Raw genomic sequence first — 52,104 nt, forward strand, 5'->3', positions numbered from 1 at the left:
ATCTTATCTTATCTTAGCTTAGCTAACCACGAATCCAGTCCACAAATATGTGGAAATTGTTCTTTCAATATCTCCTGTGCAGCGTCTATAATTCTGTCATTTAACCAAGCATTTGGAAGATACAGATTTCTTTTTTCTACGTCTTTCAGAGGAACGTTGGCCAGTAGATCTACTAATCAACCAGGACCATTGACGGATGCACTGCCATTCTCTATCTTCAGTAATAATTGAAAATTGTGGCATGTCGTCGCAATTATTTGTCACGGGTGGCTTTTCCATGACACCATTCGTACTGAATCAAAAATGGTCCGTTATCCTTTCCAGGTTCATGAAAAAACGAACTTTAAAAACTACTTGGAAGCCCGGCTTTCAGTAGCGACGTAAAACTTTTTCTTCTTTATTTTAGATGTTTTCCTTGGTAAGGCACCGTTTCTTGGTTGATTCATCGATGACCGTCTGCCCGCCAGTCTTAAGCTATTACTCTTTCACCTTTGAATAAAAACAGTTCTCCTCCTTTTAGGCGGAAGGGCAATGACGATACTGCTTCAGATTCATGATTTTGTTTTGTTTGTTTTGGGTTTAACGCCATTTTTCAACAATATTTCAGTAATGTAACGGCGGGCAGTTAACCTAACCCGTTTTCCTGGATTCTGTACCAGTACAAACCTGTTCTCCGCAAGTAATTGCCAACTTCCCCACATGAATCAGAGGTGGAGGACTAATGATGTCAGACACAATGTCGTTTATCAAATAGTTACGGAGAACATACGCCCCGCCCGAGGATTGAACTCACGACCCCGTGATCCGTAGACCAACGCTCTTACCTACTGAGCTAAGCGGGCGGGCTCAGATTCATGATCCCTTAAATTTTCTTTCGCGGCCAAAAATTGCAACGCATACCTAATTAAAAAATCAATCTTAAAAGATACTTGTTACTAAGATAACTCCTATTATTAGACCCGTGACATTTCTGTGTCGGTTAAAGAAATACCCGCGACGACCATTGATTACCCGTGACATTTCCGTGACGTTAAAAGAAAAACCCGTGATTAACCGTGACATTGCCGTGACGGTAAAAGAAAAATCACTGTTGACCTGTGATTACCCATGACGTGGCTATGACGGTAAAAGAAAAACCCGTGAAAGCCAGTGATAAAACCGTCACGGACTTTATGACCGTCACGGATTTTAGTAGATCCTCAAGGAGGGCACTAAATTTTGGTTGGGACCGAAGGCTGCTGTAGAGGGTGACAGCATAGTGGCTATCCCAGGAAATTATTGTTTACACATAGACGGATATCGAACTTTTTCAGTTTGGGTGCCTCAGCTATCTCCATACCTTGAGTATAAGATCTGACAAGGTGGCCCTTGTTGAGAGGGTTGTCCCCTACCAGTCATGGGAGGCCGCCTTTCCGGGAAAAGTTTTTTGTTCGGGAGGTACTCGGGATGATGTGAGAGGCGAGGATGGTGCAAGGTTGGCCTTAAATAAGCAGTAAATTGGACCCTGAGTTTGAGTTAGGACCGGATGGCCGTTGTAGAAGTGGATGGTCTTTGGGGAACCAGCATTGTGGCTTTTGTTTACGCGTGAGCAGGTCTAAAATTGTCCTGATACCGCTTTGATAATTTTTCACGTTTTTATTTATCAGTTAGGGTGCAGTCCCAGACCTTGAGTTTTGAATCGGACTGGGTGGTCTTTGTAAAAAGGCTCGTTCCCCACCAGGCACAGGTAGCCGCCATTCCGGGGAAACCCTAGTTTGGAAGGGACCAAGGTTAAGGTGTGAGGCGGGAGTTGGGTGGGGATGAGGCGTGGGAGGAGTGGCCTAATATCGTTATAGCAGTAAATAGGACAGCTCTATGGGAACTTAAGATTTGGTTAGGACCGGATGGCCGTTGTAATGGGTGACGGTCTATTGGTGATGAATTTCATTATCTTTTAGAATGTAGTTATTTCAATTCGTTAGAAAGAAGATTATTCCGAATAATTTTACTAATCGTTGTAATATTTATCAACTTGATAAGTTTATGAAGATAATTTTTACTTGTTAAATTAGCACTGCTTTTAAAAACAGTTAATGTCAAATTTTAAATAGCTCATTCTCCAGATTCAATATTTCTGATGATTCGGGAAACTACTTTGTTTGTAAACATGTACCCTGTCAGTAACTTTTACATCAATGTCATTTTGTAAAGCTTAATGCTTAAGAAGACTAGTTTGCGATGGAAAAAATTGGAATCTCTTCAAATAAGTAAGACCGTTTTATAAAGTTTCATACTCTTTAAGTTCTAACGAAAGACGGGTTTTCACTATTTCACGATTCCCGCTTCATGATTTTACGATTTCCATTTAATTATATAGAATTTACGTTTTCTCGATTTTACTGATAATGGGAACGTCTTATATTTTCAAAATATCTCCAATAGTTTGAAAAAAGAATATTTTTTTGATTGGAAAACTTCGTTCCCTTTGAGCTGCAAAAGTAAATCAGAAGCATACAAATACGACTCCAAATGTTTCCGGGTTTAAAAAACAATAAAACATTCGGGATATTTTAGTCTGCATAAAAGCAGTAAAAATATTCCTGTAAAAATATAATTAATTAATATTAATGTGCAAACTTTAAAAAAAAAACAAATATTTCTGTCGGACTTTATACCTAAAAATGTTCATACTATTAAAATCCCGTTAACATTCGAAAAGTAACTAGACTTACAAAAACAAGTTAATGATCGCTTTTAGGTTTAACATATAAAATTATTAAACGCTGTTATGGTTTAGTGGACTGAACATCAGGACATACTAGTCAGTGTTAAAAATGTCACAAATTCGCTTTAAAACTGTATGAACAAGAGTGCCGGATTGTCACAATATACGCCCGTCATAGGAAAGTTCTTTACACTAGCACCTCTATTTGCAAATGGAATTTTAATTCTGTGGTTGTGTTGTAATTCTTGTAGAGCATCATTTCAAAATGGCTGATTTGAAAATCATATTTCTATTTTTGATAATTCAAGAGCCATAACTGTAAAGATTTGTTATAAATCAATGTACGTGTAGGTCCGTACATATTGTTGTTATTTTTTTATGGGTCACTTTGCTACAAACCTCTGACACATATATTTATTTATTTTGTTGGGTTTAACGTCGTACCGACACAATTATAGGTCATATGGCGACTTTCCAGCTTTGATGGTGGGGATAGACCCCAGGTGCCCTTCCGACTACCGATGTTCCGTAAGCCAGCTGGATGGCTTCCTCACATAAAGAATTCAACGCTCCGAGTGAGGCTCGAACCCACATTGATCAGGGGCAAGTTAATTGAAATCAGCGTCCTTAACCACTCGGCCACCGAGGCCCTCTAACACATGGGTATGTTGAAACAGACATACAAGCCCACCTGACAGTCTGGTGATTAGCTCAGTCAATTGTTGCGTGGATGAATTTATTCTGTTATTATAATAGTTTCTGTTTCCCTTCACTAGCATCCGTGTTCGTGTCCGTGTCGTATTGCATAAACATGTATTATGCAAAAGTAAAAATAAAAATAAATAAAAATCAGCAAGAACTCGGGATAATTCTTAGCTTGCTTTGTTTTATTCATTGTATTTTGTCCTTTTACAGGGATTCGAACAATAAGCAATTTACGTATAAACAATCATATATATATATATATATATAATCTCATTTTATAGAGATCTCTGAGAGCATCTTCGAATCGTTTCTCATTAGTGAGAATAACTAGAACATACAATTTCCTAATAGATCTAGTTTTTCTGCGATTATTATCATTATGATGGTCTTCTGCACCTCTACACTGCTGTGTTGTATGCTCCATGCATTCTTGCTGAAGCTTTGTATTTCTATGTCTTTCATATTTTCTCATTGTTTTTCTGTATACAAGGTTAAATTTTACAACATGCCATAATTGTCATTTGAAAAAAATATAATAAAGTCACGGCCTTATTCCACATAATCATGTTAGCTCACCTGAGCAATGCTTAGGTGAGTTTTTCTGATCACTCGATGTTCGGCTTCGTCTGTCTGTCTGTCGTCTGTCTGTCCATCAACATTTAGCTTGTGTATGCGATAGAGGCTGTATTTTTCAACTGATCTTCATGAAATTTAGTCAGAATGATTACCTTGATAAAGTCTAGGCCGAGTTTGAAAATGGTTCATCTGAGTTCAAAAACTAGGTCACTAGGTCAAACCAAAGAAAAACCTTGTGTATGCGATAGAGACTGTATTTTTCAATTAATCTTTATGAATTTTGGTCAGAATGATTACTTTGATTAAATCTAGGCGGAGTTTGAAAATGGGTTATCTGCGGTCAAAAACTAGGTCACTAGGTCAAATCAAAGAAAAACCTTGTGTATGCAATATAGGCTGCATTTTTTAATTAATCTTCACAAATTTTGGTCAGAATGATTGCCTTGATAAAATCTAGGTCAAGTTCGAATATGAGTCATCTTGGGTCAAAAAGTAGGTCGTTAGGTCAAATCAAAGAAAAACCTTGTGAATGCGATAGAGGCTGTATTTTTCAATTGATCTTTATGAAATTTAGTCAGAATGGTTGCCTTGATTAAAACCTAGGTTGAGTTTGATTATTGGTCATCTGGGGTCCAAACCTAGGTCACTAGGGCAAATCAAAGAAAAACCTTGTGTATGCGTTAGAGGATGTATTTTTCAATTGATCTTCATGAAATTTGGTCAGAATGATAGCCTTGATAAAATCTAGGTCAGGTTCGAATATTGGTCATCTGGGTTCAAAAACTAGGTCACTAGGTAAAATAAAAAAAAAATACTTGTTTTTCCTCCAATTTTAATGATAATTGATCAGAATATTTTTTTTCCATGAAATCACTAGTTCAAACATGTTTACACTGTTATGGTGTATTATGGTGTGTTTCTCAGGTGAGCGACCTAGGGCTATTTTGGCCCTCTTGTTTTGTTTTTGTTATATAACTTGGTATTTAGTTTGCCTTAAGAAGTGATGAACTCCCTTAACCAACTTCCATTGCTAAAACATGGTTATGATATTGAATATCAACGGAACATGAATGTCAACGGAACATATGTAGCTTCTTCACATTAACAAATGTTCTGTACACAACCTCCAAATCTGCTTACATTGGATTAGACTGTACATATAAATATCCTAGCGCCCACCAACAAATTAATTAATTATTTTTTTGTTATAAATCAATGACTAAAAATTGCCATGTTTTTGTTTTTGTTTTGTATTTTATTGTTGTTTTCTTATGTTTTGATATGCGAGTGTATGCAACCCCTATATTACTGATAACAGACATTGTCTGTGACAAACATGGTATCAGTTATAAATAGACATCTGTCCTCACAAACAAGAATCCAATTACATTGCAATGAGAGATGGTGAATGTAGTGGTATCTTATTGGTCATGTACTAATTTTCTTCTATTTTATCGGCTTGTCAACACCTAAATAAACTGTGACCACTTCATTTTATGTCGGTAAACATTTGTTATAAAACATTGAAGCAAAAGGTATTTGAATGGCGTTACCGCAATTTGTTTTGTTGTCGTCGGGTTCTATGTCTCGTGTTTTTGATCCAATAGAAATGTGCTTGAAAGTTATATAATCATAGGTTATTAGATTTGTATCGAGATGTTTTGCAGATATTACCAGGAGCGCACATGACAATGTGAACCTCGAGATATAAAAAATTGTTTGTAAAAGCTTAGAATTACATAATCAAGACGCAAGCCGATTTTTTTTTATCAATATGTGTCTGAAAATTCTTTCAAAATAATAAAGAAAATATATCAAGGCGTAAAAACACAATGGCGATTTTAGATTTTGTTTTCATTTTTTTTTTGTTGTTGTTGATATGTTCAATTTAAATTTTAGCCGGCGGGCGCGAGTTATTCTGCCTTTGCGACCAGTGCAGATCCGTGCAGGCTAATCATGGTCTGCACTGTTCGCTATTCAGTCAGTAAAGTTTCAGTGAACACCCCTTTGAATTATAAATGGTATTGCCCAAATGAACGATGGACCAGTCCATTTTAGAAATTTAGCAGGGTAAAGATAAAAAAAATGAAGTTATAGAACTTCAGAATACTTGTGTAAAGATAGAAAATAGATTGTTTATATATCGACCATGTTATCATTATTGCAGAAATATATTTTGTAATTAGAAATTATGCTAATAAGTCATGCATTATCAGCAACAATAGGTTTAGTTTTAGATTCTATTTTGGTATTCCGTCATATAAATTCATCTTGAAATTGATTGCCTGCAAAATCTAATTATATACAGTAAGTGTGAATAATTATGTGTGTTTGTTCTATAGATTCGACTTGAACTTTATTTTCCAACAGTAATGAAGTGATGTTATGTCATGTAAAGAAATGTCTAACTACTTCAGTAATGAACTTATCTTTTTCAAATATGATATATAACAACCATGATGTGATTAAAGATACAATGAATGCTTTCAGAACTGTGGTATAAATATCGATCTGTTTTTGCTAGTTCTTATCATGAATATCATGATTGAACGGAATAACTATATCCAGGCCTAAAAAGTGTTAAAGCATTGTTCTTATGTTTCGTATACAAAAACCTAGTACGGTTGAATCAAGACAGCGTCGTTTCTTGTTATACAATATAATATGTGACTCCTAGCCTTGACCGTTCAGTCGCGGTTGTTTTTAGTTCATATATTTTCTATAAACAATCAGACTAAAATGTACAATAATCATAATATAATTAAAGCTTTTTTAGGTTTTACATAACATGTCTTCTGTTGCCATTGCGTATTTCGGGATTTCACCTGGCGGGTATAACTTTTATTTACACTGTCCTGAGACTTTGGAACATGGTGAGGGTAAGAGCGAGGTTAGGTACACCATAGACCGGTTTAAGCTCCAAGTTGTGGCTTTGTCGCTGATCGTTCCATGGCGGTGCCCACTTTGTTCCTTTATTTGTTTGTTTTGTCTTTCTGTGTTTGCTTTGTCTGAGTGTGTGTTTTGGTCATGTGCACGTCAACGTGCTGGGTTAAGGTTTGTGTTTGCTGCATTTTTGGAACGTGGCTTTACCTGTTGGATATTTATCCTTGTTTTCTATTAACACGCCTGATTATTGAACAATGGTTATATTTACAGTCTTGTCTATACGCATCGTTATTCTATAGTTTGATGGTTTAGATTCTCATTGCACTTTAATAAAAATTCACCCTTTGTCCTTGTATCAAACCTTGCCACAATGTTTAAAAACGGAAGCGAGGATAACACAGAGGTCATAATACTTGAATATATATTGTATTTTATAAAAAGCTAACAGTAGAAAATCGCACCTTATGTGAATATAGACCACGTTGATTATTAGAAAGAACAAGAGCAGTATTTGGCATAACTGAGATAAATGTCATGATTCTTTGAAGCAAGCTTATCTTATTTCATTCACATATCGCATATTTGTAACTCATTAAAGTAGAAAAGAAATATTTGAATATACAAAGACTTCACTGAGCACACAGTACCACCGGTCCCGCGGCCATCAGGTCCATCCCTATTAAGGTTTATATATTTTATGTTATATTTTCTGGTCCTTTGGGATCATGGAATCCATTCAACATATGTGTAATAGAGTTCCGCTTAAGCCGGTGCTAGGGGGCGTGAGAAATGTTGCACATTTCATTACCTCTCATGAACAGACTCAATCAAACCGAGTATGCTATCATTCTTCTTGGTTGCATTCTTTGCTTCCAAGGGTTCTTTTTACAGATGTTATTATAAGTATATCATCAAAAAGATGAATGGTAAGGGTAGATTTCACGAAAGCACAGAGCACCCAAAACACAGCCATAAAGTCATGCATCGTAAAGTAGACCCGCAACAAGAAGCTGTAACGTAAACATATTGTAGACGGGTTGCTTCAAATATCCAACACTTAAGTACATTTTAATTATATGCAAATACAAAATAAGGGGTAGGGGCGGAGGGATAAGGGTAGATAAAAGGATCGGATGTCGGAGAAAAGTGGAAAAAGCAGAAATCAATATTCAACAGGAAAAGCCAAAACCACAAAAATATTTGATAAACGAACATCTTTTGCAATAATGTACCAAACCATTACATGTTCTGCCGTACGATGGATACTTTGAATATTCTGAAAAAAAATTGTCCCCTTTAAAAATGAATTCCATTTGTAAAGAAATAAAAATAAACAATCGCTGAAAACTACGTTCTACCTAGTTATTTGAACTTTCAACACTGGGACATTATTAGTCCCCTACTGGTTGAAAACCAGTTTCGGGGACTATAGGAATGCACTTTTCCGTCATTCCGTCTGTCCGTCCGTCCGTCCGTCCGTCCGCAATTTCGTGTCCGGTCCATAACTCTGCCATCCATGAAGGGATTTTAATATTACTTGGCACAAATGTTCCCCATGATGAGACGACGTGTCATGCGCAAAACCCGGACCTCTAGCTCAAAGGTCAAGTTCACAATTGGAGGTCAAAGGTCAACAGGGCTTTTTTCCTGTCCGGTCCACAACTCTCCCATCCTTGAAGGGATTTTAGTATTACTTGGCACAAATGTTTTCCATGATGAGATGATGTGTCATGCGCAAATCCCGGACCCCTAGCTCAAAGGTCAAGGTCACAATTGGAGGTCAAAGGTCAACAGGGCTTTTTTCCTGTCCGGTCCATAACTCGCCCATCCATGAAGAGATTTTAATATTACTTGGCACAAATGTTCCCCATGAGGAGACGACGTGTCATGCGCAAAACCTGGACCCCTAGCTTAAAGGTCAAGGTCACAATTGGAGGTCAAAGGTCAACAAGGCTTTTTTCCTGTCCGGTCCATAACTTTCCCATCTATGAAGGGATTTTAATATTACTTGGCACAAATGTACCTCATAATAAGACGATGTGTCATGCACAACTTTCAGACCCCTAGCTCAAAGGTCAAGGTCACACTTAGCAGTCAAATGTTAACATAGCATGAACAGGGTCTGTTTCGTGTCCGGTCCATAACTCTGACATTCATTAAGGAATTTTAATATCACTTAGCACAAGTGTTCCCCATGATGAGACGACGTGTCATGCGCAAATCCCAGACCCCTAGCTCAAAGGTCAAGGTCACAATTGGGGGTCAAAGGTCAACAGAGTTTTTTTCCTGTCCCGTCCATAACTCTGCCATCCATGAAGGGATTTTAATATTACTTGGCACAAATGTTCCCCATGATGAGACAACATGTCATGCGCAAAGCCCAGACCCTTAGCTCAAAGGTCAAGGTCACAATTGGAGGTCAAAGGTCAATAAGGTTTTTGCCCTGTCCGATCCAGAACTCTGTCATCCATCAAGGGATTACAGTATTACTTGGCATAAATGTTTCCCATGATGAGACGACGTGTCATGCGCAACACCCAATACCCTAGCTTAAATGTCAAGGTCACACTTTGAGATCAAAGGTCAAGAGGATTTTTTTCCTGCCCGGTCTATAACTTTGTCATGCAAAGCAGGATTTAGATATCAGTTGGCACAAATATTCCCCTGGATGAGACAACATGTCATGCGCAAGAACCAGGTCCCTAGGTCTAAGGTCAAGGTCATATTTAGAGGTCAAAGGTCAAATTCAAGAATGACTTTGTACGGGACATTTCTTCTTCATGCATGGAGGGATTTTGATGTAACTTGGACCAAATGTTCACCACCATGAGGCACCCTTGTTTTTAGAATTACGTCCCTTTGTTGTTACTATAAATAGATTTTATTGTAACTTTTTTATTACTGGCGGTAGAGAAAAATCGAGACCACTTTTCTGTGGTACAGCATGCATGTTACATCCAATTTTTAGGTGTATTTTGACCTATCTCTACCTGGTAAAGAGTTTCTTGTGGACTTGTATTATATAGATTTTTTTTTTTTTTATAGTACAATATTGTTTATACATCATTGACAGATATCAGTTCATTATGTTATACTGCAGTAGAGAAAATTAGGTGCCTTCCAGTAGGGGACTTTGTATTGCATGGCAGTACTTCATTCACTTGTTTCAATTGCACCATATATAACAGATCTTTGAAAATGGTGGTTTTTAAAGGCGTTTAGCTGTCCAAAATGTGTTCCCTTTATGCAGTCCTTTTCCGGAATTCAATGTATATATCAGTATATTTCTTTGTAGTAATATACGTGCATATTTTATATGCTGTTCAATTTTCATGTGAAACAACCCTTTCTTTCTACGATTTGGTGACGTTTGATATTTTCTCTCAAAATGCGTTAATGCCAATCTTCTCTTTGGGCAATATGTTAAGTAATCAATCTCCAATATGTTCTGAGATATTTTTTATACCATTTTTATACCAATTTAGGACACAGTATCAATTTTGAAAACTAGCTGTAAAATGGAATAAACATGTATAACATGAATAAGAAAGCCTGTTACATTCCAACATATAATAGCATTTCTTATTTCTTATTATTTACTAGTTTTACATGTGGACGGTTTTGATATACTTCCTTGACTAAACATCAATCAACAAAAAAAATGAATTTATTATTATGTTCAAAAGTGTAGACTACTGAAATATGAGCCGTGCCACGAGAAAAACCAACATAGTGGGTATGCGACCAGCATGGATCTAGACCAGCTTGCGCATCCGCGCAGTCTGGTCAGGCTCCATGCTGTTCGCTTTTAAAGCCTATTGGAATTGGAGAAACTATTAGCGAACAGCATGGATCCTGACCAGACTGCGCGGATGCGCAGGCTGGTCTGGATCCATGCTGGTCGCATACCCACTATGTTGGTTTTCCCGTGGCACGGCTCATATGTGAATAAAATACAGTCATCTATGATATGAAACTGATTCAAAACCAACATGTATTATTCTCGGGAAGGTATTGTCAAAGAATGACATTGAAATCTGTTTTATATGACAAAACACTATGAGGAATTATCACAACACAACTGCTTTTAATGACAAGGAAATGGCTGGCCATATTATCTGTACTGAGATATATTAAACTAAATTAATATCAATATTTTATCATATTTAATTTTGCTAGGGACACAATAATCACTATAAACAAGTGTATATTTGCTTAACGTCATCATGTATGTTAATATATTAACTTCAAACACAGGTGTTTAAATTCATTTTCCTTTCTGTTTGAAATTGCAAATAACAAGTTTATGTCTTATTTCAAATGTTATAAAATTTTGCGACAAAACCGTACGTAATAGTATTCAGGAATCACATTTTAAGTTAAGGAATATTATAATGCACGGAGGGGCACCTGGGGTCTTCCTCCACCATTAAAGCTGGAAAATCGCCATATGACCTATCATGTGTCGGTGCGACGTTAAATCCAACCAAAAAAAAAACATTGGTTTGTCATCATTATTTGGACGTCAGATACGAGTGTGCGATTTTACTCAAGAGAAAATCATTGTTTGGTATGCGTTATTTCAATTTTAATACGATGTCAAGTATTATTATCGACGCGATGCACCAAATATTTGCCTGTTTTGCGCGGTGTTCTTTTTAACGCCACTGTGACGTTTGACTCTATGACGTGATAACTTAACTGTGGCGTTAGTTAAACATATTAAGAGAAAACCAACATAGTGCGTTTGCGACCAGCATGGATCCAGACCAGCATGCGCATCCCCGCAGTCTGGTCAGGATCCATGCTGTTCGCTAATGGTTTCTCTAATTGCAATAGGGTTTGAAAGCGAGACCAGACTGCGCGGATGCGCAGGCTGGTCTGGACCCATGCTGGTCGCAAACGCACTATGTTGGTTTTCTCTTATATGTTTTGCATGGTTCTTTGAACTTCTTTCGTTTGTCTTGTTTCTAAATGTTAAACATATCATGCATTTTGTTACCTATTTTTGCTAAAGGATTCACCTGGCATGGATGACTTTCATCTTCATGATTGTTGTGTGTTTGTTGTCTATAAACTTGTACTTGACAACAAGAACATACTAATTTTAAGTGTTCAGGTGACTGGAATTAACTTTTAGCATCCAGATAACTAAAATATGACCAGAAATGATATAAATATACTTACAAGTACTTAGATAACAGAAATTGTAGAACTGATATAATTTGGGTAACATTATAATTCTTGTAAAAGAAACTTTAACTAGAATAAAAACATTTAATCAACAGAAACCTGATATTCAACAGTATTAATATAACAGTATCTTGATAACTAAAAGTATTTAGGTAATAAAAGTTCAATTTCTGATAACGTCAGTTTGATAAATTATTTGATACTACTCATATTCACGTGTAAGTAACTGATTATTCACATTAATGACTTAAATATTACATGTAACATTATGAAGACAATGAAATGGAAGTTATCACATACATCACTTCTAATTAAATTATTCAGGCACTACTATTATCATGTTTATGGACGACTATTATCATGTTTATGAACGATAGACTTGATTCTGTCAGTAAGTTAAGTAAGAAGTTATGAAGTTCATTTACTTAGACTTAGTCATGACATAATTTTCACACATTTGCTGCGACATTCTATCACACACACAAGTCTAAATGGGTAACCTGTTTAGTTTTCCCCTTTTGTTTAACATTGTCGGTTCAGCACAAAGAAACTTACATTAATCTTACAGACACATTTTCTACGAGGCAATATCAGGCAATCAAGAAAAAAAACTCTGCATTCCTTCAGCACGCAATATCTAGCAGTCTATCCAGGCACATTTGATTGCCTGTGGATCGGCAACGTTTAAATATTCATTACAAATATTTACAGAATGTTTCTCATCCGGAAATAACGTCTTTTCAAGTTTTTCAAGAGCTTTCTGAAATGACGGGTTTAAAGACACCTGTGGTCTCTGCTTTTTCACCATATTGTACGCTTGACGAAGTAATAGACCTTCATAAGACATCAGATACTGAACTGCAAAAAGGGCTGCTCTAGATTTCCCTTCATAGCTATATATCAGAACCTTCTTTGAGCAACGCCTTGCTCCTTCAATGAACTTATTCACTTCTTCAAAATACTGATCTATCGCTTCATTTTCTTCATCTGGCACAGCTATGATCAAGCGAGATCGGAAGTGTTTAAACTCAATTTGACAGAGACAAGGACAAGCTAGTTTTTTCTGCGCGGGTACCTGCATCTCATTTAGATTACTAATGTCCACCAATGACTCTATGTCCAAACGACACAACCTTCTTTCATTATAAGCTGACTCTATACTACCTATAAACATGTACTCTGTAATCTGCGCTATTTGTTCGTCACGGTACATATTTGGAGATAGCAAACAGCCAATTCTTAAGTCGTCGGGATCCGTTTTTGTTAGTGAAAGTGTTCGTTGAAGACTATTTTTCTCGCTGTTTTTCAGTGATGTGTACTCTTGTAGACTGAGAGAAGACTTTTGTAATGTTGGTTTAGTGTCAGTGGCAGTAGAATGTGTAAAGGATGTGGTGAATATATCAGGGACTTTCAGGCTTTTGCTCCCAGAATACTGATCAGATTCCTTTTTCGCTATGCTATCCAGAGCGGAAACACTGTGGTTAACCTTCACTGGAATTTCTGTAGGATTTCTTTTGTTAATTAGTTCCGGACAAGAGACTGTCAGTTTCTTTGTCCGCAGTTTTTCATGTGCACCTTTAAAAGCAGCTGCTGCAAATATGGACACTGAATGTTTATTTATAACGTTTGCAAATTTTGTCTTTGGTTTTTGATTATAGTTATTAATCACAGAGTTTTTCTCAAAGAATGCAAATCTTCTGTCCTTTGCCGAGTCCACGGAACTTGCACTCCTTGGTGATATACAATTGCTGTCCACTGAGCTGCTTCGGAAAGCTGACAGAGGACTGTTATACAGTGTTGGATTTGGTGATATTGCACGGAATTCAGTTGGACTGCTTGGATATGGTGAAAATGAGCCTTCTGATGAATTGTCGCGAGATACTGAGAATGGGAAATCAAGAGCAGTTTCGCCAGCAGAGTAACTACGCTGATCACAAAGTTTTCTATGGCATAAAGGACTTCCAAAATCTTTAGAAGCTAATCTAAAACTTTGACTATGAGTGTCATTGTTTCGTAAGGTCAGGGGTGAAAGGGCATTATCGGCAGACAAAGGTCTATGCGGTGATGGAGGAGTAGGTGCATGGAAATTGAAGACAACTTTATGTTCTGTGTAACGGCTATAGAAGGGACCGTTAGTTGGACCAGAAAATGGTTCGCATCTCTTCGCACTGGACATTCTCGATCATCTGAAATATAGAAGTACAGAATCAAAACATATCATAAGCATATTTATTCATTAACATTCGTTAAAATATTAGATTTCATTGTACCACTCAGTTCTATATGATTTATAGATACGAATTTATGCAATCATTTTCATTTCATTACATAATGAATTGATAAATCAATATTACTTCGGCTGTTTTAAACTGAACTCTAGCACAAAACTGCTGTTTTTGGCGTTTGAAGTGGGTGTTTTTACACGAGAGCAAAGGGTGTTAACAGAGACATTCTCGAGCACAAACATTTGCTGAAAACACAACGTTTTACATATGCGCGTTCCGTTGCAAAGAGTACGCGTAATACGGCTCCATAATGGATGTCATACGGAAATGACGTCAACGTGATCAAACAACGCTGATATTTCCGCGCATTTCATGGACGTTTATTCACGTTGATGGATAATATATTCATCGTTTAGCTTTATACACGTTTAATGCTAGAATAGCGTTAGCGCATATTTATTTATAGGAAACAAACTAGTCCCTAGGGATTCTGCAGATGTTGTAACAACAAAAACATGCGTTGTCCCTACACTAAAGTAGCTAACTGCAGTGCTTATTACATATTCTAACTTCTAACATGGCTTGATTTGATTTCCAGTTAAACAAAGAAGTAAACCAAGCTATGCATATTCTGCAATAAACAACGGTTGACGCGCGGACCGGTAAGAAAGCATTATGACGTCAATTATGACGTCAGATTGCCGCTTGACGTCCGATACATTATTCCTCGGTTAAATGAAGTCCAGCATAATATTTATTAAAAAATGTCAATGAGCATGTCATAATGAAAATAATCAAGGTCTTCTTGTGATTCATCGTCTAATTTACCACGGTTCAGAGTTCAGATACGTAAGAATTGAACCACGAGTGCGTTAAAGTCTTGATTATTTGTTAAATGAAAAATCCACGCACATTTCTGTAAAAACACGGAAATCCGACGTCACGCCGACATATTATTTGGCGACCAACAGGCACAGAGAAAGAGTGCTACTATATTTGATCTGTTATTTTATATAAAATACGTTTCAGAGTCGAAATGATACAATGGAATGGTGTTACACTTAACTAACACACATTGTTAGGTTATCAGACGCGTAAAAATTACGTGCTACTTCCTGTATTTTAACAATGTTAAAAGACGCCGCGTCTACCAACTATATTTGTTGCCTATACGTCTTTACATACAAGTCATATTAGAATCAAAATAATAATTGGCAGAACCAAGTTTAAACATATCTCAACAGTACGAATCGGTTGTACGCCGCGTGTATAATTCACTCAGGCTCCGCCCTCTTGAAATAATTCCGCAAGAGAAAACCTCTTCTATTGTTTCGAAAATTATGTTAAAACGTAGTTCTGCTATATGTCATTTTATAAAATAAATATACATAAATAAGAGAAAATGAGGGCGAAATGCATCCAATCTATTTCTTGTGCTTCCAATACATTTGTACAAAAGGTTCGTTATAGTTTTGAGATGTCATTACAAATACATTTTAGCCGCCGTGTTAGGTGTCCATATTTAGAAAAAAAAACACTTTTTGCCGAAATTTTGCCATACGCAATCCAAATGAACGTGTAATACGTTAATATATAAATTAAAAAAAAAACTTGCAATACGTTAACGTATACATTTTAATATCCTGGCTGCATAGTTATTTACTTTATAAAAACTGCAAACATTTTATAAGTAAATTTTAAGTCTCTAATCTGATGGCTAAACCGTATTATTTTTGGAGCCAGGGGGAATAAAAAATGTCATTACAGAAACAATAATGCTGGAGTTACCTCCACTGTTAAAGAAGAAAACTCATATGAGCCGCGCCGTGGGAAAACCAACATAGTGGGTGTGCGACCAGCATGGATCCAGACCAGCCTGCGCATCCGCGCAGTCTGGTCAGGATCCATGCTGTTCGCTAACAGTTTCTCTAATCCCAATAGGCTTTGAAAGCGAACAGCATGGATCCTGACCAGACTGCGCGGATGCGCAGGCTGGTCTGGATCCATGCTGGTCGCACACCCACTATGTTGGTTTTCCCATGGCACGGCTTTTATATAAATTATATGACTGAACAAACACAGGGACGGGAGTCAGTTTAATAGTTTAAGAGGGCAGACGTCCGCACTTGGTGCCAGACATTTATAGGTAATTGATGTTCACTTTATTTATTGTTTTTGGTTGTACCCTATTTTATACATTGCAAGTTTAGTAAAAAGGATGTTGTTCATCGTTTCCATTTTTACCTTTTCCTGTTATATAAAATCATTATTTGTCTGTGTTATTTTCGTATACCCTTTGTCATTATTTTCTCAGGTATTTTCATACCTCATTATTATAGCTGTGCATTTTTCCTGCAATTATGTCGGCGCGCTTCATAGCCTTTAGATAAACGACATGTCGTTATGGTAACAAAATAAGGATTACCCTGTAATCTTTAGATTAAATTATTGATCGGTTTTAGGTTTGTAAACAGAATGTTATCGCAATGTGATGAAAAAAGCTCAATTCTCTGTAAGAACAGTCGGTATTTTATTTGTATCCAATATGAGAGCGCATGGTTATTATTTTATAATACCGAGATTTTAAAATAATAATAATTTGTTGTATGTGCAGAGTGCATCTCTCTAAAATCATTTGACCATTGTCAAATATAACGTACAAATGGACCTTAAATCATGTTGAGAAGTTTAAAAACCACTATGAGCCGCGCCATGAGAAAACCAACATAGCGGCTTTGTGACCAGCATGGATCCAGATCAGCCTGCGCATCCGCGCTGTCTGGTCAGGACCCATGCTGTTCGCTGACAGTTTCTCTAATTGCAATAGGCTTTGAACGCGAATAACATGGATCCTGATCCGCGCATGCTAGTCTGGATCCATGCTGGTCACAAAGCCACCATGTTTGTTTTCCCATGGCGCGGCTCACTTTATAATCCAAAGCATACTGTAATCACAATGTATTTTTTGCGAAGTACAGAGTGCCAATTTTTCGGAAAGCCACATAGATTTAGATACATTTATTTTTAGAGACACCCGGAATATATTGTCCAACTTGTTATGTATACATAATTCTAAAGGTGGCCAGAGATCACTTTACTGTTGCACAATTTGAAACAATACGTATGGTCAAAGTCCCCATAACTAAATTTACTACTACATACTAATATGAGCCGCGCCATGATAAAACCAACATAATGCGTTTGCGACCAGCATATATCCAGACCAACCTTTTTCATAGTCGGTAGATCAATTCCAGATATTGATAAAATATTAGATAACAAAAAAGTAATTTTGATGTTATTTGGGTCGGTACGGTCAAAAAGTAATTATGTAGTGAGTAACATGTGACCATACATGTACATTGTAGTGCTTTGGGATACGTTTGTCCTACTGACACATTTATACTGGTTTTGTGCAATACACGCTAGCTTCGTGCTGAACTCCCGAACATATGCGAGGATTTTTGTTTAGTAAGTGTATGTAGACGGGGTAGGATATTCGAGATAAATACTTTGAAACTATCAGCCGTGTTGAATGCCTCACAATCATAGTCTGTTTAGAAGAAAAAACACCGTGGCATGAGGAATAGGCGGAGCTTTTACAGCGACTTACTACTTGTAATTTAGTAATATATCTATAAAAGAATATACTCCTGCAAAACTTGTCCTAGAATTTGTTTGTTTTGTTTATTAGTATTTTAAGTCTTATATATAAATTTGAAATAACTACTGCTGTGAACTCATTAAGAAATACAGTTCGTAAATACTTTTACTCATAGAATAGTAGCATTGTAATTCTGAAAAACGGTCAAATACAGCATTGTCTCTAAGACTTAGTTTATTATCTAGTGCTGATGCATAGAAGCCAGTGTTGGTCGAGGCACACCTAACCCTCCACATTCCCCAAGACAAAAATATATGAGCGCCTCTTTGCAAAAATCAACCACATCCATTTTTTTTTTTATCTTTTTCAGCACTTGTAATGCAACTGATAAGCGAGCAGTATAAATCAAAATTATATTCCATGGTTGTGCAGGCGGATCTGAATCCATACTGGTCACAAAACTTCGCACATCAACGCTCATAAAGGGCATTGGTGATTCAGACATGTATACCTCTTTCTACGATGTTTTGTAATAATTTAATCTTGTAGTGCTGCACATTTCATTGCCTCTTATGAACACACACTCAGTTATCAAATAATAAACCTTATTACATACAATGTTACTAGTTTCTATTCTCCGTTGACTTACAATGGTACCGGAAACGTCAATTGTTTTCCAAAAACTGATGCCTAAATTCTATAACGGGTGCATCATGTAATTTAATGTGTCGTTGTGTCGTTGCATTAATTCTTGTATTTAGTTCAATATTGTCAATTTTATTCAGGCTATTGAACTTTATAATATTTACATTACATTTACACGTGTATATACATACTATGTAATAAAAAAGAAGTCGCACATTATTTTCGCTGCAGAACTTGTGCATATTTCTCGATACAAAGATAATAACCTATAATCATTTGACATGTGTATTTTATATGTAATTATTTTAGCTGAAAAATTGTCCTGCAATTATCGCGGCGCCTTTTATAGGCTTTCAAAATACGAAAGGTCGTTATGGTAACAAAATATAGGAGGATTTCTCTGTTATCTATAGATTAAGTTATTGATCGGCTATCCTGGAAAATGGTGTTTTCTTTCTGTGCTGCAAAGCGAAAATATTACCTGTTTCAAATAAGACTTTTTTTTCAGAAAATACTATATATTATATGTTGTAATTTCAGACAACATTATTGTTTTTAATACTGATTAGCATTGCTTTGAACTCAGTGGTTAACATGTTTACTCTTTTATTTTCAATTACAAGAGAGTTCATTTTCAAGAATATGAGACCTAGAGTTGTGTTCAGATGCCGTCTAAACGATAAACGCAATCAGTAGGTATATTACAGAGAGCTTGCTAATTATATTACGTTAGAAGCTTGTTATAATCATACGTATAGCACATAGACTACTAGTATACAGTTTCACTTTATGGTCTCCCCGTACTTGGACCCAGTGTTGTTATATTTTCTGGTCCTATGGGATTATGAAGTACACTCAATTGTACTGCAATAGAATTCAGCTTAAGACGGTACTAGGGTTGCACATTTCATAACATAACATGAACAGATTCAGTAAAACCTAGCCTGCTGTTATTTTGCTTGGTTACTTTTTATGCTTCTAAAGGATCATTTCACAGATTTTATTATAGGCCTATAGCTTACAACTGAAAAACGTTTCACCTAAATCTATATTAAAACATTTTATAAGCTATTTATGTTCCTGAACATGTCATCAAATTGTGCTTTTACCTTAGAAAACTTGTTCGATGTACTTTTGTACGACCCTGTCACACAATTGGCTGACATTAATTTGAAATCAGAGTGTACAGTGCCAAAAATAAATGGCATGAACGTGAAGAACTACCATAACAAAAAAAAAAAAAAAAAAAAAAAAAAAAATTGAGATAATAATGCAATATTTGTGAAAAATAAATAACTATTATCATTATCATTGTTACGATAACCAAAAAGCCGTGTAACGATTTCGTCTCCGAATTCGGACCTTACTTATGCATCTTAAAGAAAAACAATTTTTGTTGGGTTTAACGTCACACGGACACCTTTCCAACTTTTGATGGCGGAGGAAGACCCCAGGTGCTCCTCCGAACATTATTTCATAACGAGTGAGTACAATGTTAGAGACACCAACTTTCCGTAAGCCAGCTGGATGGCCTTCTTATATGAACAATTCTACACCAAATGCGATGCCCGAACCTACATCGGTGAGGAGCAAGTAATTAAAAGTCAGCGACCTTATACCACAGTCACACATACGGCGCGGATAGTTACGTCTGGTTACGGATAGAAACGTAGGTGGGACTTGTTTTGCAAAGCGGCGTACGCCGTTTTACGCCAATTTCAACTTCTGGAACCGGCGCAGCCACTTTATTACTCTCGTTTGCGCCTCCGGGGTACGCCGATTGCGCCGGTTCACAGAATGCGGCGAGATCCGGCGAGATGTAGACAAATATGGCAGGAAAACTCCTCGTAAGGAAATTTTGAAGTAAGTGGGCGATTATTATCATAAATTTAAAAAAAAATGTTTGTGTTAATTAACTTTGAATACTTTAAAAAGATAAGAATGTACGGAAACTAACAGAACACTTTCTTTTCTGAATTGTTTTATTAAACAGGACCCTTTTGGTAAGCTTAATTTCGTATTACTTATTAATTCTGTAACTACAGCTGTCAAAGCAATAGCCGCGATATTTGTTTAACCGGATTGCTCGATTTGCTCATCCTATAGGCGTACGCCGGTCATGTGACCAGCTTACCCCAATACGCCAGCGGCGAATGCAAATCAAGCAGGCCCGTAGTAATCCGTATCGATCCGTACCTGAGCCGCACCTTAAAGTAGTAATCCGTATCAATCCGTACGGCTCAGGTACGGATTGATACGGATAACTACGTTTCTGTCCGTGGCTAGACGTAGCTATCCGCGTGACTGGGGTATAAACCAACTGGCTACGGAGGCCTATACAAGAACTACCTTTAAAACGATAGTCGGCGCATTTTAGACAAATCAATAAACCACGTTCTATATATACTTCCATTATAAAATCTATCACTTTATCTACGGTAAACTATAAAACTAAGGTTGAATATCAATTGCGTTCATCAATGAATGTCAACAGCTGATTGTTCATCACGAGTACCGGCACTTTATATGGAGCTCAAACTAATCAACAGAAAATACTATATCAAAATGATACACTTGCCGTTGCTTATAAAAAAAAAACATTCACGTGTATTAATGAAACTGCTACAACAGATCGTTCCAAAGCAAATCGTTTTTAATTGCGGAATTATAATTCATACTTTTATTTACTTTATTTTACTTTGAATTTGAAGAAAGTAATATTAGTGTGCAGTAGGGGAAATTAAATCAGTTCTGGCGTGCAATGTTACAAAACAAAAATAGTGTAGCATCGATAGAAAAAGCGTACTTGCTCTACACACCGACGATATCAGCTTTGAATCAAAAACAATATATGTTGATGACGATGGGCTGTTTACGAAATATAAAAATTCCACTTTTCACCAAAGCCTGAAATCACAACAGTTTTTTTCATGCGATATGATCCAATCAATAGATGCCTTACAAATTAAGTTCCCAGTCAAAACATGACTTGTCTTTCAAAGAAGATTTTTATTGCCTTTTGAGAGCTTGTCGACTTCCTAAAATCGAGCTTAATATTGCTGCGCCGAAAAATCCAGATTTTGCCAGCTTCTCTGTACTTCAGTGTGGGCTGAATAAATCATAACTGGGACAAGTTAGTGGTAACTGGTCACGAATGATACAGGCTTAATACGTACAAACTGGTATGTAATGGTAAAATCGAAACATTTCCTACACTAACATAGCTACTTAATGTGCAGACTGGAATCTTGCAATCATCTGATCATAACTTGTATGGTTTTTTAAATTGTGTTTTGTTCATAGTTGATTAATACCAGTCATAAAATACACAATAAACTGTACTTTAACTAAATCACAAACACAAAAGCCCACTTACACAGGTTATGAACTAGTTCTATTAAAAAAAAAACTGAAAACACTTTGTTCAATCTTTTTAAATATCATTCGATGTCATGATATCAGAAATGTCCAGAAACTTTCATTTCCTTTTAAAATGTCGGTGTTAAATCCTTTACTTTGCACATAGAATAAATGAACCTACATCAAACTGTAGAGTAAAGAAAATGTTAAATTCTTGGCTTTACGATAACTAAGCTTCTAAACATGAAGTAATATCGTCTCCGCAAAATCTCACTAACAGGGTTGCTGTTGCTCTACCTCTGCTCTCTTATGGTTATTTTCACGTGCGAAATTTATATTATCAGTACAATAAAACACTCTCGGAAAAGACAGATGTATATATATACCTGTTGTTATAATAATCCGACTTGATTTGACTACAACAGCGATGCGGCAGTCATTTTGTTTTAATCGAAAGTTACTAACCAAATATGGAAAGTATCTGGTGCGCATATGACGTCTATTGAACTAAAGAAATACAGGAACATGCAGAAGGCGATGTATATAATATTACAATTACGCAAATGCAAATTGAAAAAAAAAAATCAGGACAAAGTATATGTCAGACTAATTGACTCAAAGGCAATACTTTTCATAGCATGCTTTTCCCCTAATAATATTTGAGCCGTGCCATGAGAAAACCAACATAGTGGCTTTGCGACCAGCATGGATCCAGACCAGCCTGCGCATCTGCGCAGTCTGGTCAGGATCCATGCTGTTCGCTAACAGTTTCTATAATTACAATAGGCTTTGAAAGCGAACAGCATGGATCCTGGCCAGACTGCGCGGATGCGCAGGCTGGTGAGGATCCATGCTGGTCGCAAAGCCACTATGTTGGTTTTCTCATGGCGCGGCTCATTTGCTTTGTATTTAGTTCGCACATTTTGAGTTGGCGCCTTACATGAAAAATATATTTAAGACCTTTGCTTTGGTCTGTACAAAACTGCGTTAAATGCATTCACCACAATCAATCAGCTTTCGCACTATTCTACTCATATATAGAAAGTAATTGTAAACCGACATAACGGAATGACACTGACCACTTAATACCATTCGTCTTCAATTCAACAGTAATAGAAAATTTGAAAGAATGCTTGTCCGTCAATAATGTAAACAGAGATTGCTGAATATCACTGTTCGTAAATAAAACAATAGCTGTGACAAGGCGGTGCCTCACTGTCTTTCTTTATTTTATAAGTACCAGTCCTTTATATACCCTTACATGTACATACATTGCATTCATTAATATATCAGTACATGCACATAGACTGTTGTACTGTTTTGTTCCAAGAAGACTGTGATTTTTTTTTTATATTTCTTGGCTGATCTGAAAATATTCTATGAGGCAAAAAAAAAAAAAAAATTACAAGTGCGTGTTATAGAATAATATTAATATCATATGACGCTTACAAAAAGTTTGCGTAATTAATAAACGAGAAAAGCATGTCGATGTTTAATATACAACAAGACTGACATATTGACCACTGTCCGTTTATTGTAAGTTACGAGGCATATGCTTTATAAAAATTATTTGGTTTTGCACTTTTTTATCGTAAAAGTAGCATATTGATTTTTCACAACAATGGTTGGGTATAACAATGCTTTTATGATTAACTATAATCCTGCAGCGTTATTCTACGTTATATTTTAAATATACTGCAATGTCATGGGTGGTATTTTTTATCAAACTTTTTCCATATTTTTGCACTAGATATATCAAATTATAGTAAAACAAGTGAATGAAGTATTGCCATGCAATACAAGGTCCACTACAGAATTACATAATGATCTGATATCTGTCACTGATGTATTTATAAACAATATTGTACTATATATACAGTATGTTATAACGCACCATTTGAATTAAAATTTGCATAATTATATAAAAAAAAAAACACTGTTGTTGACTGCTTTTAACATCTATGAATATAAAGACGTATTCAATTTAATTTGATAGCATTTATATGAGAAAAAATGTAAGATATCATCATATTAAACGGATCTAATTCTAAAGGAAATACGTCAACATTTTTAAGTGGCCCCATATGACACATGAACTTATATCAAAATATTTTACATACTGAACAGGAAAAGTTCAATGTTGACTTTTGACTTTCAAGTGTGACCTTAACCTTTGAGCTAGGGGTCCGGGTATTTCACATGACGCATCATCTTATTATGAGAAACGTTTTAGTCAGGTTATATTGAAATCCCTAAATGGATGACAGAGTTATAGACCTGCATGGAAAAATACTGACATTTGACCTCCGACTGTGACTTTGACCTTTGAGTTTGGGTGTTGCGTAAATCACGTTGTCTTACTACGGGAAACATTTGTGCCAGATGATATTAAAAGCCTTTAATTGATGACAGTGTTATTGACCATACAGGGAAAACGGTATTGGCATTCGACCTTGACCTTTAAGGTAAGAGTCTGTGTGTTGCACATGACATATTGCCTTATTACGGGGTATATTTGTACCAAGTGATATTAAAATCCCTTTAAGGATTGTTGAGTTAAACACCGGACAGGAAAAATGTCTGCTGGTCTTTGTCCTCCAAGTGTGACCTTGACCTTTAAGCTAAGGGTCCGGGTTTTGCGCACGATACGTTGCCTCATCCAGAAAAATATTTGTGCTAACTAATTTTTAAATCCTGTTGTGCATGACAAAGTTATGACCAGACAAGGAAAAGACTCTATTGATATTTGACCTCCAAGTCTGACCTTGACCTTTGAGCTAGGGTTATTGGTGTTGCGCACGTCACGTCGTCTGATTATCGGAAATATGTATACCAAATGATTGTGTAGTCTCTTTATTGATGACATAATTCTGGACCAGGCACGAACCAGACCCTGTTTATGCCATGTTAAAAGTTGACTGCCAAGTGTGACCTTCAACTTTAAGCTAGGGGTCTGAAAGTTGTGCAATTATTGTCTAAATTATGGGGCACATTTGTGCAAGGTAATATTAAATTCTCGTCATGGATTGCTGAGCTACAAGAAAAAACTCTGTTGACCTTTGTTTCCAAGTGCGACCTTGACCTTTGAACTAGGTGGCTGGGTGTTGTACACGGAATGTCTTCTTATGGAGAACATCTGTGTGAAGTAATATTAAAATGTCTCAATGTATGACATAATAATGGATTAGAAAGGAAACAAAACACTTAACCTTCGTCCCCCGACTGGTACCTTGACCTTTTAGTTAAGAATATAGGTCTGCATAAGACATGTTCGCTCATTACGGAAGTGGTATTAAAATCCAATAATGTTATTTACCATACAGAAAAAATAACCCTATAGACATTTGACTTCCGATGTGACCCTGGCCTTTGAGCGAGGGTCTGGGTGTTGCGCATGACATGTTGTCTTATTATGGGATACATTTGTGCCAAGTAATATTAAAATCCCTTTCAGTAATGTTTAATTAAACATCGTACAGGAAGAACAACCCTGTTCAGACCTCCAAGTGTGACTTTGACCTAAGGGTCCGGGTTTTGCACACGACACGCGGGTTTATCAAGTGGTATATTTGTGCCAACTAATATTTTAACTTATTTTGCATGATAAAGTTATGGACCGGACAGAAAATAAATGATCTCCAAATGTGTTCTTGACCTTTGAGCTTGGGTTTGGTATGCGCATGAAACGTTGTTTGATTATTTATGCCAAGTTATATTGTAACCCCTTGATGGATAACTGAGTTCTGGACCGGAAACAAAACAGACCCTATTCATGCCATGTCAACATCTGACTACCAGGTGTGACCTTGACCTTTCAGCTATGGGTCCAGGCTTTGCGCAATCATATGGAACATTTGTGCCAAGTAATATTAAAATCCCTTTATGAATGACAGAGATATGGGCCAAACACAAAACTACGGACGGACGAAGTGACGGCGTACGGACGGACGGAAAGCGCAATCCTATATTCCCCGAAACTTGTTTTCAGCCAGTAGCGGACGAATTACCAGATGGTTTATGATTCAACTTGTTTCAGTGCGAGTTCACTTAACCTTGTTATTGGTAACAGATAATGTATTCGGATTTATACATAACAATGACCGTTGTTTAAAAATCCTATATCAGTAAAGGCTGATCAATATCAGTTATCATCTTTTATTTTGTTACCATAACGACCTATAATATATCTAAAGGTAAATATGATTCAAATGACAGGAATAAGTAAAGGAAACATGAACATTAATTTGATTTAGCGAGCAGCGAAAATCATGGACTCAGTAGTCTAAAACATGATGTTAGCCCTATATTGTGAAAACCAGTTGTTTAAAACACTGCGTCAGATGAGAGTCCGATATTGTAAAAAAAAGGAGTTGCATTAGATGTTAGCCCGATATTGTAATAATCAATAGTCTAAAATATTGAGCAAGGTGTTAGTCCGATATTGTAAAACTCTTACCGATTTTATATTGTAGTGAACTGCGTAAAAGCGTACAAAATAAATTAATTCTTCATAAAGATACCTTTTAGAATCATGTTTTTATTCAGTAACCTTGGAACAATTTTGATAAGGATGTTAAAGAAATGTTATCTTTAGACAACATCTATTTGTTAAGACAACATCTATTTGTTAAGACAACATCTATTTGTTAAGACAACAAATAGATGTTGAGACAACATCTATTTGTTAAGGCGTTTATTTTTACTTTTAATTCCCGCGGTAAGAGTCTTTAACAATTAGCAATCAACTTTGACAAGCTTGTTTGTATAAAATAAAGATGTTTTCTCATCCACCGAGGTTTCGGAAAAGTCCGGAGACGACACTTTGCAACGAGGGTATGCATCTGTCTTTAGAAAGGCTGTTTGACATTTAACTTTAAAAGGAGCAAAGTTTTATTTAAGTCTGCCAGGATTAATAATGGCTTCAAAGGTCTCTCCAAAAGCGGAGAAATAATTACATCAAGCAGCATTTACCGGTGTTTCTATAAATTCTTTCCTGCCTCTGGCATATGGCTTCCCCTTGGGAGCTCTTTAATGATGGAGGTATGATTACTATCACTAATCGGATACAATCACTTCGATATGATAGTATAATGTTATTGACACACTTCGTGATTAATTAAAATAGGACTGCAAATATGCTTTGTTTATAATACTAGTAAGTTACGGAAAATGTTGATTTGTGACTGAGTTTATGAAATGATAGTGCTTTATAACAGATTTACGCCTCCTTCTCAATAAAAGTTTACAGATAGGTATCCTGCCATTTAGAATGAAACCTAAGATACAAACATGATCTTCACAAAGCAGGACAATAACACCCGAAGTTTTAGATCAGAAGAGGAGGAAGTAAAATCTAAATGTATTCTTTTTGTATGTGTGTCAAAGTCTGTGTAGGCACAAACAATTAAAAGTGAACATCTTTCATGGGAGAGGGGAGAGAGGGGATGGATAATGTGTGTGTGTGTGGGGGGGGGGGGGGGGGGGGGGGGGGGGGGGGGGGGGGGGGGGCGGGATATAGATTGTTGCGCTCCTAAAATCGTCTCATCAGTTGTGTATATTAGATTAATATCAACTGTTTTGAATATATGTATCTAGAGATATAATTTAAAGTACTAGTCTACAGCTACGTTTTTGTTATTGCTATTACCATATTGCGTAAAATACGTAATAATATGATGACAATTATCAATAGTTTCTCACTATTACGCAGCAATGCTAATTGACCAATACATTGTGGCTAAAAATGAAGCTGCTGTAAACACACTGTCACAGTCGTTTTGGAATAATGTTCGACTTTAACAACTCTATCACGGAGAACGTAATTATACAAACATGTTTTTTCTCCTAACTTATTTTTAACAGTTTTAATACTTTTACATACTGAAGCTACACCCGATATGTCAAAAGGGATACATCTGGAACACACTGAAATTTTGGTCATTGCAAAGTCATATTTTTGGTGCATTCTATTCAGAAGTCGTTTGGGAAAACTGGTTCGATTTACTCAATGATTTTAAAAAAAAAGATCAGATTCCTTATAGATTTCGTGCGCTTATCAAATTTTAAAACCTTAAAACATCTGAGAAATTTTGAAGTGGATGATTGTGACAAAAATGTTAATTATAAAACTGAAGTAGTTAAAAATACTGAAAATATCTCAACAATAAAACACATAGTGCTTATGGCTACACGAAGTTGTGGATATTTAAAGGAAATAAAATGTTTAACTTATAATCAGTTACAGCTAGTAGTTATTCTATACCCTTAAGTTATATCATAACCTGCCCAAGTAGCTCATATAAATTTGAATGATGATTAGACATTTCATTCCCATTAGTGACATATAAATATTGTTTTCATAAGCGTAATGGTCAATTTACGTATATGTTTAGAGGTTTTTAGAGTTTAAGAAAAAAAAATCTATAATTCTAATATTTCATACTCATTAGAAATCAGATATCTAAAAATGACACATAGGTATGTTGCTATTTTCCTGAAGAGAACATTAGTTAACATGTGTGATTTATGTAACGTTTGATCAGGTGCAATAGAATTAGCGTATAAAGGTTTCATAATACAATATTGGTCTAAACAAATACTTACATCATATAATACATTACATAAACCGTACTAAACTGATTTAAGACAGTCTACCCATTTATAACGAAAATCGGCAAATTCCGTGGAATTCCGTATTCTCCGTATGCGATTTCGGCATCACTCGGCCATTTCCGAAAATCGTTTTTCATAACAACCGAAGAATGCCGAGATTACTTACGTAGAATACGTCATAAAACGGAAATGCCATAACGGACCCACTACGTTGACAGCGGCTGAGCTTCATGCACATAAGCGGCTCAGTCTGCCAAAATTGTTGTGTTCTATTCATTTATCTCAATAAAATTATAATGTATTTATAATGTAAATATTGATTTATTCATTTACTTATTTTGTTTGTTAATATATTTTAGTCTTATTCAAATTAAATATGATTTGTTTTACTTATACAATTTTAGCTCGATTGTGACGAATTTGAACCACTCTTGAGTCCGCTTTCTGAAAAAAAAGAACATTACCGATGTCATGGCTCCAACACACGATCCCAGGCCGTTGAGCAGCCGACACCTAAGACTTGATTGATAAATAGACGCGACAAAAACAACACTTATTTGCTCACCAGCATCAGTAAAAATTTTGAACAAACTGTATATCAGGATCAAAATGAATAAAATCCAACGGAGTTTCTAGTATGTCATGTCTGATGATTTCGCCATAAAGAATATACAAATAATACCGCAACAAAGTTCAATTTGGTAGAGTGACCATTGATGAGTTACAGAACAAAACATGCATACGAACCTAATCTAGATTTAAATTATATCAAAAAAGATATTAAACACCTTTTACAAAAATGTATAATGTTATAAATTTACCTTTGAAAACCAGTATTTGTCTCCAGTTTCTACAATTCAAAATAATCGACTTAATAATGACACACATTCATTCAATGCTTGAACAATAAAATGTCAAGTTATCTCGGTTTATTACTGCACATTTTAATATTCCCCTGTTATTCAAGACCCACTTACGACCACTCCATATGTGAAATATCACTTCATTATGGATCGAATGTACACGCCTAACTTTTTCACTGGTAATGTTATTCCTCAAGCTCCGCGAGGACCATTTGTTGATATCTGTGACACTTGCATTACCTGTGAACACAGGTGGCGGAATCGATTTTTCTGTGGAATCTGTGCGCGATTTGCTGATATTTCTTCGTCGGGAGTTTCCGTAAAGTATGGTATCGGCATCGTTGGGTTTTCTAGATATAGTTATTAACGATTTGATATTGTTAATGATTAATGCACATGAAATGCAAAGCAAATTCACATATAAATACCAGTAGTGTATTATGCATACACGTGATAAAAATGACAACTGTATATCGGATAACATTTCATTTTTACATTACGATTGTGTCCCATGCTTTATATGATGAATCCGTAACCTGCTAAATTTCTAAAATGACATTGTCCATCTTTCAAATTGGACAGTGTCATTAATACATTAAAAGATACTGACTGAATGGCGAACAGTGCAGATTTTGAGCAGACTGCACGGGTGTGCAGGCTGATCATGATCTACACTGTTCAGTCGTGTCCAGTATGATACGGGTTAAAGTTACTGCAGTCGGTCATTTTCGTACATATATGGTGTTTCGGCATTCTTTGGACAATAATATAGCTCACTCGACATATGGGAAAATTAGACCCATCGTGAAAATCACCACAAAAACCGATAATACGTTTGACCAGGTAAATCGGCTGTCGAGACTTCGCTAGTTTTCGGTCTACTCCATATTTCAGGCCCTATGTCTAACCCTTCTTCGCCGATGTACCGTTACATTAATACTTTTGATCATATGGATTTAGGGATATTGTTAAGTCTAATTTACAGTGATTGCAAAGATAGATTAGAAAATAGAAACCTAAATGGCTGCTGGTGGTTTAAGCAGAATACCATTTATAACGGTATTCTCAACAAACAATTTATCATAAAACCAAAAAATGACTTTCCAAAAGTAATTTCTACTTTCTTACAATCAGATGGAAACTCGCTTTTATAATACTTTCTTTGATGTTCATGATTATGAAATAAAGATTTTAAGTAGTTTTTTTTATATAATCAAATAACTGCACATTTATTATTATGTCGTGAGCGGTGTCCAACTAGCTTAGAATTTTATGCCAGCTCGAAGATCGAAATTCAAATTCATAACTTATCGAATTTTGATCCTAAGTTACACCTGAAGATTGAAAAACGTCAAATTGCAAAAAGCTTTTTATTTCGGGCCAGCTCAATGATCGAAATTTATAATATTCCAAAAGCCAAATTTCGATCTCGTATTGAATGAACAGCCTGTACCAAGATTGATATTGAAATGAAAAAGTCAAATATCGAGCAAGCAGTTAGTGTCGAGCCATTTCCAAGATCGTACTTCAAATTTTGAAAAGCTGAACTTCAGTATAATACTGAAACTGCAATCTGCTCAAGATTCAAAGATTAAAAATCGTACAAGGTCGGATATATCGAAATTTCCCCGGTTTTTATGCCCCCGGTATCTACTGATACGGGAGGCATATAGTGATTGTCCTGTCCGTCCGTTCGTTCGTCCGTCCGTTTGTTCGTTCGTTCGTTCGTCTGTCCGTCCGTCCGTCCGTCCGTCCGTCCATCCGTGCGAGGTTAACCAAATGGGACCGTTTCGTCTAGCATCAATACCCCTTACTAGAATGACTTGATACTAATGCAGATGTAACCTGTGACCATCCCTCATCTTCAGACATCACCTGACCTCAGTTTGACCTTGGCCTTGAACTTGACCTCGTTTTGGACTTAGGTTGCTTTGTATCGACAAGGATGCCACCGGGGGCATCAAGTGTTTATTGAACACAGCTCCTTGTTAAAAATCTAAATAAATTATTCTCGGTATTATATTTCAAGCATGCTCGAATTTTCAAAGCAATCGAATTTAAAACTGGTATTGAATGTGAAACTATCTTTTAAACAGCTAGCTTCCGAGAAAACCCAGTACTGGTGTCATATGGATGCTCGAACTCACGACCCCTGGGTTGAGCGGCCGACACATTATTCACTGGACGACCGCTCCCCTCCAAATATTTGAATTTCGGTCATCCTGCTGGATCTAATTTCAATTCTGCCTCGAAATTCGACGAATTCTTTTTATTTTAATTTCGATTTCCTAGTCTGTGCGAAATTCAGTGTTAGCGAAATTCAAAATCATCCTTTCAAAATTTGAAATTTGATTTTCTACTTCTAACTTGCCCAAAATATGCCGCCTAAAATTTCAACGTTTCTTTTTTTAAATTTTGAACTTCGATCCTCAAGCTGTTTAAAATTGACTATTGGCTGTAAACAAATCATATTACGGAGCGTCCACTAATTTATAAATCCGTACATGTGTGCTGTTTAGCGGGTGAGAAGATATCAGTCTTTACTGTTAAGGAGCTTAAATTCCGTAAGAATTGACGTAAACATACGAGAATGTTCGAGTCTTTCCGATAAGGAAATAAAACCTATACTCATCTACAAAATGCTTAAAAAAGACCATTTTCATCTTCACCTAGAAAACTGAAATTAGTATGAAACAATAGCTAAATGAATATAGATTACTAAGTCGTTTGCAAAGGTCTTTAAGCATACATAAGAATCTATTTATTCTTTGTTAAACAGAAGAAATTTCAGCAAATTATCCATATTTTACTATATTTCTAATTGTAGATAGATAGACATAAAGTATACGCAAAAAAGACCATTTTGTTTTAAATTCATGTTTAAAATAAAATATTCATAAGAAAGACAATGAATTGAATATTATCACATCGTTTGCAAAGCTAGAATACTTATAATACTTTTTCCACGAATTTAAATAAAGTAAAGGGCTCCTTCTTTGCGTTATATAAAATATTTTCACTCGGTTGAAAAATCGATGTGTCTAATTTTCCCATATGAGCAATTGGCTGTCCGCTCATACCGTAAAGCTAAAATGTCGATATCATACGCGGAGAATAAATAATCGGACGGTAATTCCCAGTTGTTTTTATGGGCCTTATACCTTTTGACAGCTTTACAATAATGAAGGTTAGCAGTGACTTACGAAAGTTGATAATGTAGTAATCATATTGCGATATTAAGGGTTGTGTTGTATCGGGCTATTGTTCCCTAAAATACAATACATGGCTCTATTACGCACAGACAGAATGGAAACCATTCATGTGTTGTATTATTATATTTGACATGTTTAGAAACGAATAATTGTTCAATTTCCTACTAAGTCAGTCATTTTTAAAATATTTCACGGTGTGCATGTACACTGTACCTTAGAAACATTTTTGCACTGTGCTGGTGCGCGTCTAAAATGCACAGTGCAATCTCAGTTCGAGACTACTGTATGTTCGTTTATATACAGTTTATTACTGTATTTTGTTTTATGACTCCTTATAGAAATCGTAGGCTGTGCTAAAAATCAAAAGAATATAGGCCTATATTACATTACATCAAATATAGATATTATGAATATCTACATTGATGTAATTTTGAAACATTTATTGAATGGTTTGCCAAAAAGTGACACTATTTTAACGACACTATTTTATTGTGTTGCTTCTTAAATGTTATTTCCTACTAAGTCCTCGATAAATGTTAATATTATATATGAAACTCCCTTTGTGAGTAAATCTATAACTTGTCTAGAAGCAATGGCACAGTGACACATTTTCTGCCTTTATTCTTCTTAGATGGCTGCAATATATTATCACAGCAAAATATTGAAAAGAAAAATCTATGTAAATTGCGCGTGGAAATAACTGATATGTCAGAACAAACAAATTATTATATGCTTTTTGCGCAAATATGTAAAACAATGCAAATATTCCATTATTATAAGTATTTCATTTATTGCCTAAAAATACAATCATGTTCTCTTTAATTTTGAACACGTTTCATTTTGTTTTTGCTGTGTATCGTCTTCATAAATAATGGATGAATTTTGGATTATCTTTCGAATTTATTGGCATTTAATATCGATTATTGAACAGTGAATAATCGAAACTACCAGTTCAGCGTATAATACATGCCCTCGTCATGACCAGCCTCTGTCAGGGTTGCTGGAGATCCATAAGTCTGTTTTATTATCTATAAAAAAAAACATTCAAACAGACTTCATAATATGAAAATAACAGCAGATGAATAAATTCTGTTGTAGATATTTTCAAAACTTTCACTGCATAACTGCTTATTTAATGTTTTCCTTTCTTTTAAAGTTTTACAATATAACAATCTCTACCGACATCGGTTACACGGTTCTAAAATAACGACAACAACTCTTACTTATACATTTTTGTATATCATCGGAATAGCACGTACTATAATAATCGTATCCGAACACTATGGATGTAATCACCGGATCATGTGCAATGTTATACTTGTATCAAATATGTATATTTAAATGTTATAAACTATCTTGAACCTTACCACGCATTTTTTTGTGTGCAAAAATTGTCGATTACTATTTACCTCATATGACGCAACGGACCCGGTCACGTGACAGTTCCAAAATATGGCCCATTTTCCTTGTGATACTCCATTGATAAACATTCCGATCGGTTCACCTTTTGGTATTCGGCTCAAATTGTCTATAACCTTGATAAATCAAAGTTCAATACGTTAAGCTTGTTTACCTGCATATCTTCAAAAATACTCAGAAAACATTATAATATGAGCCGCACCATGTGAAAACCAAAATAGTGGCTTTGCGACCAGAATGCATCCAGACCAGCCTGCGCATCCGCGCAGTCTGGTCTCCATGCTGTTCGCTTTCAAAGCCTATAGCAATTAGAGAAACGGTTAGCGAACAGCAAGGATCCTGACCGGTCTGCGCGGATGCGCAGGCTGGGCTGGATCCATGCTGGTCGCAAAGCCACTTTGTTGGTTTTCTCATGGTGCGGCTCATATGATGAATGGAGCAATTATTAAGCAATTTAAGAAAGACACAATTAAGACGTCAGTTAGATAATATGAAGTTGCTAATGTTTTAGTGACATGACTCCCGTATACTTGCAATCTTCGAGAAAATACTTAATGACTGACAACTTATTTAAGTTTCGTATAAATTTTCTGACAACAAAGAGAATTTTGCAGAAATAGCTTAACCATCATTTACAGGAGGTCGTCAGACCGACAGACCTAACATTCACAGCAAATCCTCCCAGTTCCTCTATGGCCCTTTAGGCCGAGAGCCAAAAAGACAAGTCAACAGACGTAGCAGATGAACTTATAAGTTAGGAGTATGGTTAAATAAGATGATGGACGCGTCCATTCATTGTTTTGAGTTTGAAACTTGTCGAGCCTTTTTTACTTGCTGGCATGAAGACTACCGGATCTTCAGACTACAGGCCCTTCAAACTACTTGGCCTACAAACTACTGTACTTCACAGTAAAAACTCTTATACTTAGATATACCGGTATACTGGCGACATGACAGAGTTAAACTTTCAAAAATATTGGTATAATTAACAAAATAATTGCCTTTAAACCCGGACGCCATTTGTCGGTGTGGCTGCTTGCTGGATGGCATGCGTCTAATAGAAGGGCTTCCGACTGTGCGTGAATATTGGAGTTTGGACACGGTCTCGCACTAGGGTGATTGGCGAAGGAATGATGAAAGAGATGCTGCGATACCTTGACTATGGAACATTTCGTAGAAACGCTCCCTTCTGAAATACATGGTGCAAAGTATTGTCAAAAATGTAAACAATAAGGCAATAATTATGGTATGATAATGACATCGATTTTGAGTCTAGAAATCTTTCCAAATACATGGTCCAAATGATGCTAGAGGTACACTGATTATAATATGATAATGAAATACTGATTGTATATAGATCTACTATGTTTATGAAAAACTGATTATGATACGACATTCTAATATGCTCTTCTCTGTTTAAACACTCTTACGCTACAATATCACGTTAACGTGCGGTGACGTCAACGTTTCTGTTGCGACCAAGAAAGAGCGCTACTATAGAATCGAAATAATTGATAGCAAAACAGTGTTTTAACACTTTTTATACACTCGGGCGGTAATACGTCGTACAAATGATTGCACTCGGGCTACGCCCTCGTGAAGTTATTACGCCCGACGTATAACCGCCCATCGTGCATAAATAGTGTTAAAACACTTTTTTTGCTATGAATTATTTCTTAAATGAAATACTGATTATGATATGATAAGATAATGAAATACTAATTATAATATTATGTTAATGAAATACTGATTATAATATGATTATCATATTGAAATGGAAAACTGCTGTATGTAAGGCAATCTGTATGATATAAATTACAGACTATCAAAATGTTAGATACCACTTCCACAGTAATCCGCAATACAAGTGCTATTGACAATCTTCCTGTAGGGTCAATTAATAATTAATACGTTTATTTTGTTTGAATCGATAGCACTTGTTAGTGATAAGGCGCTCCAATGTTTAAGCGACGTCCGCAATGAGTCAGGGAGAGGTTTCCCTAGATGACGTCGCACTTGTGCTGTCTTGTAAACGATTAAATACACACACAGACAAAAAATGCACTTTTATTAAAACAAAGAAATTGTAAACAAATGTAAATACAATTTAATTGTTTGGAGTTTATACTGAAATGAATGGCAAATTATCTATGAACCGCAGTTTATAGATTTGCCGATCATATACTGTCATTTATGTCATTATCGTATACCGTTCCCTAGTCGTCGCTGAATTTTGATGAACCTCTGACAGATGAGGATGTCTATTTCGTACTACTCATTTCTTTATTATACACATTTATAATAAGACAGAAACGTACCAATAATGTTACTATCGTTTCCAGCATGTAAGAATCCTCCCGTATGGTTGCAGCTTCTTTCCGACACAACGTATATAACGTGCACTTGTAACACTAATATCACAAGCAACAACTGATTATTAGAGAGAGCCATTGTATTTAAAACAAGTAGATTTTTGACAACTTTATGTGTGAATGATCTATAAATGGCTTGCGTTGCAATCTTTTTAGCAGTGTACAATTATCTTATCTGTAATAGATGTTCGATGTATACCTGCGATAACGATATTTGCATAGTTTGTACATATGAAGGACTCACTGACATTGACACATTTAAATAACATGTAACTATTGTTAGACGTCAATTTCTTTTTCATTCGGATATTTTTTCAAATGCAGGACATGGAGAGAAAGTCAGCTCTATTGTACTAAGATACATGTGTATTACCTTCTACAGAATATCATTCTTATTTGTTGATAAATGGATCAAAATCTTAAATATCTAAACATCACCCATGGCACCAACTTCCACATATCTTTGCACGCATGTACTGTATTTAAATCAAAACTTGACAAATCTTTCAAGTGAATCTCTACTGCCTTATGAAACGAACCAAATGTTTCTTACTTCAGTACCTAACACCCAATGTGTTTCACTTTTTGTCATTATTTAATAAATGTTTTTATTTTATGCTTTCCGATGAAATACTGGAATATTTTAGTGAAATATAATTGATATTTTCACTGTTTTAAAACAGAGACAATATTTTTTTCTTTATTTTTCACTGGGGCCGAAGTTATACTTGATTTTGAAAGAATATGAATTATAAATATTCGGAAATTCTTCGGAAAATAGACTTCATGTATATAAATACCTACACGGCCATAAAGGCGTACTCTCCATCGTAATAAAATGTAAATTCTAACACGATCCGATTCATTTTCCTATTAAACAAAGAAGGCTGAAAACAGTGAATTATTATGTACAACAGTTCACTGTTCTGACGTCACAATTATTATGTCATGGCGGCAAACAGCATAGCGGCGCGCTGGAAAAGAAACCGATTGAAAACGGGCAAATATTTAATGATTGCAGTCAAGGATGTACTTTAAAGTCCTTGGTAACGTGTTAGAATCGAAATAATATATCTCATTTAGTGATTTGCTCTTGAATAAAATCATTGTTTGTCGTTCATATGCGTATTATTATATCACTCGGGCTGCGCCCTCGTGATATAATTCCTTCGCATCTGAACTCCAAACAATGATTAATTCAGCGACAAATTACTGAATGAGATATATTTTTCTTAAATAAATCTGGAAACTTTCATGACAGATTTGAATACTTTTGCAACACGTTCGTGTGACACTGCACGTTGTTTGTACGTAAAATAGATACGTAATTTAGTTGGAATCACTAAAATTCATAAAATAAAAAGGAAATGTGTTTGTGCAACATGTAAAACTGAAATATATTTCACTCGTAAACACCATAATTTTATTTTCACTTGTGGTTGCGCCAGTCGTAAAAAATGTTATATATGATACACACTCTATGATATATATTTCAGTCTCACACTGAAACAAACACATATCCTCTACATCTAAAAAGAACAATAAAAACAGATTTTAATTTTGAAAAAAGGACAGTTACCTAACACACAGGCAAGTCGAATAATATAAGTCTTTTTTCTATAAAATATTTGATTAAATTATTTTCGCGTTCTTAAGCCGCGTACTTTCAGCGAGTGTGGAATCGTAATTTAGCGTGCATAAATTTGATGTGAAATTTGGACTGAAATTACGGAAAAACATTTCATATTTACGCGAAATAGGCTTGAGGCTTGTATATTATAAGAATTTCAACTCGAATCAATTCAAATTTTAGTCTGGAATTACATTTTCAAATACAGGAAGTTTAAATGATTCCTAAGCATCGGAAATTATAACAACAAGCAGTTTTTATCACTTTATCAGGCCACATGAGAGGATTCATGTAAAAAAGCCGATTTAGTTAAAACTCAGACAGAATGTCATTCGCTCATGCCGTTTAGTAAGTATCTCAGACGCTTTACTGCTTTCAGAAGGAAGTTCTTTTTGTGTTTCAAAGACAGTGTGCATAACAGACATATGTCATCACGTTTGATCTAAAAGGCCACATTAAAATATTTAACAAATTTATAAGGGACTTTAATTAAAAGTAATCAAACTAGCATTCATGTTGAAAGTAATAAAAAGTGGTTTATGCTGACGCTATAGCGAAACAACTACAAGAAATATTTTTCTCCCATAAACCCTGCATTTGTCTGACCCAATTTGTTATCAATTTTCTGCTCAAAGTCAAGTCACTTTGATCAAGGAAAATACATGTATAGCAAATTAAGATAATATTGTAATGAAAGGTTCGCGTGAGTGCCGGTAACTCATAATTGATATGCCGACAGTACTTTAATGGGATGTGTAATGTAATGTCTTTGTCAATAAATGTGCACGAGAAAAGTGCTTTTTTTTTTCAAGGAAATTAATGTTTTAAGGGGGTCACCTCTCAGTCTCATAAAAAGGGGATTATAATCTAGTCGGAAATCAAATGATCAATAGAAGGGCAAATGCCACAGTTGCCTATATGTATATAGGGCAACAGTTTTCCTACGAGCAGAATTTCTTTAAACTTCGTGTACTGACTGAGAACTAATAGACCCATTTAAGACGTATTTTAAATGAAAATATTTACTTTTTTGTCCAAATTGTGAATTATGAAGTTTTAGTGAGCAGCATAGATGTTCACTGTGTGTTAAACAAACGAAAAAGACGATTTTGAACATATATTATGTCAACAAAACTACCAAATTTCGTAAGATGTCTACAATGCGAATCGTTGAGCTCCAAGAGCATCATTTATCTCATCTACGACGTTTACGACGTTTTTAAGTGAATACTTTTTCCATTTTGTTCTGTAATTGGGAAGGAATTGTGTGATGTATATTTAACAATTTTGTATCATAATGAGATGAATGTCCAAGATCGGTGACATGTACGAGGTGATATGGCCTCGCTGAATATCTCCTTAGTCAGATCCATAGACTTGGACATTCACCTTTTTTTTCATACACTAAGTATTTCATTCAATGACTACCCTTATAAATAACAAGTACGGTTAATGTCCCCTGGAACCCCATTTTTTTAGGTATTCTCTCAGAAGCCGGAAACACAGGCTAAGAACTTTTTGGTGTTGTCCACATTAGTCTTATCCCGTAATTACTGCAGCTTCTTTTCCGTATGGCATGCAAATAGGATTCTTTTCTGCAGCAGACGAACATGCTTTTTGTGAGTGTCATTTCAGACAGAAGACACAATTTTATTAAAATATAGCAAGGTTGCTAATTGTATTAACGCGTTTATAAAAACCCGATATGACATGCCGGTGTTTGTGTATACTAATAAACTTTGATAATGTGGCAGTTGACCTAAATCCAATTGACACTGTTTATTTTCCAGTACAGGTAAATCCAATATTTGCTTTACAATAGATATATGACGGATTATCTTTGAACACCCCTGGACTTATTGGACTCAACTGCCACATTATCAAAGTTTATCAAAACGTGTGAGTTTATTTTGAAGAACAGGTGCCCGTTTAGGTTTGTTTTCAAGAATCTCAGATTTTGACCAGTTATCTACCTAAAAGGTAAATGGAATTTGCGTGTCATTCAATAACCTATTTTAGGTAATATATGGAATTTACTGGCAATTCATATTTGTCAAATAATCAAAACCTTTGAGTGTTATCACGGTTCTGAGTTCACATGCGCAGGAACTGAAACACTGAAGCAAATGAACGAATAACCGTAGAAAATTAGACGATAAACCACAACGATGCCTTGATTGTTTTTTTTTTTTTTTTTTTTTTTTTTTTCATTTTAACATGCTCGTTAGTGCTTGTTTTGATACCTTACAATACTGGATTTCATTTACCTGTGGAGTAAAGAACCGGGCGTCATACGGCAATTTAACGTCATAATTGACGTCATAATGCTCTCTTACCGGTCCGCGCGTCAACCGTTGTTTATTGCAGAATATAATAGTGCCCTCCTTCTTTGTTTAACTGGCAATCAAATTGAGCCATGTTGGATTATTTTTTATTTCATTGCAGCAGCGTTACTGACACTGCGTTATCTCTTAGAGGTTTAAATATTTGAAATAAGCTTTACATGTACACAATTATTCCGTAAAACTTCATTATAGAAGCATCGTAAGCCTAATTGGTTCTGCTGCCTACTGGCTACAAGTTGTGAAGCATGACCAATGATGCAGAGGATACTGTAACACTACGTGATTGACTTGACTGCAGTAAGATATTCTTTGTTTTCCACAGCATTTCAAATTCTCGGTCATACTAATTACTGATTAAATAATCAATCATCATCGTTTATCTTGTAATTACGTTGCCATGCTAGATGTATGAGACTATTGTTGTATTAACATTCCTTAATGACAACACATACGTCAAACTGGTGCTGCTGGTTAAATATTTCTTTCATCGCAATAATTAGTCGGGAACTCCCTTGATAATTTGTGTATAGGTGAACTCATTGCTGTTGCAGTGCTATCAGGACGTCAAACATGAAAATCTTACTGAATATTGATTTTGTATTTTCTATAGCAAAAATGTTCTGTCCAATCTGTCACAACATCAAACGAATATTGAAAGTGTCTATGATTTAATTTGATTTAAAAAAGTTGAATATTTAAGTCAAGCTGTCACAACATTGCAAAATAGAAAGCTTAATGAATATCGATACTGGTTATGTTTTAATTTGCCTTTTATTAATGGTTGTGTGTTTCACTTAATGAAATAATCAATATAACTTCGGTAATTTCAATGGAACATAAACATTTTGTTATGAACAAATTCTAGTAACTGCATCAAATAATCTGAACTTAAACCTTTTTTTAGTCTTTTGTCAATCTCCTTGGATTCATGACTGTCAGAGAAGCTGCACTACGTAGAACGACATGTACACCAAAGTCAGGTTAAGCCCATGCAAGGGGTTTGTAGAATGTTACAACAGTTTCTGTCATTCTCTTATGAACAGGCACAATCAGGTTCAGAGTATTTTATTAAATTACTTGGTTGTTTCCTTTCAAAAATATTTCCTTGTAGACTCATCTATAGAAAAATTGTGCTTCAATGTCATAATGTCAAGAAGGTACAACATTTCTTTGAAGGAAAACTACATTCTTTGTTGCATATTTCATTACATTTCATGAATACTAGTAGGCACTATCAAGACAGGTCTGCTGTTATTTTGCATATTTGCGCTTAACAATTCTAAGATATTTCATTCAATAATAACGAATCCGCGGTCAAACGTTTCATATTGTTAAAATTTAGAAACATTTTCATCCCAGTATTTTTTTTTACAAAATCTAAATTTGACTGACCTTATTTTTGTTGTCAATATACAACTCAGAGTTAAATCGTTTCTATAAAGGGAAAGATAATAAATTTAGCGGAAGTTGTGACAGCAGGTTCGCGTGAGTTCAGGTCATTAACCCATTAACAAAATGTAAGCAGTTCATCAAAAAGTCTGTCTTTAAAAATAAATGTGTGCTTTCCCTGGATATGCATATAACCAAGAGAGCGGTATTTATTCAGTCAACAATGAAGACAATGTTCAAGATCAAAATAAAATGATTGTGTTGATGTATATTGAGAAAATAATCCAGAATGTAAGACTTTATAGTAATCTTTTTGTATTTATTTTCCCAATTTGATATGGTTTGCATGGTATTCAGTTTGGGATATTCTACCATTGCTAGATACAAGTTATGTCCTAAAAGTCCACTGTTCCCCGAATGCCCTCCAGTTTCCCATAAAACAATGGTGTAATGATGTATTTGCTGGCTACACTACTGCAAGTGTAATTTGCATCTTTGGGAGACATGTTTTTATTCGTTTCTTTTTCACCACATGGACAAGTTTGAAATGTTACAATATGCAGCTTGTCGTACGTATGAGTATTCAGTCAACTGTGTCCTGTAAGCTTGTTTAGTTTAAACATATTTTATTTCAGTAATACATGAAACATTTACAGAACATTAATTAATGAATTAGACAGAAAACTATATCAGCTTACGGTTGTCCTCTCCTTTGAGCTTGTTTGGCTCTGGTAAGAAGGCGGAGTTATCATTCTGTTGTCTTGCTTCGGCCTCACAAGGCCATGCATTTATAAACGTAAATACATTTGTGCAAATGTGAAATTTAATAGTAGCATATTTAAAGGGAAATACTGAGATGAATTTCCTCGGTAACATACTCGAGCTAAAGCTCCCATCTTGTGCTCTTATTTAAAAAAAAGACTTATTATTATCATGGTGAGCAGGTGGTTTTATAAAACAACGCATTAAAAAAATATACACTCGTTCCTTCCTGGATTTATAACTTATGGTTTCTGTCGTGTTGAGCGACCTGTGAAGTTTCCACTTTTCTTTATTTTATACATTTGAACAATATCTCCTCATAGGGGGATATGTCAGATACAAAATAAACAACACGCCGATATCTGCTATATTCTACAGCACGCGTTCAAAACCCCTGATTAGATCAATTACCAATTACAAACCAGTTGTCTGCATTTATCTTCTAATAACGTGCTATGTTCGATATTTTCCTCTTCTTCCACAGCAATACGTCAATTTAACCCTGTAGGGTCATATCAATTAACGCAATACAAAATCCATTTTGTGCTGAAGTCTATTACAACTAACGGACAATCATGTTCTGACGCCGACTATGGCCAATTGCCATGGATAAGTGCAATAGCTCCACTTAATCTTCGAATAGCCGCTTCAAAATGAAACATTTATAGTTCCATTATTTCATTTTACAAAAATAGTGCTAGTATACTTTACCCGGGATATACTTATATGTATCCGGATATCCACTACATGTTGTAAATTTCATTTATCAAATATCACAATTTGTATTGATTTATAAATCCTCAGACAAGCTTTTCTCTTATTTTTTGGGGGAATATGATCTTGAGCTGCGTTTTCTGTTACTTGGGCAATGTTATGTCGGGAGATTTGTATTTTACAGACCTGACATTGCCGGTGCGTATGTTAGATTTGATAAAATGATTTTGTAAGGTTATATCAAGAATGTGTCAGTTGAAGTACATTCCTCAAATACCATCTGTTCTGACTTTGTAAGTGGCATGTTCTGCCATTATTGTGTTCCTTGTCTTTAAGATTTTAGTAAAATGGAAATTGATGTTTAAAATTACAAATTTGCTTACGAAGAAATAAAATAAACTATACATGTTACAAATATTAAACTTTAAAACGGACAATATTTGGAGGCAGACTATATACAGAACTATTTTAAGCAGAAATATATTTCTGCCCTGACACCACGAACGGTCTTTTTAGTTTTGCTTAAAAAACGGTTGTGTTAAGATCACAGAAAACAGGTGTAAATAATACGGCATTTATATATACAGTATAAACCAGTATATATATACTGGCTATTTTCAGAAATTCATGAAGTTGAATTCTAAAATAATGTGCAGCCAGAGTCAAAATAAATAAAATGCATACCTTTTATCATACTGCGTAAATTATAGTTCGTGTCGCGGGCTAAGATAAAAGCAAAAGTGATCTTTTATTTAACTAAATTGAGGAAATAACATTTTAAACAAACCGAAATGATAAATGTTGTTGAAAATTTTAAAGAACATCTCACCCCTTCGCACTATGTGCAATTCTGTAGCTTTAACGTATTACATAGAGAACTTGTTTTATTTCCGTCGGTGTGTAAGCTCTCATGTCATCACGACAACTTTCGTAACAATCGATTAAACCGTTTCTATACAGAAAGGATAACTCACAATGATAAATTCTTGTGCAGTACCTCAGGGATATGAGCTACAAAGTTAGTCGTAATTGAATATCTATGGCACACATTTGTAAGAGAAAATAAGTTTACCTTGGAGACTTGTCTAAAACGAGCATCATTTTCTTGAATTTTGCTAGATTAATACAAAGAGTCTAATTGACATTAAGGCGTATAATCTAAAATATCTCGATTGACACCCGTCACAAAGGTTCGTACGGTACATGATTCTATAGTTGTATTTAAATATATTTGCTTTCTGTAAATATCCTGGAAAATGAGACCTTGATAGGAATTTCGAGTTAAGCGAAATAATGTTGAAAAGTTATCAGCATGAACTTGTCATCTGGTGTCATTAAGGACGCGGGTTTCGAATCGCTTGTTACTCACCACTGTGGGTGCGATGTCTCATTTGGTTTACAAACTTTTTGTTTGAGGAAGACGTCCAGATTTGAATAAGCGTTTGTGCATGGATAAATTTATTGATAGACATATTAGAACTTTGTAAATATGACTGTGTGTATGAGCAAAATATAAGTCTAAGTTGATAATAAATCTAGACTTATTCATGTGTGCTCGTTTAATAAATGTTAACTTCTGTAAGTGCCGTTGTAATATTGTTTTGCAGCCTTTAATGCCTTAATGTTTGAAACTTTCCAGATTGTAATTGTAATGTAATTTTCATTGCTGAGTCGGGGTTTTTCTTGGGTCGTGGGCAACCCACTAGAGATCTTTTATTATAGAAATGAATAACAGCAATTTACAATTTAGTTTTATTAAATGGTAATTACAATAACATAATTTGTTGTTAGCAAAACGAAGTTGGACTGAAGTACAGTTAGATGGATTCAAGCAACACTATAACTGTTAAAAATCGTTGTTTTGACATATGTAACCTTGTTTCATCCCTGGGGTCAAGATCACTCAAGTAAGATGCCTAGAATCTACTGTAACACTTTTGCTGCCTTGGACTTTTGCTGACAGATGTTTCGGCATAGCTGTCTAAGCCAACTTTTGAACTACTTAACGAACCATTAAAAATCCAAATTTATAATTCTTCAACCAATAAAAACAGCAGGATTGGACAGAAATGAATACATGCATACTTATAATTGGCTGAAATTAATAAAAAAAAAATCACAAAAAGTTTCATTACACTTCATCAGAGTATTACACAAGTAGATCATTAGTAGATATTGCCATTTATGTTGTTTATCTGAGAAGTACCAAAGAGATTACTGCAGGCAGGCGGTTTTATACACACGTAATAGAGAAGTTTTACCTGAATGATGATTTATTTTAGTACACGAATCTTGGAACTCCAATTTTGTGTAACTATTTATGAGAAGTGTAGTTGATCGTCGGCTATCTCCCGTAAACGCTGACCTCATGTGAGGTTTTGAACCCAAAGTGGCGAAAGACAAGAGATTTGAAGTCAGCGTCCTTTACCATTCAGTCATGGAGGCCTCTTTTGAAATTATGTAGACAGTGCAAATGTATAATTAAGGTATTGTGTAATTTGAATAATAACCTTTCTCCACTTAATAATCAATATTTGTTTGTTGTAATCCTCAATCTTCTTTCTACATACAGGTCAAGTATCAACTACAGTACAGGAAATTCCTTATATTATTACTCATACATCTATCTTCTTTATTTTCATTTTAAAGATTATACACTTATATGAAAGTTTATTAAAGTAAAGTTTGTTAACACCTCACCTATTTAATGAAAAGTACTCATTGACAAGCACTTCACTATACAAACTGTGACGGCCATAAAGGATTCTATGTTGCATGGCACTGGAGTCAAGCAAGGGTTATGTTACTTCATGAACAAATTCTGCCCAGTACAGATCGCATTTGTCCAGTCGTTAGAGTCAGAGATAAGAGATATTGTATTTTTTACAGAATGTGCTATTTAAGATGATTTTATGACAGAGATATTTAATTTGTTTTAAAGGACTCTAATGACTGAAGCCAGTCTATGTTCGTGTGTTCGTTAGTTACTCCGTTTGTTGTTTCCTAGTATCAGCTATAAAATTCAAATATTATAAGGGTTTCAGACGAAACTAAATACAAAGCATGATCACGTAAACTCTAAATGTCGGAGTGACAGATAAGAGTAGGTTATAGTTAACACTAAATGTTTCAACGACTTCATATAGAACGTTACACATATGTCAAGCGTAATGGGATGTGTCTTGGGAGTGTCTGATCCATACTTCAAAGGACTAAGATTAGGGTTTTGGTTACAAGTCTCCTAACCACACTGGATAACCAGCTATCCTGACTCCCGCTGGACAAAAAAAACCCGCTGGAAAAGTACCCCAGCTGTAAATCGGTAGGTAAAGTTTTTCGTTTATTTCTATTGAAACGAAGCCAATTCTTGCAAACCAACTTGACAGTTTTGTCAAGGAATGGACATGGCTTACATTTAAAATTTCTGGGCCGAAAACGATTGTTATGTTTTTAGAAAATCCCTAACAATTTCTCCAGTTTGTAAAATCGAGAAAAATCCAAAGTTTCGCTCAAATTGTTTTGTTTATGAACAACCTGTGAAAATTTTTGTCATCTGATTCATCAGATGTGTCCTTTTGAAACACCTGTGTGAAGTTTCCGGGTTCTACATTCTTTCTGAAAAAATATATTAGGCGTTAAATAGGCATGCTCGAAATAAAATGACTGTCGAAAACGGCCGCTAGTGCTGTCGCTGAACTCGGATGTTAAAATTTATAGACTATCCATTAACTCCGATGATTTTGAATACCTTTATATGTAAAAAGTATTATTGGCAGTGATCTGATGAAAACGTAATTATTTTTAAAAATGGCACTTTCATTTCAAGAGGCTTTATGACTATATTCCCTCACACTCGGGTCGAATTTTAACCTAGTACACGCGTTTTTACCATTTTTCCACCATGCGAAAGCCGACCATATAGTTTTTTGTTTTGTTGGGCTTGCAGTCACACCGACACAATGCAGTACATATTGCGACTTTTCCAGCTTTTGATGGTGAAGGAAAACCACTACAGGTTCCTCCGAGCTACTACAGAAAGTACTTTCTCCTTGTGTTTTGCAAGTGCAAATGATTGCTTCTGGTCGTCAGTTCTTTGAATATCGTTTGAAGAATTCAGTATCTTTGGACTGGTAGATTTGGACTGTCAATCCGAAGGTCCATAGTTCAAAACTTGGTAGAGGTCACTGGGATATCTTAGATCCAAGAAACCGCATGAAAATAAAAGTTCTATTAATCAAAAATTAATAAAAAATGCAACCTTGACCTTCCTGAGTTTTACTGTGTAATTAATAATATACAATTATTTCAAAATACCACATTGAGTAACAAAGTTATGCTCCGGACACGAATTGTTGCTAAGAGACCGGACCCGAAAGTGCGACCTCAATATTCAAGCAAGGGTGATGACTCTTGCATGTCCAAGATCATTTGACTGTAGTAAACATTTGTGTAACATATTTCAAAATCTCTCAAGGAATAATAAAGTCATACGCCGGACAAGAAATATTGCTTTATAAACCTACGGAATAGCATGAATATATTTGAAATTAGGTCTATGCATGTAGAAATTACCAGTCCGACACAAAATACTTATATATACTTATAAATGTGTTAAAGTGACATTAAAGGTGGTCATTCGTGATTGGGCCTCACATATACATGTATCATTGGTAACACATGTTTGAAGTTTAAAAATCAATACTTGAAAATCAGTTCATGCATGTAGAATCACAGCCCGGACAAGACACTGTGGACGGACGGACCGTGCCGGAAGGAACTAAGCAACTTTTAGACCCCTAAACCAAAAGGACAATGATAGTGAAATCAACCAGAATTACTCAACATGGCAATAAGGACCAGACATAAGTAACTGTTTACTGACTGCAAGTATACACATTTTACACAAATGAAAGACTAAAGAAATCGCAAAAACACAGATAGATTAAACAGATACAAAATATACATGAAGAAGAGGCACTACGGGCATATAACATATCTACAAGGCATTTTTTTACTTTCATACAGCTGTATTCTCGATAGCCGACAGCTGACTTCAACGACTGCCTATTGCAAATACAGAGGCCGTTTTCGACTGTTATTTTTTCTCGAACATGCCTATTTAACGGCTATAATTGTATTTTTTTTTAGAAAGAACGTAGAACCCGGAAATTTCACACAGGTGTTCCGAAAGGACACATCTTTTAAACCAGATGATAAAAGCTTTCACATGTTGTTCATAAACAAAACAATTTGCGCGAAACTTTGGATTTTTGCTAGATTTTTCAAACTGAAGAAATTGTGAGGGAATTTCTAAAAACATAACGATCGTTTTCGGCCCAGAAATTGTAAATGTAAGCCATGTCCATTCCTTCCTTGACAAAACTGTCAATTTGGTTTGCAAGAATTGAGAATTGGTTTCGTTTCAATAGAAATAAACGAAAAACTTTACCTACTGATTTACAGCTTGCTTACTTTTCCAGCGGGTTTTTCTTTTGTCCAGCGGGCGTCAGGATAGCCGGTTATCCAGTGTGCTAACGTGTTAAGCAATATAAATACCATGTTCTTTAAAATATTGCATTAGACAATCGTCACTTGCTGGTGACATCTCTTGTTTAACAAAGGAAAATCTCGACGAACGCCATACATGTTATTTGCTTTAAGTCAGACCCTCTGATCGCGGCTTACTTTCTCATAATGCTTAACATTTGTCTAAAGCGCATTAAATTATTAACATTTATCAAAATGTCATTGTTGTGATTATTGCCTTCGAGCCACGGATCGGACTCTTGCATCTCGTATTTCCTTCAAACAAATGTAAAGTTACATTAGAATCTATAGAATTGTGTGAGCGTTTTATCTGAGAAAAGATGAACAAACGAACTAATGAAAATACAAATAAACAATGCGACTGCAAGGTGATTACTAGTATGCCAGTCTTCGGAGCATTTAATAAAAGCACAAGCCACTGTCAAATGCTGAAATACAGTTGAGTCTGTCACCCTTTCGTTCGAATTAAGAAGACAATTTATGTTTAAGCTTCATTTTAAACCCCGGCCTCTGCTGAGGCATCATAGTTGTTAAAGGGCCAGTAATGAATGTAAGAGACTAAAAAAGACCACATTGCCATGAGTAGGTTAGTTGATAGGGCTACAGTGGCTCCGTAGACTTGCGATGAAAAGAAGAAAATGTAGAGTTCAATTCATGTTTCGATACAAGTAAGAGCATAGCAAAAGTTCCTTCTAGGGCACATTTATATAAATATATAATAATCATCTTGTAAGATTTTGATTGCAATGTCTGTTTTAAATATTGGTCATCAGTGAGTAGAACCCCTGGATTGGACGCAGGGACAAGACCATTCTACCTTACTGATATATATTCGCTTTATTTTTTCTGTTTAACATCCTAATGTAGTGATTTGATGCGCGAACAGTCTACGTTCTCGCACACAACAAACTTAATGGTCATTGATCAAGTAATGCATGGCTATAATTTAGTAGTACATGTATCTGTCCTAAATCTCGTGGGTGTGACATCCGGGCATTCGATGCGTGAATTTGTTGCGCACAATGAGAGGGTCGCAATGGGGTTTGTTTTCATATATTGACCATGCATTCGAAGGTAACGACGTATGTTAACCTTTGAGACAAATAAGATGTTTGGCATGTTTCAACAACGCCACGTTTCCATACTCGGGTTTAGTAATATGTAATCCGCGGAGCGCGTTCAGCCAGAGAGTCGCCTCAATTGAAAAAGAATAATTTTCAGAGGTTTTTTCTAAGGTCATGGAGTTTGATTGGCCAGCTTGTAATGATGACAGTTTTCGAGGTCAGTTGCTCAGTCAAGTGTGACTTACCAATTCTAAGTATTCCTTCTCAAGAGAAGGAACAATAATAAAAAAAATTCGTTTAAGCGAATAAAAATTCTGTTATTACAAATTCAGATTCTGATAAAACGAAAATAGATGTCGTTTCAACAAAATCAGTTTCGTTAGAACGATAAAGACCATGTTTTAACGAATTATTATTTCGTTAAAACGAATTCAAACTTCGCTTAATCGAAATAATATTTTAACTAAATAAGAGTTCGTTGTTACAAAGTATTTTTTCTTTATAAGGAGACAAAAATTATTGAGTATGCGAAATAATTAGAATTTCGCTTGAAATTAGTTTCTTCTTCATTTTACTTTGGTCGCCGAAAGAAAAGAAACATCCATTGTTTGAAGTTATCAAAATTAGTCGTTATTGTTCTCCTTATAACTTAGACTTATGACAGTCGACTTCCTCTTGTGTAGTAAATATTATTATGGTTAAACAGTCAAGTTCAGATTTGGCGATCGAATAGCAATAACTGTATAATGATAATAACTTTTAGTGATTACTGAATTATTTCCCTTGCACAAAGTTATGAATATATACTTGTAAATAGATCAGATTATGTGACTGGAAGTATTTTTAAACTTTGATCTTGATATCTGGGTTCCCAAACGAAGATAAAAGCTATTTTTACGTCGTAAGTAGAAATTTGATAAACCAACTTTGTCTATAAAAGGAAGTATTACCTTGCATTATATTTGTCACAGATTTGCATTAACAATAATATATTTAGCAGAAATTTATTAGGAATGCAAGGTTGCAAAATTACTGGTCCCTCCGTTTGCCTTTATTGATTGCACGCAAATAAATGCATTCGGAAATATACATAATTAAATGCCGTTAGATTAAGAAAAAGTAAAACACTTGATAAATTCAACAACAAAAAATGAGGACACTGTATTTTCGAGACATCATGTGATTGTTTTAATTTTTTGGTGATTGTTTTATATGCGATAGCACCAGGCGTTAGTTTTTAATTTTATGTGAGTTTTTCGGCGAACGCCGTCTAAGAACGAATTCGTTACCTATGCCACGTGACTTCAGTTTGCAAATCAAACTACTTGATAACGCATTATAGATAATTTATCAAAATGGAGGATTTATGCAACACTCTGCCTGATTGGACGAGAGTGTCAATTTCTTTCACTCTGTTGATTGTGCTACGCTGAGTGAAATGTAGACAAAGCGTTTATCCTAAACGACGCTGTTCACAGTTTTAAAGCTAACTTTGGCTCAGTATATTTAGCAAGAATATAGATATATCTCAAAATGATAAGTAAGTTTAATAAATATGATAAAAACCTGTTCAAATACCAACATATATCAAATTAAAGAAAGAGCTGAATACGGTCTGCGTATCACATGAATAAGGGTGTGATAAGAGTCTTTTATGTAAAGAAGTGCTTTTTAAAAGATTTTCCATGTTACAATTGTCGTCTGTATATGAAAAGGTTTCTTGCTTTTGTGACTTATTCGGATTGCATATTAAAATGAGTACTTGTTTGCTTTGATATATTTGTTATAAATTATTTAACTGATTTATTACATATGAATATTTTTCTTTAGTATGGTATGCAAATATTGAACTCAGTTGAAATCTGTTTTATTGTGTATATGCTATAAAATGACTGAATCTCATTACACTGAAATGAAGGTACGCTGCATACAGTTTATCTATGTGATATGACTACGGTCAAGCTTTGCTTATGAAGCAGAAATATTGAAATAATTACAATTGTATGTTTTGCTTGACCTTCACTTTTTTTATAGGTGTGACGTCATTGTCCAAAGATTCATGAATAGCGAATACGTATTTGTTAAAGCGGGATCAGTTGGCCTATTTTAGAAATAAATAAAAATAATAAACAAAAACATGCTTTAATTGATATTTTCTCATGTATTCTAATCAAACTTGATTTGTAGCATCTTTATTAGGCCCGCACCCAACTTTGTTCAGCTGGGACATTTGATCCCTTTTAGGGGCTGCTAGAGCTAAAACTAGAAATGCCTTTA

The 52,104-nt window shown here is 35.3% G+C and overlaps 2 protein-coding genes across 2 annotated transcripts; both read right to left on the minus strand.

The window, feature by feature from the left end:
• Nucleotides 1-12,074: 12,074 nt before the first annotated feature.
• Nucleotides 12,075-29,854, minus strand: LOC123552046 (uncharacterized). The gene is made up of 2 exons (XM_045341441.2): nucleotides 29,332-29,854; nucleotides 12,075-14,250 (listed from the first exon to the last, which is right to left on the minus strand). Exon 2 carries the CDS (start codon nucleotides 14,238-14,240, stop codon nucleotides 12,702-12,704), a length of 1,539 nt encoding a protein of 512 aa, XP_045197376.1. The 5' UTR covers nucleotides 14,241-14,250; nucleotides 29,332-29,854; the 3' UTR covers nucleotides 12,075-12,701.
• A 3,611-nt stretch (nucleotides 29,855-33,465) lies between these two features.
• On the minus strand, nucleotides 33,466-36,541 carry LOC123552047 (uncharacterized). Its single transcript, XM_053542436.1, has 4 exons — nucleotides 36,323-36,541; nucleotides 35,006-35,193; nucleotides 33,995-34,120; nucleotides 33,466-33,613 (listed from the first exon to the last, which is right to left on the minus strand). The coding sequence occupies exons 1-4, from the start codon at nucleotides 36,453-36,455 to the stop codon at nucleotides 33,530-33,532; spliced, it is 531 nt and encodes a 176-aa protein (XP_053398411.1). The 5' UTR covers nucleotides 36,456-36,541; the 3' UTR covers nucleotides 33,466-33,529.
• Between the last annotated feature and the right edge of the window lie 15,563 nt (nucleotides 36,542-52,104).

Source organism: Mercenaria mercenaria, chromosome 4, assembly GCF_021730395.1.
Source record: "Mercenaria mercenaria strain notata chromosome 4, MADL_Memer_1, whole genome shotgun sequence".
NCBI classification, from domain to species: Eukaryota; Metazoa; Mollusca; class Bivalvia; order Venerida; family Veneridae; genus Mercenaria; species Mercenaria mercenaria.

What these genes read in the sequence shown, in the direction of transcription:
- LOC123552046 (XM_045341441.2), bottom strand. Translation starts at nt 14,240, where the DNA reads ATGTCCAGTGCGAAGAGATGCGAACCATTTTCTGGTCCAACTAACGGT.
- LOC123552047 (XM_053542436.1), bottom strand. Translation starts at nt 36,455, where the DNA reads ATGGCTCTCTCTAATAATCAGTTGTTGCTTGTGATATTAGTGTTACAA. An exon ending in AATGGCGTCCGGGTTTAAAG is followed by an intron (nt 34,121 to 35,005) that starts GCAATTATTTTG and finishes TGATTTATCAAG; the next exon opens with GTTATAGACAATTTGAGCCG. An exon ending in GGTCCGTTGCGTCATATGAG is followed by an intron (nt 33,614 to 33,994) that starts GTAAATAGTAAT and finishes TTTTTTTTATAG; the next exon opens with ATAATAAAACAGACTTATGG.